General features: G+C 37.3%; 4 protein-coding genes and 1 long non-coding RNA gene across 7 annotated transcripts in view; 3 read left to right on the plus strand and 2 right to left on the minus strand.

Annotated features, from left to right (window-relative positions):
• Window positions 1-7,373: 7,373 nt before the first annotated feature.
• Window positions 7,374-8,516, plus strand: SOUL-1 (SOUL heme-binding family protein). The gene has a single exon (XM_088967134.1). It carries the CDS (start codon window positions 7,706-7,708, stop codon window positions 8,318-8,320), a length of 615 nt encoding a protein of 204 aa, XP_088823260.1. The 5' UTR covers window positions 7,374-7,705; the 3' UTR covers window positions 8,321-8,516.
• A 1,541-nt stretch (window positions 8,517-10,057) lies between these two features.
• LOC148870730 (uncharacterized) lies at window positions 10,058-15,792 on the plus strand. The gene is made up of 4 exons (XR_016106480.1): window positions 10,058-10,291; window positions 10,684-10,825; window positions 15,446-15,490; window positions 15,617-15,792. It is a non-coding gene; the product is annotated as an uncharacterized LOC148870730 (long non-coding RNA).
• Window positions 15,793-33,593: 17,801 nt separating this feature from the next.
• On the minus strand, window positions 33,594-38,090 carry LOC148870731 (O-fucosyltransferase 28-like). The gene is made up of 8 exons (XM_088967224.1): window positions 37,114-38,090; window positions 36,062-36,134; window positions 35,900-35,970; window positions 35,625-35,713; window positions 35,406-35,538; window positions 35,080-35,312; window positions 34,520-34,996; window positions 33,594-34,362 (listed from the first exon to the last, which is right to left on the minus strand). Exons 1-8 carry the CDS (start codon window positions 37,636-37,638, stop codon window positions 34,110-34,112), a joined length of 1,854 nt encoding a protein of 617 aa, XP_088823350.1. The 5' UTR covers window positions 37,639-38,090; the 3' UTR covers window positions 33,594-34,109.
• A 9,926-nt stretch (window positions 38,091-48,016) lies between these two features.
• Window positions 48,017-49,087, plus strand: LOC148870732 (uncharacterized). The gene is made up of 2 exons (XM_088969989.1): window positions 48,017-48,176; window positions 48,450-49,087. The coding sequence occupies exons 1-2, from the start codon at window positions 48,017-48,019 to the stop codon at window positions 49,085-49,087; spliced, it is 798 nt and encodes a 265-aa protein (XP_088826115.1).
• A 22,027-nt stretch (window positions 49,088-71,114) lies between these two features.
• The window catches only part of LOC148870733 (chaperone protein dnaJ-like protein), a 5,765-nt gene continuing 4,790 nt past the window's right edge, over window positions 71,115-72,089 (minus strand). For all 3 annotated transcript variants that reach the window (XM_088969143.1, XM_088969142.1, XM_088969144.1), the window contains exon 8: window positions 71,115-71,691. In XM_088969143.1, the coding sequence (XP_088825269.1) occupies window positions 71,307-71,691 (385 nt within the window). In that variant the 3' untranslated portion in view covers window positions 71,115-71,306. The remainder of the gene's footprint in view (window positions 71,692-72,089) is intronic.

Below are 72,089 nucleotides of genomic sequence, written 5' to 3' on the forward strand. Positions count from 1 at the left end.
TGCCTCAAGGCTTATGCTACGAAAGATATACGTATAGGCCAATATAAAATTTTCACGTAAAATACTATTTTTTAGTGGGGAGGCTTGAATCACTTTTTCTCAAAATGCCAGGACAGGGTTTTATTAGACTTAAAATACAGGGGAGGATTTTATATTTCAAGCCTTCTTTTCTTATATGTTATTTTATGTTATATTTTATAAATATAACACTTATAATATAAAACAAGTTATATATAATTAATACATATTATCTTAATAATAGATATTGTCTTAAAATAAGTTATATGACATCTTAAAATATTATTAACTTTTCTGATAATTGATAAATCTACTCTTCTTTAAATTTTCAAAAGTAATTTAAAGCCTTCACTTCAGACAACCATTTGAAAGACTGGCATGTTACCATCGGACAAGATGGAATAAAATACAATCATCAATTGAAATATTTTTTAATAGTTTTTTCTTTTTTGTCATTCATTTGAGTATAATAAGAAATGTGAAAAGGAGGGAGAGGTTTAGACGAGGAGAAAATAGAAAGATTTGAATACCGGTGGTTTTTTTTTTTTTTTATATATATATAATGGCGGAGAAGAAAAAATATATTTGAATAATTCCTTGCCCTGTGGGCTGTGGCCAACACTGAATCAGGAATTGGAAGGGGTTTCGGTATCCACTTCCAAGGTGTAACTTTGTAGTGAAGAAAGTATCTCATGAATCAAGGTTAGGGGTGTTTACGGTTCGGATATTTTTTTTTGAACTGAATCAGTAGTACCGGTTTTTGGAAAATTGGTAATCGAAATTGAACCGGAATCAGTCGGTTAACTGGTTGATCAATTTTTTGGTTTTTTAGTTTTATAATATATTATAAAAATATAATAAAATATTATAAATATGTATAAAATATTATATTTTAAATAATAAATAATATATAATATATTATACATATAATGCATATTTATTAATTTACATATATATATATATATTTTAAATAATAAATAATATATAATATATTATACATATATATTTACATATAATGCATATTTATTAATTTACAATATATATATATATATATATATATATATATATATATATATATATATATATATATAATATAGAAAAAACATGTATATTGGTCAGTTAGGTTAGCTGTCGTTTTTTTTTTTTTTTATCTTGGTTAATTGAAACCGAACTGGTACCTTTGGTTTTTTAAAAACACCAAACTGACTGGTTCAATTAACCGTTTTTTCGGTTTGGTTTTGGTTAATTTTTTCGGTCATTTTGATTTTTCAGTTTTTTCTTTTGCTCACCCCTAATCAAGGCAAGGAATGACAGAATTCATTGTCAATATTGTTACCACCGGTTAATTGCGAAACTGGAACTTAGTACAACTCTTATAGGCTATTGTTGGCGTAAAGGAGAGCTTCTATTAGTGTACGAATCATCAAAGGGGTAGCATCCACACTATTTTATCTACATAAAAATTGGGAGAAGATTGTTGTTCACAGAGATGTAAAATGCACCAATGTCTTATTAGATAGATAGAGAATTTAATGGTAGGTTAGAGGGATTTCGGGCTCTCAAGGTTATATGATCACGAACAGATCCTCAAACAACACATGTGATGGGGACACTAGGTTATCTTCCACCAGAGATCACTAGAACTATTAAACCGGCTCCAAGTACATATGTGTTTGCTTTTGGAGCTTTTATTCTTGAAGTGGCTTGTGGGAAAAGGCCTATAGAACCACTGGTATCATATCTGATGATAAAGATCTTATTTTGGTTAATTGGGTGTTGTCGTTTTGAAGAGGGACAATTCTTGAGACATCAGATCCAAATTTGGGAGGGGGGTGATTATGTAGTTGAGGAGATGGATTTGGTGTTGAAGCTAGCCTTCTTTGCTGTAATTCATTCCAACTGCTAGGCTTAACATGCGACATGTATTGGAGTTTTTGAAGGGAGAAGCTCTTCTTTTGAATACACCGTTGGTTAGTGCTAGACTGCTAGTAGTCTTATGTATGTTCACGGTGAAAGCTTCTACGAGTTTAGTATGTTCTGCCCTTCCCTAGGGATTACAAGCATACAATCACTCAATCATCGGTTGTAGAGTCTCTTCTCTCCACAGGTCGTTAGAGTTCGATTTGGGTCAGTGAAATGCTTGTTCGAATAGCTTTTACAGCTTGCATTGAGAATATTTCCGTACTTATATACTTTATTTTATGGGGAGATAATGCAAAGTTGTAAGAAACTGTTCAAAGGGTGATATGGTTGATTTAATGAAGTAGCTTAAGCATTTATTGCAAGGATAAGTGGTTTACCCAATCTTGGCAATGAAAACTAAAAATAAAAAGAAGTGGTGTAATCAAATTTCTTTTGGGTTGTATTTTGTCTTTACCAAATGCTTAGTGACTAGGAAATTAGGTGAGGTATCAACAACGAGAAGAGTGAGAGCAAGGGCTTGGGAGAAGGAGAGAGAGAAACAGTGGAACTGTAGCGGTGGGGATCGATGGCTGCTCTGTTTTAAGATCTCGACATCATTAACCCAAAATTGATAGCCTTCTTCAGCTCTTTCAAACTCTTTGCATCTCTCCAATACGTTCCAAAAATTAGAATCTCCTTTTTTAAACAGTTTTGAAACCGTAAATAAATAAAAAAAAGTAGAGTTAATATAGGGAAACAAAGACCATCCATTTCCTTTTTCTCTTTCCCTTCCGTCTTCTTTCACTGTTTTCCCTTGGAGCACAAGCAAAATTTACCTTCAGGCTTCAAAGATGCCGGAGAAAGAATATTTTAAAAATAAATTAATCACGTGATATCATATGTGAATGGAGTGTGGTGGAAAATTAATGATAAGGGAGGTTTAGACAATTGTGAGGAAACTTAAAAGTAACTTTGACAACATATAAATAATAAGAATAGGGATAATCAATTTCTTAAATCAGGGGATACTTTAAGAAATTTGACTTTCTAGATGGGGTTTAGATCACCATCCCCTCTTTTTCAATCTAAATCCTCAGATTTTAAATCTGCCTAAACCCTTTAGATTCTATGAGATGTGGTTAGTTGACAACTCTTGTAAACAACTTTTGAAGGATTGTTGGAATTGTTAAATCAATGGACATGCGACTTATAGACTAACTCAAAAGCTAGATAGAATAAAGAAGAATTTAATCAATTGGAGGCGACAATCCTTTATAGAGCCAAAAGACAAAAAAAAAAAAAAATCTAAAGATCAAATCATACAGGCTAAACAATTTGAGGATTCCCCTATCTTGACTAGCTTGTATAAGGAGTATGAAACTTCTATGTGGAAAATTGAAAGCTTTTGGAGACAAAAATTCTGCCACACATGGTTACATTTGGGAGATAAAAATACAAAATTTTTCCACAAGAGTACCCTGTTTAGGAGGAAAAGGAATTTCATTAAAGGAATTATGGATGACCAAAATAATTGGAAATCTTCTCATGAGGATATTGCCCATATTTTTATAGACTATTTTTTTTTATCTAAATAGAGGAATTATCACAATTATTTAATCCGATAATTATTGAAGAGGAAAATAATATGCTCCTAAATATTCCCTCATTTAACGAAGTCAAATCGGCCCTTTTTCATAAAGGAAGCCTGAAATCTCTTGGGCTAGATGGAATATCAACTATAGTATTCAAGGAGTGTTGGGATATGATGGGGTCAGAAATAATATAGGTAGTCCAAGAATTCTTTTGAAATAAGAAACTTCTGTAAAGATTGAACCACACCTTCATCTGTCTTATTCCTAAAAAAATAGAATGCACAAAAGTCTAGGACTACAGACTTATCAGTTTATGTAATGTCATTTACAAAGTGATAGATAAATTGATAGGCTCCAGACTCCGTATTCTTCTAGATAAATGTATTACCCCAAATCAAGTAGCTTTTGTTCCGGGTCGTCACATGTTTGACAATTCCATTATCACTCGGGAGATGTTCCACTACCTAAAGCACAAAAAATGAGGTACAAGATTTATCGCACTAAAATTACATATGTCAAAAGACTATGACAGTCTTGAATGAAATTTTCCCTTGAAAATTTTATCTCTTCTTGGCTTTTCAAAGACTTTTGTTAGATTATAACAGAATGCATTTCTTCAGTCTCCTTTTAGTACTGGTAAATGGTACTTCAAAAGGACATTTTTGTCCCTCTAGAGGGCTTAAACAAGGAGATCATTTGCCTCCCTATTTATTTATAATAGCTATGGAGGGTTTATCCCATCTTCTATTTCATGCGGAACAGGAGGGAAAATTACAAGGCATTTCAATAATTGCTTCTTCCCCAAAAATTTTCCACTTATTTTTTGCAGATGATGTGATGTTATTCCTCCGAGCCCATAGGGAAGGCATAGATAATCTAAATCAAATTCTTCTTAAATTTCAATATGCCTCTAGTCAATTGATCAACATGGAAAAAATTGGTGTTTTTTGTAGTAAAAATATTCATCCAAGGCATCAATGCATGATCAGATGGCAACTTCATATAGGCCCTCTTAATAGGAACTCCAAATATTTGGGTCTTCCACTATTTTGGCTCCATAATATGCATGATAGGCTGAACTATGTTCTTGAAAATTTTAAGTCCAAGTTAAATAATTGGAGAGCCTCAACAATTAGTCAAGCGGGAAAGAAAATTTTAGTGAAAATTCCCGATCAATACCTTGTACTTTGGCTCAAGTGACAATTTGGTCCCGAACTTTAAAATGCAACAATCCAGTACCCAAACATTCAAAATGTGACAACCCAGTACCTGTCATTAACTAGTCCGTTAATAAGTCGTTAAGTGACATTTGAAAAGTAAAAAATGTCCTTCAAATGCCATCTAATTCTCTTTACCAACCATCTAAACATTGACAAAAAACTGATCAGTCCCAAATTTTAGCCTCTTTTATTCAAAAAGTTGGTGACTATTTAGAAGAATCTAGAATTTGGGACTGTTCATTTTATCGTCAATATTTGGATGGTTGATAAAGAGAATTAGATGGCATTCTTAGGGCATTTTTGATTTTTCACATGTCACTTAGCGGTTGATTAATGGACTGATTAACAACAGGTACTGGATTGTCACATTTTGAAAGTTTGGGTATTGGATTGTCACATTTTGAAAGTTTGGGTACTGAATTGTCGCATTTTAAAGTTCGGGGACCAAATTGTCACTCGAGCCAAAGTACAAGGCACTGATAAGGAATTTTCCCAAAATTTTAATCCAATTTGTCCTTCAAGCTGTTCCTCTCCATTCCATGAGTCATGTTGAATTTTCTTAGAAAACCATAGACCACATGAACAAAATAATTAGAGATTTCTGGTGGGATGTTTCCTCTTCTTAAAAACACCCTTATTGTTGGTGTTCTTGGCACACTCTCATGTTATCCAAATTTTATGGAGGATTAGGATTCAAAATTTTAAATTTAATAAATCATGCCCTTCTTACGAAAATAGACTAGAAGTATCTAAATGAGTAGCATAAGTTATGGGCCAGGTTTGGAAGTCAAAATATCTCGAAAATCATAACATTATACCTTATTCAATGACCTCTTCAGGTTCCATCTATTGAAAAATTATTTGCCCAAAAATTATTGAGTTAGCCTCAGAAATTGGTTATCTTGTAAATGAGAAATCTTCCTTTATTGTTCATCAGGTTCCTTAGATCCAACTGAATAATAAGTTCTACTGGATATCTTTTCCCTTATCTCCTCAGCTTTAGAATATGAATATTTCTCATTTGATCACTTCAGGCCAGTGGAATACTATCCTAATTCGTTCTCTCTTCTTAAAAAAGGAGGAATACAAATATATCCTTTGAGGGGAACACCTATTTTCCCCTCAAACAATGAAATGGATTGGGTCTAGACAAGTCACAAATCTGGAAAATATACAGTAAAGGAGGAATACAAAAAGAAACAATTAACTCCCCTTCCAAATATATCCTTTGATCTCAAGTTCTGTTTATCTAAAATCTAGAAACTTACTATTCCTCCGCGTTATCAATTATTTTTCTAGAAAGTAATTAATGATTTTATTCTGGTAAAGAATCTTCTTTTTATTGAATCTTCAGACAAACTCTATGTTTTGTGCAATGAGGAAGAAGAATCTCTCATGCATCTCTTTGTCCACTGTCAATTTTCTCAGGCCATTTTGTTTGGAAATCCTTGGAACTTACGAATGCATAACATATTTCAAGGATCTTGGATTTCATGTATAAACAATTTATATGACCAAATTTCTTATAATCAAGTTCTTTTGAGAATCTTAGGGTGGATAACGATTGCCTGTTATTTCATATGGTATGCTAGAAATGAAAAAATGCTTTAGAAATAGACAACTTTTACCACATACAATTACTAATATTGTCAACCAAATGTTTCAACATTCCATGGATTTATTGCATGAACCTACTTCAGCTAATATTTTTTCTGAGAACCATAGAATTCAGTTATCCATTTCCAATGCTATTGATCTAATTATATTTAAAGATTATTTGGCGGCCGAAATTCACAACCCACCTCTATTGACCAAGTTGAATTATTTGCAATTATGCAGACTTTAATAGAGCTTCAAAGTTGGAGTCATGAGGGAATTTGCATATGTTTAGATGCAGATAGTGCTAGCCTTAAAGAAAAATACTAATATTCCCTGGTTCTATCATTTTGGCTTTTGATGAGAACCAGGAATTTAATTTCAAATATGAATGCTAATATTAATTTTCAGTTTGTAAATAGGAACTTTAATATCTCGTCTCATAAGGTATCTCAGAAGGCAAAGCCAAAAACTCACTTACAATCTTTTTTTGTATTAAATGATTACCCTACTGGGATCCCTAGAGTTGAGAGCTTTGTGTATGTTCTCCCTTTTTAATATAGTTATTTATCTTTCAAAAAAAGAAAATTGACTTAATATAATATATAACATAATTAATATTTTGTACCTAAAAGCTATAGGCCCAAATCAGGACAGGAACAGGGCTTATGTTTCAGGCCCCGAACCAGGGCCTAGGGTATAGTCCTCTATCACAGGTGCAAAGCCCGCCCGGCCCAGCCCATGATCACCCCTCGACTCGCCTCAGAGTGAGGATAAGGATGGTAGACCATAGACGGACAGAAAACGGTGCTTTATTTGGTGAATCTACTATCATAAGGATCCTAATCTGACGGTTTTAGTTTTGAACTTTTGATTGCCTATATTTGATGGTGATGTTTTACTTTTGGTTGGGTTACGTAGGTCGTTGTACACATTTTGTTTGTAACAGATCCGTAGCGACCTTGTACCCAAAAACGATGCGATGAGGCTCAAATATCCCTGAGAGCTGAGACCCCAGAGTCACGTAGGCTAGGCACGTAACTTCTCGAAGGTCAAAACATGAGTCGTGGAAGCTCTGAGTCCACAAAAACCATCTGATGATTCCCGCCTCTCATCCCAAACATATCCTCTCCTTCTGAGAGATTCATATACAGTGAATACTTGAATCCCAAGAAACCGACCAGGAAATCTCATCTTCTCCGTCACTCCCTCTTTATAAAGACCAGACACTCCACCGCTCTTTCAGCTTCTGTACTGCTGCGGCAATCTCAATTTTCAATCCACACGTAGAAAGTCATTCTGTTTCTTAAAAAGCTCGCTTTCAATTCAAGTGCCCCGCTCTCTCTTCACTCTACCTCTTCGATTTCAATAAGAAAGATGGGTTTGGTCTTTGGGAAAATCACTGTGGAAACACCGAAATTTGAAGTTCTCCAATCCTCCACAGACTATGAAATTCGGAAGTACTCTTCCTCAGTGGTGGCAGAAGTGACTTACGACCCGTCGGAATTTCGAGGGAACCCTGACGGCGGCTTCACTGTTTTAGCCAACTACATTGGCGCTTTGGGCAAACCACAAAACACAAAGCCTGAAAAGATTGCAATGACAGCTCCCGTTATAACCCAAACTTCGGAAACCACTGCTGAGAAGATTGCCATGACAGCACCGGTCGTCACCAAGAGCGGTGAAGACGGTGAAAAGAAGATGGTGGCGATGCAATTCGTGTTGCCGTCCAAGTACTCCAAGGCAGAGGAGGCTCCGAAGCCAACTGACGAGAGGGTGGTGATCAAGGAGGAAGGGGAGAGGAAGTACGGGGTGGTGAAGTTTTCAGGAGTGGCAACAGATAAGGTGGTGGAGGAGAAAGTGGAGAAGCTAAAGCAAAGCTTGGAGAGAGATGGGTATAAGATTACTGGGAAGTTCTTGCTAGCAAGGTATAATCCACCTTGGACTTTGCCTCCTTTGAGGAGAAATGAGGTGATGATTCCTATTGAGTAGTGAGTTTGGTCCAGGCTCACTCCTTATCTTTGTAAAGCGTGACTTTTGGGTTTTGCTTCTCTAGAGGTTGTCTGTGTAATCAGATCAGGAAAAAAATCATTAAACCTTTTTAGATCTTGTGACATGATTGAAAAACTGATTGTATGGCAGAAATAGGTTTCTGTCTCTTAAACAGAAAGATTTATTTGTTTCCCTATATGTGTCACAAGGACTTCAATGTGAGTCAGTTCCACCCAGGATTAAAATTTGTAACTTATGCGGCAATAGTCTGATGTGATTAACTTTTCTAAAAGTGTAAGCCTGTAAGGGCCCTTTGATTAAACTTTTAAACTAGGTCGACTCTTTGTCTAATTGAATTAAGTTGGTACAGAATTGAATACCCCAGAATTAAGAAATTGCCACCGGAAAAAAAAAGAGTTTTTGGATAACATATTCAACCATTGAAATGCTTTTTGCAGTTCGAGAGCTGTAACTCAACATTTTCTATTATTTGGTCGTAGCCCCTGTTATTCATTTGGAAAACCTCATGGGGTATGCTGAATTGCTGATCACTTATCGTTTGCAAACTTAGGATCTGGCTAATTCCATAGAATGGATTATCACTCTGATTCTAATCAGGATCTTTAGACATGCCTACTCAGGCTACTCAGCCACCTATATTTACTTAAACATTTTCTTTTTCCGCTGCTTTGGCTAAGAGTGTAAAAGGCATATGTATTGACATAAATGCGAATTTGGCCAAAAAAAACGTATGAATGCAAATTTGGTTTGGTTTTGCATGATAAATTTTGTATGGTGTTTAGTTGTCATATGGGTACAAACAAGGATTATAAGACTGAACCATACCTATTTTACATTGATCAATTTTGACTCTCGTTTTGAATGCAAAAGCGACGTCCTATTCTTCTTATCAAACAATTGCAAAACTGAATTGGATTACAAATATATTTTGGTTCTACATTTGCAATCTTACCAAACACACTCTTGAGTCATGGTTTTGAAGGCTCAACTCTTGAGCCATGAACCAATAAGGACTGGCTCGTTGGTGTGTTAACTGGTTTGTTCTAGTGTTGATATGGAATCAAGTCCCACAACTAGCAATTTGGGAAAAAAAGGCCAAGGGGAAGTTATTAATGGCACATAGCACCGAATACCCAAAAAAAAAAAAGGAAAGAGTTATGGAGCATACGCTGTGACAAGAGTTTAAGCATCAAGGTCTTGGTTTGAGGCTCTGACCCTTGTTAGACCAGGCATACGTGTCATGCCTCAAGGCTTATGCTACAAAAGATATACTGTATAGGCCAATATAAGGGCATGTTCGTTTGCTCTGAAGTCTGATATCTGAATGTGTAATAATTACACTATAAGAAAAACAGTATAAGGCGGCGGTTTAGAGCCAGTGCTCTTTAAGACCACCGTCTTGGAGAGAGCTAAGGTGGGTTCTCAAAAAAACTGCTACTTGCTAAACTAAGGGCCTGTTTGGTGCGTCTTTCCGCATGGAAAGATGTACGTCCGCCAAACTATCTTAAGGCTGCCTAGGTCTTATGTCAAAAGCTCAAATGCATCTTTTGACTGTCAGCTCTACAAATAAACCTTCTAAAAAAAACCCCAAACGGGCCCTAAATTAAATGAAAACAAAAGCTGTGCGGCGGTCTTTGGCACCATGCACGAGGGTTTATTGTTTGAACCGGATTTGAGCCGGTCTAAAACCTAAAATGCCAAAACCTTTGGATTCCCGAGTTTGATCTTCTTTTTGTTTCCGCAACTCACGTCCTCTATCTCCTTTCCCTCGTCTTTCTACTGCTGTTGCTGGTACTCATCTCTAGTGTTTTTGATTCCCTCTTTTTTTTCTCTAAACTCTCGAGGGTTTTTTGTTGATATTACGCCTTCCACTTGCCATTACGAGTAATAACATGGATGGATTCGACATGGCTGATCTCGGCGCTGCCCTTTCTCCTGCTGCTACTGCCGGTAAAGCAAAACTGGCTTTAACTCTAACCCCTCTCTCTGTTTGTCCGACTCCTGCTGCTATTGTGTATTGCTATCGTTTGTATTTTGTTGCTGCTGTTGTTTATTCCTTTTTTTTTTTAAGATTTCAAGCAAGAACAAATTGCTCTAGTTAGCTCAAAATTCAATTCAAGACTAGTACCAGATTAGGAAGGTCCAAAAGAGATTTTCCTGTAGTCCATCTATTTTGTTAGTTTAGTTTCTAGAGATATTTTTTTTAAGAATTTATCATTAGTTGATTTATATGCATCGTTACCTTTTGATTCTCCTAATATTGGTACTTATTCATTAAGTCTATTTATTAAGGCATTGATCTGTCTCTGTATTTCCTAGTTTAATGTCCTAAAATTTTTCAGGACATTGAGGTGAACAACCGGAAGGTTAAGGTGCATTGTGGCAATGCCTCCGTATTTGAACGCTTACCTGATTGTGTCAAAATTTAAGTGGATACAGGAACTCCTTTGGCTTCAGAAATGTGTTTGTGAGTGGTTTTGAAAGGTAGAATTTGCATACCTTCTTTCTGCAGCTTAGATCCAATACAAGTCTTTGTTTTCCAACAATACGTACAACATCTTTGAGCTTTTCAAGGTCCATTTGTCCATCTTTGAAAACATAATGCCATAAAAATCAGCCTGGATTAATCTCTCACACCAAAATTACTGTTCCATATACAGTAATTAAGTACTTAACAAAAAGAAGAAAACGCACACACACATAATATGAAGTGGCTGCTGTCCAGTATCAACCTGGATTAATCTCTCACACACCAAAATTTCAATAAATAAGTACAGTTTTCGCAACAACAGGACTTCCAAGTCAAAGACAGAATACCATGCGATAGCATCTCAACCATATGAGAGAATTAGATGAGGGAGGGGAATTCAGTCAGTCATCAGAAGTAGATAGTAATCATCATCTTACCCGGATAGGCATGCAAAGCCTCAATTGCTGCTGACATACTCAATGCATCTGCTCCCAACATTATTACATTACCACCTGTAAGTCCATCCTGTTTGTACAGGTTTGCATATTCTGCTGCTGAGTTATCTGATTCAAAATTTGTTATAAGACTTGACTTGTCCTCTTTCAAATCCCGGAGGGTAGATCCAACAATTTGTTTCACTTTTCCCTGAAAATTTTGAAGTTAAAACAGGAAAAAAGAAAGGGAAAAAAATGGTGATTCCGGATCACAGTACTTTAAAAATACCAATCACATTAGAAGTTTAACAAGTAGTAGCTAATAAGATCCTACAAAGAGGTTAAGTGATAGAAAGAAATGGTTGATCAACTCTACTTTGTAGGTAGACAGTTCGATCACTGACTCTAACTGCGGTCACAGCATACTTGAACTTGAAGTATGGCTATCGAATGACTGTACCAGAACTAATGCCTGTGAGGAAAAACTTTATGAGTGGTCCATTTACAATCTTTTATTTGGAACTTTCCTTTTTCCATTATCCTGAGTTTGTATCATTTGAACAATTTGGATTGATTTACAAGGAAGAACAGAATGATAGCAGTATTCAGTGAAAAATGTTAAACATTCATGGCTGCTCCATTATAACCTGACCCCCAAGGATGGGAAGAGCCTTCAAGGGAACAATGAAAGATCTGATTGCTACATTTCAGGCTCAGATGGTGAGAGTACAGCAACAAGGGGCAGAGATATTGGCCCTACTATAAGGCTTTAAGGTAGGAGACTTTTCGAGCCTAGAGAGTAGATGGAAGGACCATGAAAATTTAGAAGCTACATTCTACATACAGGGATTCCAAATCTGCTACCAAATCAGATGCATAAACATGTGAATTGCTGATACATCTGGTAGCAGTACAGATCTAGGCTTTGTGGACCGGTATTCCTAAGTGCACATATACATACATACATACATACATACATACATACATACATAGTAGACTGGATACAGATCTAGCTGTGGCATTTTTTTTAGCCCAAAGTGGTCACTTGAAATCCATGTTCTCACTCTTGTCAGCCCAAGATTTTACCATAAAACCAAATAATGGGGTGTGTGTGTAAAATTATTGGATGACACACTTGTATATTATAAACAAGCTTTAAATCTCAAAGCTTTGATCTCCTTATAGCTCCTCTTATAATAGGATGCTGAGAAGGGAACCTGGTTTCAGCATCTTAAGTAGTAAGATTTAAGCTAGCTCCATTCTACCCATTGTGGAGGTCCTGGTCTTGCTTGAGAAGACTTTACCAGTGGATAAGTAGAAAGAAATAGGAATTGAAATACCAAATCATGGTTCTGATGCTAACCTGTTTATGAGCAGAAATTTGTTCAAACATCAAAGGTTGAACATTGGGCTGTTGTGAACTTCTTAGCTTACATACACAGTCTTGTTAGAGATCTAATCAAATGTGGGGAACAAAAAGGAATTGAGATACCAAATCAGGGATGGTGTCGGCGAATCACAATTCAACCAAGTCCTGAACATTGAACTGGGTCAAATCATTGAGATTACTTTTGCTAAAACAACTGCCCCTTTTGTCAACAGTTTTGGAAAGAGCCTCTGACGAAATGGATATAAGAACTTTTTCTCTGGTTCTCTTTTTATTGTTTTCAGGCCTGCAAGTTCCTAGATGAGAAGTGAGCTCCAAAGTTCATGGTGATTGTTGCACGGAAAAGTCACCACACCCCATGTGAACTGTGGCGCCATAAAATGCTTTGAAATTTACTAGTTTATCTGGATTCAAAATGATATGTCATAAAGTGGCATACTATTTGTCCATGGGATAAATGCAGAAATTTGCTGTCTTCAAGTATGGCATGTTCTAATATGCATGCCCGCAAAAAGCAGCGAATTTCCATTTTATAAAGATCCAACTATCCATCCCTTCAGCCCTCCCAATGGTCGAATTTCCTAGGCTTCATGATAACGTGAGCAGTTCCATGTTCTTCTGCTAGATTGGGGCACAGGGTTATTTTGTTAGAATGTGTGGTTGTGTGTGAGTGGGTCTAAAATCATGGCTCATGTGGAACAATTATGGAGCTTCCACTTCTTCCTGAGGTAGAAGTGGAGCTTCTTTATTTTCCAGTGGGGTATCTTGAGATAGTGTGGCAGTCTAGTACAACTTACCTGCTCCTGATTTTATTCGAATGTTTGGGCCCCTCTTCTATTTGCCTCCTTGACTAATGCTTGCTGCTACATTTGGCTGTCCATGTTTGACAGCCTGGGCTTTCCATAGGCTCTCTGTGTGAAACATAAGCCCACAGCCATGCATCCAGTGCCTTTACCATTAGTCCATTACATGGAGTTTGTGTGGATTAACATGTCATGCAAACATAGCCCTGTGGACAGCACAGGCTGTCAAATGTGGACGGTTATGTTGTTTTCACAATGTACATGCAACTATGCAACGTCTCTTTAAGTAGTATGATTTAAGCAAGTTGTATTAAGCTGAATACGCTCTCTAGTTGGAGAAGTTATACTAGAAACTAATCTAATGGTTACTGATTGTTCACTAGTGGCAGATATCTAGCATGATTGGTTGAGATACATATGACATGTTGAAACTATAATACATTTTTGCAATTTTTTCATTTTATGTCTTTCTTTGGGGTTCTAATTGGTTATGCTGATTTACTGAAATACTGTTATAACCAGCCCACTTATTTGTGCAATTTCATAAGCTGACTTAAGACATGTTGTCAACATTGTGATGTTTCAGTAGTGTGCGAGATAAGGGTTTGCATTGGGGTTGACTGTTGTAGTTGGTGCTATTCCTAGCATTAGAGTGGAGTCTTTGATGAAACTAATAGTTAATTTGTTAGAGGTCTCTTCTTCAATGAAGGGTCCGGCAAGTGCATGCTAAATCATGCTTTGAAGAATACTGGTATATAGTTGCCACTCTCTGCGTGTGATATTTTTCAGTTCCTTCTTTATGCAATTTCAGGAAGCAAGGGATTGTCTTTTAGGTCGTCTATTTGCTTATGTCTCTCTTGTCCGATCTGCGTGAGTAGCTCAAGAGTGGGTTTCCAATAAAAATACTCCTCTTGTCAAGGAGGAGCTCTTGCTGCTATCAAGTATCTATACCTGATTTTTGCATAAATCCATGAAGTAGCTATTGACAAATTTCGTGTCTTGAATTAACACAAGATATGGGGCCAAATTATACATAAGAATTTATAATAGGGCTGAGTTAACATGTTTTATACAAAGCCCTCTATATAAATTAGTTAAATATCTTTTGGTCATTTGCAATAAAAAATTGCTGTCCCTTGACAGATCAGATCAGTGAAATGGGACTTGTGTATCTAAATCTATTACTGTTGGAATAAGGCTTTATAGATATGATTAAGTTGGAATAATTTTGCTTCAAGTTTTACTTTGTTCCCTTTTTACTTGTGGAATGGCAGTTTGGAGAATAGAAAAGGAGCTTAATGGATTGATGTGGGTGGAGGAATGGCATAGAACTGAATGCCTAAGGGGTGCAACTTGGGTAAGCCTGGGTTAGGCATATGTTAAAATTTGAAAGGGCTTGGTCTGAGGGCCTGGTTCTAATGCAGTGGAGTTTCTTTAAATTGGGTAACCAATTTGCTGGACCCCTTTGAATGAGTTGTATCATGGCTCAGAGAATGAGTTGCATAACCATTCCCCAGAACCAAATTCTCTCTTTCAACCCCTTGTCTTGCTAACCATCTGCCAGCCCATTGCAGTTCTATAAGTCCACTGAACAACAACAAACCTGTCCCTTTTTAGCTCGGGAATCTCCCTCATGATGTGCCTGTACTACCAAGGACGTCTTCATTACAAACCCACTCTACCACCACTTTTAAATCCTCTTCAATGATGTTATTCGTTAATTTGGTTCTTTTGACCAGCTTCAACCCTTGTAATACCCTAGGATTTCAACTCTAACTGCATCCCCTATCTGTACTAACATTTGTAGGATCTCACAGATAATATAACCTTTTATGCTTAGGAATGCTCTAGTCAAATTTTCAAGGATGATTTAACACCTCAATCCATTAACATTTCCCATTCTATCCATGCAATTCATTTTTTAAATTGTTTATTAGTTGCATTTTTTGAATTGTCATCAGTTGCAAAATTTTGATGTTATAAATAACTTAAATCAACATTCTTTTGTAGCTCAAGTGTCAAACATCCAAGTTGGCTAAAGTTAGCCCTTACAAAGTGAGAAAACAATATTCTTTTAAAGATTTTCACTTCATTTTACTTGATCTGTATTTTGAGCATTGACCAATTTTTTATTGATAAACATAATCCATTCCCTAACAATTTATATGGTATGGTTTGCAGGTTCAACCATTATGTTAAATGGATTTGCATTGGAAGATATGTTATCTTATCTTGGAAATTGGATTTTTTTTTTAATTCCTTGTACTTTTATACATCAATTGGATATTGTATTTAAACAATTTGTTTTGGATATTATAATAATAAATAATTCATTTAATAGATTTTTGTTTTAATTACATTTTTTATGTATCTCATTATCAATTGTCATGAGATTTGTATCAAACAAGTATTAAATTGAGATTTGTCATGGAATTAAGCTAGTAGAAATAAAAAAATCAAAGCCGGTGGTCATGCAACTGTCGGCTTAGCCATAAACAAGCTATAAGGTAACGGTCAAATAGGACCTAAGCCGGCAGCTTAGGCTGCCACCTAAGAAGTCAACTAGAGTTTTCATTGGCCTAAGGTGGTGGTCAAATAGAACCTAAGCCTGTGGTTTAGACTGCCACTTAAAAAGGTAGGTAAAATTTTGATTGACCTAAGGTGGCAGTCAAATACGATCTAAGCCGGCGGTTCTGACGTAGTACCACTGCTTTAGAGTTAATTGAACCGTTTCGGATCGACCTTTAAGGGCGACAGTCTTTTATGTCTAAGCCGACGGTCTTGACCTAAGCCAGCAGAGGTTTAGGGGGCAGACTAAAGACCGCTGCCTCAGATCAAAGCTGGTAGTCATGATATATTGGTGTCCATGAATTTTTCTTTCCTTTGAATTTTGAATACGGAGAATGTTATTCTGAAATTTGAAAATTATCAAATATCCATTTTAACCCCATATATGAGAGTTTTTGTTTGTTTTTTTGGAGATTTAATTGAAAAATAAAAAGTTGTATGGTTGCACTTTAAGAGATAAGAGATAAGAGGAAAAGAACAAACCCTTAATCTTTCATGTAAAATGCTATTTTTTAGTGGGGAGGCTTGAATCACCTTAAAATAAGTTATATGACATATAATACACATTATTTTAAAGTACCCTTAAGATTTTTGATAATTGACAAATCCTTTCTTACTATTAACGTTCATTAACAGAAATGTGAAAAAAACTATTTTACCCTTCATTCATCTTTAAATTTTCAAAAATAATTTAAAGCCTTTAGGTAACCATTTCAAAGACTGGTGTGTTATCACTAGACAAGATGGAGTAAAATACAATCACCAATTGAAATATAGAGAGATTCAAATACCAGTGGTTTTTTTTTTTTTTTTTTTTTTTTTTTTTTTTTTTTTTAACAATGCCTATGGGAGGACAGGAATTTCAGTACCGTGTACAGAAACATATTACCCACTTCCAAATATATTTTGGTTCTACATTTGCAGTCTTATCAAACACATTCTTGACTCATGGTTTTGAAGGCTGAAGTCTTGAGCTATGAACCAATGAGGGTTGGCTCGTTGATGTACTAGCTGATTTGTTCCAGCGTTGATATAAAATCAAATCCCACAACCAACACTTTAGAAAAAAGAACTCAAGAGGAAGTTATTAATGATGTATAGCACCGAATACCAAAAAAGAAAAAAAAAAAGCCTCGAGTCATAAAACATATGCCGTGACAAGGGTTTAAGCATCAGGGTCTTGGTTCGTGGCTCAGAGCCTTGTTAGACCAGGCATACGTGTCATGCCTCAAGGCTTATGCTATGAAACATATACGTATAGGCCAATATAAACCTTTCACGTAAAATGCTATTTTTTAGTGGGGAGGCTTGGATCACCTTTTCTCAGAATGTTAGGACAGGGTTTTATTAGACTGAAAATACAGGGGAGGATTTTATATTTCAAGCCTTCTTTTCTTATATGTTATTTTAAGTTATATTTTATAAATATAACACTTATAATATAAAATAAGTTATATATAATACTCTTCTTTAAATTAACACTTATATGTTATTGTCTTAGAATAAGTTATATGACATCTTAAAGTATCTTATCTTTTATGACAATTGACAAATATACTCTTCTTTAAATTTTCGAAAGTAATTTAAAGCCTTCAAACAACCATTTGAAAGACTGGCATGTTATCATCGGACAAGATGGAATAAAATGCAATCATGAAATATTTTTTTAACTGTTTTTTCCTTTTTGTCTTTCATTTGAGTATAATAAGAAATGTGAAAATGAGGGAGAAAATAGAGAGATTCGAAAACCGGTGGCTTTTTTTTTTTTAATTTTATATACAATGGCTAGAGGAGGAGAAAAAAAGAGATTTGAATAGTTCCTTGCCCTGTGAGCTGTGGCCAACATTGAATACGGAATTGCAAGGGGTTTCAGTACCCACTTCCTAGGTGAAAGTTTGTAGTGAAGAAAGTATATCATGAATCAAGGCAAGGAATGAGAGAATTCATTGCTGAGATTGTTACCATTGGTCAATTACGACACTAGAACTTAGTACAACTCTTATAGGTTATTGTTGGCGTAAAGGAGAGCTTCTGTTAGTGTACGAATCATCAAAGGGATAATGTCCACACTATTTTATCTACATAAAAATTGGGAGAAGATTGTTGTTCACATAGATGTAAAATCTGACAATGTCTTATTAGATAGATAGAGAATTTAATGGTAGGTTAGGGGATTTTGGGCTCTCAAGGTTATATAATTACAGACCGATCCTCAAACAACACATGCGATGAAGACACTAGGTTATCTTCCACTAGAAATCTCTAGAACTAGTAGCTTTTGGTGCTTTTATGCAAGGTTTTTAAAAATGATTCGGACAACGAATCGGTCAGGGTCCGGTTCCTAGGTCGAATGGTCCGACTGTTTGAACCGAACGGTTGGCCTATTCAAACAAAGAAAATTTAAAAATTAAAAAAATAAAAAATGGTCAAAACCATCGAATGATTCAAACACCCGGGTCAGTGATTTGTTGACCAAATCAACATTTTTTTGGTAAAAATCCGGTTTTGGGAAAAAATGGAACTGGTCACTTGACTGGTTCCTGGGTTTTTCGGTCTGGTCCGATTTTGAAAACCATGCTTTTATGTTCATAGTGACGTGTGGGAAAAAGGCCTATAGAACCACTAGTATCTAATGATGAAGATCTTATTTTGGTTAAGGGTAAATTTCTTAAATTACCCTTATGGTTTAGCTAATTGACTAAGTGTGTCCTTATTGTTTCTAAATTGACTAATGATTGTTCGTACTTTTTCTAACAATTGACTAATACTTCCCTCACCATTAATGTTTGTTATAAACCATTCAAATGTGTATCATGTCACTATTATAACTTCAAAAAATACACAACTTACCTTTATTATAACTTCTAACACCGGCATCAACTCCAACGCAATATCTCATTGTCCCCTTTAGCACCAGGAATATCTCATTGGATGGCCAGTGTCTCCCAAGGTTTGGAATGAGCATCCACATAACGGCTGGTTCGCTGGTTCAGAAGAGCGTCTCCGGCACCAGCACTGAGTTTGAAAAGAATTTTCAAAATAAAACCCAACTCCGAACCCTCTTTCTTAGTGAGATTAGCCGGAAAGCTGAGAAGTGACCAGAGCAGCTGAGTGAAGAACCAAAAGAAGAAAAAGAGGACGAGAGATCAGCATTGCCGGAAAGTTGGTCGAAGATTAACTTTGCTCTGAAACTTCGGGCAAGTGGGAATCGGAAGAATGGAGTCTAATTGGAAAACATGAGAGGTTTGGTTGGAGTCTTGAAAATATAGCAGAAGAACATGAATTATTCTTCTGTTCAGCTCAGCCCTAGCTCCAGAGAGAGAAAGTTGTACGATCAATCCTGTTTGCTTAATTACTACAATCAATCCTGATTTTTTTCTACCCACTACTCTCACCTAATGGTATCTGGTTTCACTCGATGCAGAAACCATACGCATGTTAATGTCGCATTTTGTGAGTATTTGATACTACTAGCTTGCGTTGATTGGTTGCAGAGAATATCTATTATTTTTATGAACTTCCAACTTTGAAAACATAATTTTGACCTATTGAAATCGGGTTATCTTCTTTTCTCGTCACTAAATCTGTTATCATAGGCACTACTTTTTAAAATGAGTTTAGTTTCCTCTTCTACTGCCACGCCCAAATCTTCCACCTACCTTTTGATGGTGTCCACCCTTACTTCCTGAAACTAAGCTCATCAACAAATCCTATTGCAACGTTTTCTATTGGCACACTCAATTAACAGTCGAGCTCTTTCCCAAATTCTCTTCGTCTCACCTTTTCCACCAAAATTCAAAGTTGGGTCTTCGGTAACATGAACTGGTAGCATATCTGTAATCTGATACTCTGGTATGAATTTATGCTCTTATGTTTTAAGCCATTAAATAGTAGTTCTTTTCAATTCACCACAGAGTGGAGTTTCTAGGTTTGAAAGGCTAGGATTTTGATGAACCAATATCTATTTTCCTTTTTCTCTGTTTTATTTTGGAAATTTGAAGAAGAATAAAGGGCAAAATAGTCTTTTTAGTCTTTTTGTTAATGAACACTAACGGTAAGAGAAGTATTAGTCAATTGTCAAAAATAGTAAGAGTAACTTTAGTCAATTTTCAAACAGTAAGGGTACACTTAGTCAATTAGCTAAACCATAAGGGAAGTTTAAGAAATTTACCCTTTAATTAATTGGGTACTGTCATTTTGGAGAGGGACAATTCTTGAGACAACAGATCCATTTTTTTTTTTTTTTTGGCAGGGGGTGGGGGGGGGGGTGATTATGTAGTTGAGGAGATAGATTTGGTATTGAAGCTTGGCCTTCTTTGCTGTAATTCAATTCCAACTACTAGGATGACCATTTAGTCAATTTTCAAACAGTAAGGGTACACTTAGTCAATTAGCTAAACCATAAGGGAAGTTTAAGAAATTTACCCTTTAATTAATTGGGTACTGTCATTTTGGAGAGGGACAATTCTTGAGACAACAGATCCTTTTTTTTTTTTTTTTGGCAGGGGGTGGGAGAGGGGGTGATTATGTAGTTGAGGAGATAGATTTGGTATTGAAGCTTGGCCTTCTTTGCTGTAATTCAATTCCAACTACTAGGATGACCATGTGACATGTACTGGAGTTTTTGAAGGGAGATGCTCTTCTCACAAATACATTGTCGAATAGTGCTAGTAGTTTTATGTTTGCTCATGGTGAAAGCTTCTATGAGTTTAGTATGTCCTGCCCTTCCTTGGGGATTACAAGCACTACAATCACTCAATAATCAGTTGTAGAGTTTCTTTGTACTTATATACTTTATTTTATGGGGATATATTCCAATACAAAGTTGTAAGAAGCTGTTCAAATGGTGTGAGCACAGGCCTCCACTAACCAAGCTGAACTCAGGTCGTTAGTAGAAATGTGGTTGATTTAATGAAGCAGCTTAGGCGTTTATTGTAAGGGTAAGTGGTTTACCCAAGTGTGTAATCAATTTTCTTTTGGGTTGTACTTTATCTTTACCAATTTTTTTATAAGCAAAGGATCCGTTGGAAACAACAAGAAATTAATGATACAAAATAAGACCCCTCATATAAGATATGAGTTATTCCTCGAAGGGAGGGGGTCTTGGGAATAAAATATGAGTTCTATTTACATTGGCCCTTTTAGCTATGTCATGAGCAGGGCCCACATCATTCTTGTTTACATACATCATATTTAATTCCACAAAAAAAAGAAAACACATACTTGATGTGTTCGAACAGTACCTATTCATTCCACATTATGTTTCCCGTGGTTCCTTTGAGATTTAGCAAAATTTCCTTTGCATCTGACAGGATGGTAGTTTGATTAATGCCCAACAAAATAAGTCTTCTTAGGCCTTGATGATTGCCCAAAGCTCATCTTCTGAGGCGTTAGAGGCCTTGTACTGTTGTCATTCTGCAATGCAAATATTATGTTTAAGACAATAAATACAAACCCGTAGAGGTTGAGCTAGTAGTTGTGTTCCAAGATTCGTCAACTATAACTACTGAGTGGGAGTTTAGGGATAGCTGATGAATGGGAAGGGAGGTGTGGTCATTTTGGTGATGAGATTGAACCCAGTTTGGAGCTATTTGAGACATAAGTGTTCACTTTTCTCATGACTTCAAGGGGGTTCGGGGACTTTCCTTTGAAGATCACATCATTCCCATAATCCCAAAGTGCTCTTAGAATGGCTAGCAGTCTAGCCATGGAGAAGTGTTGGAGATATTTTTTCTCGGGATTCCTTTCTAGCCACCAGGTTAGGAAGTCTGATGATCTTGATGCGATGAAGCTATCCGGATTAAAGCCAATTGGAGCCGTTAGCCACACTGCTCTCGCTAGAGAACATTCGAAGAAATGATGTACCTGAGTTTCTGGAGCATTTCCACAGAAAACACAAGAAATGTCCCTTGAGTGTCGCAGGAACCAGGTTGCCTGTTTCGTTTTGACCCTATTCATCAAGACTTTTCGGCCAAAGAGTTGACATAGAAGAGGAGATTTTGTGGCCCACAGCCTTGACCACTTGATTTGTTCTCTGGAATGACCCACTGTTTCAATTCCTGAGAAGCTCCTATAGGCCAAGTGGACTGAATAGTTACCATCCTTTGAATTCTCCCACAACCTCAGTTGAGGAGTCTTCAAAAACTTGGTGTAAGAGATGGGAGTTCCATTCTCCAAGAGTTGTGATGAAGTTTTTTACCATTCAACGCCTGTCAGTGGAGATTTGGGACTGTCGGATTTGAAGTTTATTGGTGGGGACCCCGGGAATCCAAGGGTACGTTTGGGAGTTTATTTTTGCTCCATCTCGTATCTTCCAACATAGGTGAGGGGTTAGGAGGTCTCTAACACTTAGGATGTTCCTCCACCATGGGAACATAAGCGTCCAGGCCAACAGAACCAAACCCATCCATACACAGTTCTGGACGCCCTTACAGAGGCTGTAGACGAAGTAGAGAACCTTCCCTCTGAGCCGGAAACGAGACGGCCGCAGAAGATGACCATGACCATCAAGCAGCATTCCCAAATCTGGAGACCCTATATCACTTGATTCTTGAGACGTTTTGTGATGAGGGAGGTGATCAAGCAGGTGATTATGATAAAGAAGGAGCCCCATTCGATTACAGATCTACAACCTATCTTCTTCTTCTTGCGGTTTTTCTCGAGTACTTCTTCCCCGTGCTCATCCTCCCAGAGAATCGTCTTCGTCGTCATTGTCGTCAGTGGTTGGTGGGGAGCCTTCCTTGGGATTAAGAGCTTCGACTAATTCAGAATCAGGGATGGTTTTGAGGCCAGTGGGTAGTTGATTTCGACAAAATGAGATTTAGGTGACGGAGGGTCCGTGTAGTTGCTGGAGTGTTAACGCTGTGGAGTGTGTTTTCTTCTCTAGCATTTAGCATTTGGGTCGTCGAGTGTTATTTCGAGAGATTGTATGAGTTTTGGATTTTTCCGGTCCATGACCAATACAACTTGGTCTCTGGTCGGCTTTCCCTTCTCTGGATTCTGCATCTGTCTCCGGCTCTCCTCTATTGTGAGAAAGATGAAAGAGATGGTATTCACTAATTCAGTCTTGTACTCCAGAACAACTTATTTATTAATAGTGAGAAAATAAAAAGTAAAAGCCGTGGAAAATTAGGGAAAAAGCTTGATGAATAGGAGCTCTCTCTTTCTCTCTGATGGACGACCTAACTTAGTACGAGGTGGAGGTATTTGTAGTGGTGAATCGATTCCAATCTTATAACGGAAATGAAAGGACATTTTGTATGAGGTTGTTGTAAAGGCCCACTGTAGGACCGCCAGAAATTTTTGTCAATGCTCGGGGATCCCGATTTAGCAATGGACCAGGTTAAACAGTTACTGGGCTCTATCTGTTGGTATGTAAGAACAATAAATTCCTAAAAAGATGGGCTTTGAAACAATGCAGACGGAGTGATAAGAGGGAAGAGGAGAGAGAATTTGTAGATGAGAAAAAATGGGAAATTTTGTATACTTAAATTTTTGCAAGTCATTTTTCTCTGTTTCTCTATTTTTTTTTTCCTTTTTTCCTACGAAACCAAAAATTTAATTTTACTTTGATTTTCATTTAGTTGTTTGCATCTCTTATTTGGAGTCATTGTTATTATTTTTTAGTTGCCAGTTGTCCAATTTTTAGGTTGATTTAATTTAAGCCATTCCTAGGCTTATGATTTTGCTGAGTGTAAGAGAATACACATGAAGTATGCACTCATTGTTCAAGGTATGACATCGTTTTATTTTCGTTGATCATTCTTTTTGCTTGAAATATTTGTCCATGCTCTATTTTGGTTGATTAATTTAATTTTAGTGTAAAAGTAATGATCAGGTGATCAAGGCTCATAGTTCTCACTTTTCAAATTTCCATAAAAAATTGCACTATTTTGGTTGGATTTTGATAAACTCTTGCGCTATTTTTTCCTTTAAACACTACCCCACCTTTTGTTGACCAAACATGTAAGATTAAGAGCATATGATTGATTTCTTTAGATATACTCACTGCATCAACATTTTAATTATATGACTAGACTTTTCATATTATTTCCTTTACGATATCTATATCTTGATATATCAGTTGAAAAGCAGAGTGTTCAAAGTATTTCTTGGAGAATGTGTATTACTATTTAGATGATTTACTAATGAGGTAAAATTAGAGGTGTAAATCGGGCTGTCACCCGCGGCCCAAGACAAAATTGGATTGGCCTAGCAGACAGCATGTGGACTGTGTCAGGCCTGATAAGGTCGTGCAAACTGTGCTGGGCCTAGGTTTCCAGTACATACATATTGTATTTATATATAGTATATAATATAAATAATTATTTTCAATTTTGTGATATTATTTTATTTAATTATTATATGTATAAACAATTGTATACATTAAAATTCATATAAAATAAAAATTTTAAGGGTTTTTTTCAATTTTTTTTTAAATAAGTCTTTCATGGCTTTGGCCTAGTCCAAGGCCTGGCCTGGGCCAAAGATCAGCCCAACCCGTGGCACGTCACAGGCCTGCATGGGCTTGGGCCTTGGGCCATGCCGGGTCGATCCCCCAAAATATCTCAAGAAAGAGAGACATAACCTACAGACTAGCACGGCACAGCCCAATATGGCCCGTTTTACATCTCTAGTTAAAATGGATATTGCATATTTGTTAGGTTGTTTATTGGGTTCATCTTCAGGTAGCTCTGGTTCTATGTAATTTGGCCTAAGAGCCTTCTATAGTTGGTGCTGTATGCTACATAGTGGCTATTAATTTGGTAGCCTAACGTTATATTTTTTAATAACACTCTCCACTTTGTGGTCCACCTAATCCTATATTAACCATTTGTTGCAGTCTTACAAATGTTGATCAATTGATATTGCCAAAAGTATCACAGGGCTGAACCTTGAAACCATATTAGACAAACAAGTTTTGTCATCCTGAATTGGCCGATAATTAATAACCATCTATGCTTTTTTTTTATTAATTGTAAAAAAATGTTTACATATTTGACATGTTACATGGTCTTATTATTGAGCCATCTCCGACTTTATTGGTATTTTAAACTTTAGAGGGCTCTCTTTTGTACCCATTCTTATGTTTACATCCTTTCTGCCAGTAGTCCTTTATCACATGTGTAAAACCCGCCCGGCTCAGCCCATGATCACTCCTCAACTCGCATCAGAGTGACTGAGTGGAGATAAGGATGGTAGACCATAGACGGACAGAAAACGGTGCTTTATTTGGTGCAACTATTATCGTAAGGATCCTAATCTGACGGTTTTAGTTTTGATTGCTTATATTTGATGCTGGTGTTTTACTTTTGATTTGGTTACGTAGGTCGTTGTACACATTATGTTTGTAACAGTTCCGTAGGGACTTTCTTCCCAAAGACGACACGACGAGGCTCAAGTGTCCGGGAGCGAGCGGATTAGCTGGAGAAAAAAACATATACATCCGGCTTAACTATTTATCACGGTTAAACACGTAGTGTTTAGTATAGTAGGGTCTCATATAAATTCATAGTGAAAACTGACGTAGGAATGGCAACAAGGTGGATTGGGGCAGGACACCTCCTTCTCGTTTCCGCTCTAAAGTCACGGCAGGGCAGGTTCGGGGTGGGGTCTAAGATAATTATTTAAAAATTATTTATTTTATGGATAATTTATACATAATATATAAGAATTTGGGATATTTTAGAATTGAAATTCAAAAATAAAATTATAAGATATTAAAATTTAAAAATTTAAAAAAAGAAATCAAAACCATCTTGTTGTTGTCAATTCTAAAAATAAATCAAAACCATCTTGTTTGAAAATAAATTGTTTCTTAAAATAAAAACACAATATATATATATATATATATATATATATATTTCTTGGTTGAGTGTGTATTTTGTTTTCAAAACTGAAACCAAAAACATGTTCTTCAATCTGGTTTCAAAAACATGTTTTCATCTGATTATTCAACATCACGTCCCATAAATCATATAATTTCTATACTAAAAATTTGTTTTTGTTTTAAAAACCAATAATCTATTGGTTCCAAAAACATGTATTTGGTTTTTGAAACAAAATCAATTTGTTTTTTCTTTGAAAACAAAAATAAAGTTCAAAAACACGCTTTATGTTTTATTTTTCTGCTGATGTAACAATTCCAAAAACAAATGAAAACAAAAACATTCCCGTTGTAGAACGCCCCTTTAAAAAGCCAACTCCCGTGTTCTAAAAATTGATATGGCTTCGTTGTTTTAAATTTTGGCTCCAGTTCTTTCATATTGATAATGAATTTGTGAAATTACGTATGTCACTGAAGTGTTCAGTCAGTGGCATGAGTTATTTATTACACCAAAATCTTCAAATGTTCAGACATACATTTTTACCCTATTGGCCTAGCAATTCAACTGTCCACTTTTCTGATAAATACTCAATTTTCTAGTTTTAAGCCCAGCTTTCACCCGACAAGAAATAAAAAAAAAAAAAAGAAAATCTGTAAGGCCACCGGATTACTATAATGTAATTCAATTTGAACAGAGAACTTCTAATTATAGCTGTTGATGGCTCTTCTACCTAAATGCTGTAATTACAACAGATGCAGATCTTAATGTGGTGAACTCGATAGATTCATGGTTGATACTACTTTGATGTTGATGAAAATGAGATTGTTTTCCCTAGTAAGCACACGAAAATGACGACTTGATCTAGAAAAATATTTCTTTTTTGCATTCACTAAGCAACCCCAATTCAATTTTTGGTGTCAACAAATACAGTAAGAACTCTGCTTTCAGTTATATCTGCACTTACCAGTTTCGGACGCACAAATCAAGTAGAACCAATCAGATATTGATGGATTTTGTGATAATGCTTAGAAAAATATTACTAAGGCGGAACAAATGATCTTCAATCCTAGAAATGCAATTTTGAAGATTGTGTTCAATTATGTTAAGTCTATCAATGGTTAACAAAAAGATTTAGAAAAAAAATTTCAAGAATGCTCCAGAAACAAACCCTAGCTGAAGATCGGAGCAGCATTTCTTGTAAGTTCTAACCAATTATTATATACAAATCCATGTAAAAACAAAAGGAGAAAGAAATCAAAGAAGCCGACCTGGAAAATTCTCTTTGATTTGTCCTTTGAATTGTGGTTTATCTGAAGAAATCAAAGAAAGATGTATGAGTCTCACTAGCGTGATCGACCAAAAACCAGGATCGTCTCACTTGTATTTGCTCGCGTTCGTTCGTGTTATGAGTCTCTCGCGCGCAAATTGGATGTAAAAGCTCCTATGAAAATACGAAAGTTGGAGCGCATTTGGTACCGTTTCGTGGAAAAGTAGGGATAGAAATGTCATTACAGGAAGAACAAGTGTGACCTCGAATACGCGGCAAATGGCAAGAGATATATGATTTTTTTTATTTTTTATTTTTTTTCGACTTCTGAGAGGAATGAAAAATCCATCACCATCGGCCACGGCCAGTTTGTTAAGAGTCAATTTACGTGTTTGTTAATGACAATGTTTTCAATCGGATCGGACCGGACGGTCGGATTGGAAAAACCGAGAATCGGTTTTGTTTTACTCAAAATTGTTATTTAGTAAAAAACTGTTGATTTAATTAATAAATCGCTGACCTGGGTGATTGAATTGTCAAACTATTTGACCTGAAAATGGTTTTTGGCCATTTTTTTGATTTTCTTTTAAATTTTTAATGTTTTGTCAGAAACTCAGAATGGACTGTCTGTTTGGACAAGACAGTTGGACCGTTCAACCCGAGAATCAGACTCAGAACAGTTCCTTGTCCGGTCCAGTTTTAAAACCTTGGTTAATGAATTGGCATATAATGAAAAGAACAGTGGCCATTTATTTAATAAATGTTATGTATTGGATTTGTCTTGGAAGAGGAGAGTGATTCATAAATGTTTATTTGCTTGTTTGACATATATATGCCATTAGAAGTTATTAGACGTTATATAAGCTTAACGGTAAACAAACGATGGGTATTGCAGGAAATACAAAAAAATTGTGTTTCTCCCAATGGTTGGTTTCCCCACAATAGAAAATATTTAGGTCATGTTTGGGAGTACTTAAAAATAAGTGCTCTTTTGGGTTATTAAGCACTTATTGGTATTTAGGAAATAAGCTCGAAAAAAGTATTTATTTTTAAGCCCAAATTCTTTTTTTTTTAATTATTCCTATTTGAATTTTATAAAAGTACTTTTATGAAAGTGTTGATTTGTAAATTTTGGGTCCACTAAAAAAAGATTAACAAAAAAATTAGACCCAATAAAGATGTTGGTTGATACCCAATGTGAAAGTTAAAATGGGCTCCCTAATGTATTTGAGGGGAGGTAACATTAAATCCAAACCCAAGAGTATGTTGGGTAGGGCCCAATATAAGCCAAACTGAGTAGAGGCAATGAACATTTGCCACGTTGAGACAGGTCCACCATTCATGGCAATCAAAAAGATTTTTTTTTTTCTCTCAAATCAATAAGAGGTTTTCTCTAATCAATATAGTGGGGCCCAATTGATTGGCAATCATGCCTAATTAACAATTTGGTTAAAAAGAAAATTTGGTTGGCTGATTCAAGGAGGATTAGCTTAATTCAATTAATGGATTTCCTTCCTTACGTGGGCCCTAATTTCTTGCCAAGTGGTACTTGTACAAACATCTTCCAATCAACCTTATTTATACAAAGATCAATTGGTGATATCAAACCAGCCATTTTTCTAAAATAATACAAATTTTAATTAAGAAAATCCCATTAAGTTGGATGTCTTTCAAATCAATCTTTTGGGACCTTTTATTTAAATTCAAACCTTTGGATTCAAACGTAGCCATCCACTATAAAATGGAGAAGAGAGCAAAGAAATTCTCTCTCTGAGAGATGGCCGAGAGGAGAAAGAGAGCTGGTTCATCTACAAAAAAGAAAAATAAGATAAATAATAATAATAATAATAATAATAATAATAATAATAATAATAATAATAATAATAATAATAATAATAATAATTTAGGAGAACTCTACCTCATGTGCCGATGTTAAAGTTTCAAATTAAATGATGTTAGTCACATGCATGTTGAGAGATATTCAACTGAAATTATTCTCTCCTCTTCGGCTCTCTCCAGCACTTCCTGAGTTTTATTTCAACTTTTCTTGTTGCATGAAGGAAGAACTAGAAATTCGGCTTCTCAACCATTGAAGCTTCAAAATTGTTGCAGTCCTGTATTACGCGAATCGAAAATTTTGGTTTTTTCATTTGTTAATCTAAGAAAGCTTCTGTCCAATTAATGCACATAAGAAATCTTTTATCAAATTGTTGTAATCAAGAAGATCTTCATCGAATCATTACAAGGGACCTCCTACAATTAAAGTCGTCAAACTTTATGGGTTGTGTCCATGAAAGCTACAAATGCAAGTTCAGTCATGCCCGTGAAATGAGAGTCAGAGGGTATTCTTCAAAAAAAAAAAAAGAGTTTGTATCCCACTTACGTTTCTACAAAAAAAAAAGTTAACTAAATTTCTTTGAATTTGTCTTCATTTTTTTGTGCTCCAAATTTAACACGAAATTTGTGGATAAAAAGTACTTTTATAAAAGTATTTTTATGAAAGAACTTTTGTAAAAGTACTTTCATAAATTGCTTATTTATGAAAGAATTTTTAAGAAATTACTTTTATGAAAACACTTGTATAAAAGCACTTTTACGAAAGTACTTTCTTAAAATTGCTTAAAAGCACTTTTACAAAGTGCTTTTATAAAGATACTTCCATAAGTGTTTCTATAAAAGTAATTTAATAAAAGTTCTTTCAGAGGATATATTTTGAAAATTTAAAAGAAAATGAATGACAATAATCACAAATGCTTATTTAAGTGGCTATTAGAGAAAAAGACTACCAAACAACTAATGTAGAATAAGTGCTTATTTTAAAAAATAAGTATTTGAAAAAATTGGGTGTCAAATACAAATAAATGCTTATTTAAATAAGCACTTATTTTTAACTTAAGCGCTCCCAAACATGGCCTTATTCAAATAATCTTACCAAATAGCATTTTGAAACAGATTCTTATGTGGTGATGAATAGAAATTATCTTTAAAGAAATGGCCACAGAACCAAACACTATGAAGGTGATTGTGAAATCTGAAATGCATATTGACATATTTTTTGTTTGAAATCTGAAATTATCTTCTTCAAGTTACATTTGGCAATTGGCATAGCTTAAGTTAATGGTAGAAAACTACCTCCCCTAACTTTGGAGGTGTTGTTTTCGTTTTGAGTTCGAGAAGCCAGGTTAGCCTTCCCAGTTAATGATCCTCCATCCACTTTAGGTTTTAGCCCCCTCATACAGGTTATTGCAGATTGGTAGAGCACTATAGAAAGGAATTAATGAAACCATGTAGATCGGGCTGGGCCTGAACACACCCGAGCTACATGATTTCACAAACCCACCTGCAATAACCTGTCATTAATGCATAAGAGAGCTTTGTAACACCTGCCCTTATGGCCTCACAATTGTTTTGTAACACTTTCCTTTTAATGTAAGCGATATTTGCCAATCACATAAAACTCTATATATTTTGGCCTCAACCTCTTCCTTATTTTGAATTATCAAACCAATCAGCTTCATATCCTAGCGAAAGATTAAAGAATGTTAAATGGATGATTGTCAATCCTCAAGTTGGTTTGATATGAAAGAAGAAAAACGAAGAAAATTAAGGCCTATTTTTCCCCAATTTTTTTGTTTAATTTCTTCTTATTTTCTATAAAACCAAATATGGCTTAGTGGAAGATTTGAACCTGAGCAACCCCATCCCGCTCTCAAAGCAAAAACAAACAAACGAATAAAATTCTATTCTAGTGATTGGCAGATAGCTAATCGTTATTCTTTAATTCTGTATAAATCGTATTACTAGCTTCTCCGGATATCCTACCCACAAATTCTTCCCATATAGAGTGGGGATCCATCGATTTATTCCCTGTTTTGCTCCTCCCAAACAGTCAAAGTAAAGTCAAATAAAACAAAAGTAAACTAGAAGTGACATTCAGCTAATTTGCACTCCCATGCCTTTACACCAATACAAAGCATATCGAAGACAATCAATAATATAGAAATGAGTTTTTTTTTTCATCAGGATTTTCATTAACAAGAGAAAAGATGACAAATCAGACAACAGGCGAAAAAGACACAAGACTCAAATGAAAATGATTATAGAGGTTGAACATTCCTGCTATCCTTTACAGGGCAAAGATCATTATTTTATGGCTTCACCAGCTACTCTGGAGGGAGATCAGCTTCTGTCAGGGCAAGCCTGTGCCTACACCATTCCAATTGCTTTTTGCAATCTTGTATTAAAAATATTTTTCCATTAAATAAAACATATAAGTAGGAAGATATTCTTAATGCAATGCTGTAAAGGCTGTTTAAATGGACTTTACCTTGACAGAAGCCAAATTCCTCTGGAAAGAGTCATCCGCATAAAACCTGACCACTAATCTCCACTTAGCAAGTTCATGAGCCACTCTTCTACCATCCCTTCCATCAACTTACATGGGTTTGCAAAATTGTTACTTGAAGGTAGGACCCAACTGATTGTTTTTTTTTTTCCTTTTTTTACAAGATAATTAGATAAATTAATGATGATGATGATGATTTCTATCCAAATGCAAATATTTCACTAAGGCTGAGTTTGGAAGGAGCACAAATGCATATATGTAGTGTAAAACCTTACATTTTGTATGCATTTATGCTGTACATATTTGCATTTTTCTCTTTCCAAATTGAACCTAAGTTGCAAGTATTATAACATTATATAAGTATGATTTAAGAAATGCAATCATCATTAAGAAAGTCTTTTGGGCTCATTTTGGAAAGAGTATAAATACAAATACGTACCGTACAAACATAACTAATAATCACAAGGCTCCGTTTGTAATTGTTTTGTATTGCAATCTGAACAGAAAGTAAATTTTTACAGTTAGTTCAGTTTTGCATCCTTGCAAAATTTGCATTTTGTCTCATGGTGCACATTTTTTATCTCAAAAACTAATGCAAATCCAAACCTCCTTCCTTCTACTTCAATTATTTTTTTTTAATAAACCCTTCTACTTGGAATCTCTATCAAATAAAGTGGATACCACATCATCTTGCTTCCTATGTTACTCCTCCCAAAATAAATTACTTCCTTTTATACCTCCATAATCCATTCTCTCTCTTTCATATGGAATGGGAATCACATCATCTTACTTCTCATAAAGTCAATAAAACAAAGCAGAAATTACAGTCCAATGCAAATGAAATTTGCACTGCAAACAAACGGAGCATATAAGATCGAATTAGGTGAAGCAAAGCATCAGTGGAAGCAAAGATGGTGACCACTTGTATTTTCGCAAAAGCATGGGGGAAAATAAAGGCGCTTTAGACTGTTAGATGAATCACACCCATCCACTATAAGCCGCCTCCTACCCTCATCACTAACCATGATTTCTTCACTGGGAATGGGGACCAAAAGTCGCCTATTACACATTTGTTTTCGACTTTGGACACAGGCGGCGATTTAGTGGAGCACAACACTCCCTTGACCCTCCTTCCGAGTTGTGGAAGCAAGCAACTCCTCAGTCAGCACCATAGTCATTATGCAGCATCATTTGTGTAGAAAACTCGAAAACCCTCCAACGTCCAACAGCTCATCTCTCCTTGGTGGACGGCCATGGAAAAGAATTCTCTCTGGTTCACTGTTCTTGTCACCATTCTAAAGAGAAATGATGATACCCACACGACAGCACTATTCCACACCCAGATGCCATTTTGGAGCTTGGTTTGGCTTCCGGTACCAACTCAAAACCACAACAGCCTAGAATGGTAGGTTATGGGTCGTTCCGTGTAATCAACACGGAAGCTTTGGACTTTTAATCTTGGTTCATAATGGAAAGGATATTTTGTTCTGCAAGCCATGAATGTTTTGATTAATTTGGAGTCTCCTTCAATCCAAATCTTCTTTGCTCTGGTCTCCTTTACCAAATCTTATAAATATCAGGTTAATCATTCTTTCTAATTTGAGCTCGTTCTAAGTCGCATCATGATTCATGATAAGGTGTACTTATCTTCAAGGCAGGGTCGAGATCCATCAGAGTAAAGGGGATCATAGACGTTCTATCTCCACTCTTGGAAACAATTACGACTCCAAACGGCATAAGAATACAAGTTTGACACACATGGAAAGGTAAAATCTTTGAAGCCATCCGAATAGAAGAGCTTCTCCCTTGATCTTGACCTTTGAAGAACACTTCTAGACGGATCAGAAATCACATCAGATGCTTTCTCTCGGAAACTCTTCACTCAACAGTGAACAATGTAAAAGCAGCTGTTCAAATAATGAATTTACTAGGCTCATTTTTATTTCAATACAGGGGGCGGAACCAGCAGTTTTCCAAAGGGATTAACAGAGGCATATCCACCAGTAGCCCCCCCCCCCCCCAAAAAAAAAAAAAAAAAACAGAATTTTGTGTGTTACCCATTTCTTTTTCACCAATTTGCTTTCTGTTCTAGCTTCACAAGAAATTTTAAGTGGGAAAAAATCAAAGAGAATAGGAAATCAAATGGGCACATGCAGAAAAGAGAGATCTATTTTTCTCTTTATCAAATAATACATTATTCAAACCAATAATTGAAGCCCAATTAGGCCATCATATGTCAAAACTGAATGGAGGAATTAGAAGAGAATGCAAAGAACAATGATAATCTGTAAGAAAAAATGGTGACTGCAATAAAATAGTTGAAATGGACTATATCTTCTATTCTTTGATTGGGATGATGCCTATATTCCTGGGACTCTATTTGCCTTCCACATATCTTCTTTTGATCCCACCTCCTTAAACAAAGCTACGTCGGTTTTCCTCAACTTGTGTAGAACACTGGAACTAGTCATGATGGCACATAGAATTAGGAGCCTCAAGATCCCTCTCTCGGAAGCAAAACTCATATGCTGCCACAACCTATGAATTGGGCTAGAAAACAATTCTTTACACAAGCCCATACTATCTACCTGTGCTATCTCTGCAGAATGGAAGTTTTGCATTTTACAGTATTACAGAAGGCCCATAAAAGGGAGGAAAAAAAAACCTCTATCTTTGCACAGCAGATCCGTGGTTCTTTACACCTATTTGTTGCTGTCTGGTTCGTGCCCGTGACTTTTCACAAACACACCCAGGAAAAGGATTTGCATAGAAGTTCTCCTCAAGTCTGGGGAACTCTCCTATCTGTCTTGGATATGGTGATCCAATCCTATTACGATGCAAACTCTTCACTTCCGATGAGAATTGTTCCCAAGATATCACACCCTCGTCCATTTGATCAATCAGTTTCACAAAATTTTGCCTGAAAGGGGGGGAAACAAAAGCAAAAATATCAACTCATCTATTTGCAGCATTTTCGCAGGCAAAAAAGGTCATGTGTACATTTCCTGTCCACCTTGTGCACTGCATGTAAAGAGATGAAAGAAAATAAGATAGAGTTTCACTATTGCACTAAATACCTGTCAGGGCTGATAGTCTTTTGGAATCCTTCAAATCTTCTATGGCCCTGTACTGCCTTGGCCATATTCCCATCGTAGGTGTAAACAAAGACATCACTCTCAAGGGCCACAATATAGTCCATTGCAGCAAGGCGATTTTGAAACTGCTTGAAGGGCTTCAGCTCCTCTTCTGTTGCTAGACTGGAATGGGTGAAGACATTTGGGTATTCAGCACGAAGTGCAGCAATGCTATTGCTACCATATATCTCCCCTGCAACTATATAGATGTTTGTGGTAGAAGGATAACCCATGGCCTTGAGGAACAAAGCAGCCTCTCTAGGGGACATTGGGCATCCCCCTTGAAGCCTCCGCTCTTTGCTGTCAATGTCCTTTTCCTTCCAATGCTTGACATTGTACCTCATAACACGAAGCTCCTCAGATTCTTCTGAGGTAAGATTGTGGCTGCATCCTGTGAATGCAAGCATGTCTTTTTCATATCTGCAATTTAAAATAGCCTTGTTAATTGAGATAAACAGTAAAGAAGAGCAAATTTGATGGAGATGATATCCCTGGATAGATACCTTAAATGGAGTGCAATGTATGGGTTGCTTTCATTTCTAAGTCTATCTACCAATTTCATTCCAAGCTCCTCAATCTCACTTGTGTACCGGAGTGCCTGGTAATTTGCACGACATCGAAGCTTCTGGATTGAACTGGAGAGACCATTATTGGCAAGTCGAGAATCAGTATGTGTAAACTTCAACACCTTATGCAGCTTGAGTAATGGGACCATCTCTTCTCTGTAGTAAGAAGCCTGCAAAATTTAAAACAAACTGTTGTATTGCAACAGGGAGTTGGGAAATAGAAAAACCCCTTTACATTTAAAAGCTTTTGACTGTCAACAGACCTTCGACCAGGAAACTGGGGCCTTTAGCAGCGGTATGACAGATGCATATTCAGGTGGCAATAACTCTACTATCTCTATATCATCTTTCAGAACTTCTATGAAGTGCTTCCAGTTGAAAATATCTTTAAAATCACTGCAAAAATCAATAGGTCAAAAATCAAATAAATGCATTTTATATTGTAGTTTCCTTTCTACTAAAGTAAAACCAACAATTTCTACCTCGGATCTGTCCAAAAGGAGTCATGATCCAGTGAAGGAAGAACCAAAGTGGCATTCATGATTTTTGCTACTGCTACCATATCACATATCTGCATTCCAATTAGTGCATGGAAGGTAAGTTTTTTTTTTTCCTTTTTTTTTTGTCATGACAACAGAAGGTAAGATGATGCGAAAAATGGAAAGGAACTTGCAAGGTTGGCAAGAACAAAAAAAGAAAAGAAAGAAAGAAATAAAAAGCATAATATACTAAAAAACTTGCAAGTGAAAACACATACTCCTGTCCTCATCTGATTCAGTCCACCATTAGCATGAACCAAAATATAGCCGTTTGTCTTCTGCAACCCCCCTAAAGAAAAAAATATTCGAGAAATAAGATAAGAAGCAAGGAAAAGTACTTCACAGCAAAAAGGTTTTGGGGTAAGATAGTTGAGACATACTTGTTAGATTCTTTTGTCGATTAATGCATTTGTGGTAATTATCGCTGTTTGGTTTCATCCAAATTTCAGGAACCTGTAGAACAAGAGTTCATTTAAAAATTAGAAAAATGTATTCCAATCTACAGCCAAGGCAATGAATTATCTACTCAACCAAACTTAATTAGGCCCATGTCAAGTGTTTCAATAATGCATTTAAAGACAACTAATCCAGCAAAATTTCGTAGCTATGAAATAAAAATCCAATCACAGAAAGAACCGAAAGAGAAAACTACCGTCACGAAATCATATCTCAAAATGGTGAAGAGACATTTGTTCAGGACAACAGAGCATCAATTAGACAAGACGGTACCTTATCAATACCAGCATATTCAGATGTTCAGTGTAACACGCCATCAAAAAGTCAGAAATTGGGACGATTAATCGTTATAAGATATGCTTAGTCTAAGCTAAGCTTAATACTTTCACCGAACCAGATTTTACTTTTTTTCGCGATTTTGTCATTTAATGCTTAACCAGGGTCATGATCAATATTAACATTTTCTGGTTTGTTAGAGCTTGTTTTCAAAGTCCAAATGAAAATATACAATAGGAAGAGGAAAAGCGGGATAGACCCAAAACAGAATTAGATCATTGAAGACCATGATGGGCGACATATACAAGCAACCATCCTAAAACAAATACTAAAATCAATTCAAGAGGCTATGCAGCAAATTGCACACTTACAGAAAAATAGATTTTTATTTATTACCTTCAATCAATTTTTAGAAACTAATTCGAGAAAAAAAATTATTGAATCAAAGAAACAAAACAAACAAGATTCTCAAAGTTTTATTACATTTATTGTAGTCCACTGTTTCCATCTCTGTAGCAAGAAACAATGAATCGAAAACCTGAAGGAAAAAGATCCAGTTTCCCATTATTGAAAAAGACAAGAAAAAAGAAGCAAGAGAGACCCAGAAAAATTTTATGTTGGAAATGAGTTGCTTCCTCGGAAGAACTTTTTGAAAGAAATCGCAAGAAAAAGAATAAGCAGAACAAAATCTTAATCTTACCGGGAGCTTTTCGAAGACCCGTTTCGAGACCCCAGCCTGGCCGGCCTCTTTCTCGGTCACGGCCATCTGTGCCATTGCCCACTCCTCCTTAAAGGTCTGAAGAATAAAGAAACCGCTCTCTCTCCTCTTCCCATTCATCTCCACATGGATATTCGTTAAAGAAAACTTCAAAAATACCGAAAATACCGCCAAACATATTAGCATCAGAATAATCCGCCGGCACAAGTTCTTCCCAGATTTGAAGGATTGCGCCATCGAAACCATCGACATAACCATGCTTTCCATGCTAAGCAGCAACCATTCCGGCAAAGAGAAGAGTCTCAGACGCACCAACAAATACCGAATCACGGGGTGGTGGTGATGGCAACCACCATTACCATCATCACTGGCACCGCTTTCTTCGTCTGTAAAAGCCTCGAAGCTAGATTTCTCTGCGTCCACGAAATCAGTCACTCTTCGCCTGGTCGTGGGCCCGGAGAGTCTCGGACTTCCATTACAGGAGTTCGCTCCACCACTGGCCGACATCAGTATAGAGGCCCAAAAATGGCAATCAGGGGGAAAACAAAACAAACAAGAAGAACAGGGATAGTTGAAGCTTGCAAAGCAACGGCAATGGCGTCTTGAAAACCGTCGCTTCTCTTCCTGTGTAATTTTTCTTCTTCTTCTTTTCTTTCTTTTTTTTTTTTTTTTTTTGTTTTCTCTCGTGGGTTTCTAAATACGGGCTCCGAAATCTATGGCGAATAGAGGGGTTTATTTGGCGTAGTGTGTGATTGATTTCATTCCTGAGGCTGAGGCCTGGCCTGGGTTTTAAAACCAACAGCCCCACGGCTTCATATTTCTATTCTCAAGGGCGTCTGTCTCTCTCTCTCTCTCTTATTTATTCACTCTCAGGATTCTGGATCCTGGTGGTCTTCTCTTTGATGACTGAATATTACTATATGTGACTAAGTTGCCCTTAGAAATCCCGAATCCTCCATTTATTTGTCCTCCTCCTGGAATTCACATATTTTCGGGCCCTTTGCTATAATTAGCTTAAATTAAATGTGCCCCTAAATCAATATAAAAGTTATACTGTTATAGGAGTCGACTTTCCGTTTCCGGCACCAGAGTTTTTTCCTTCCGACAAAAGATCGGAGAAGACAAGTAGCGTACCAGCTCAATATGCCGTTAGATGTAGGCGGTGTTTGATATGGCTTTCTATCAAATAAGTGGCGTCAAATTAGCGTTTATTTTATTATTGGGTTTTGTAGGTTTGCATAATTATGGATAACACTTGCTGCGATCGGACAAATAAGTGTGAAGGAAAAAATGTAGAATGTAAAATGATTGATATAAATTGTAAAGTTGAGTTAATTTTGTATGATAAATTTTTTTTTATTTAAAAGATTTATAAATTATAATGGATACAAACACAAATTCCAATAAAGTATATGTCTTTTTTTATCAAAAGATCAATTGAATGCAAATTTACTATTGATGTACCTTTACATCTTATTATCAATGTAAATATGCATTGAAAAATGTGTTTTTTGTCATTTGAAAAAGCATAAATGTAATGTTGTTAAACATGGTTAAAAGTGAATTAGAGTGTAAATTTACCCTGAACTTGGATTTACACTCCATTTACATAATTTTCAAACACAATCTAAGACTCAGTTTAAAAGCAGTACAAATACAATTATGTACAGTGTAAATACATATAAAATATAAGGTTTTGCACTCTACATATTTGCATTTGTAATCCTTCCAAACTCAGCCTGTGTTTATTCGATGTTTTGTTGAGGTGGCATCTAATGGTGCCTAATAATGTCTAATTGTCAATAAATTATGGCAAAATATTTATCAAGTAGTGTTTCTCGATTTTGAAGATAATCAAGTACAAACATTTATTTAATAAGCGGAAATTATGTCAAACATATATGTAATCTTGATTAAAAAAAATGCCTATGCATGCATTCATCCATAAAGTGAAAGAAAATAACACCTTAATGGGATGCTTGGTATTGATGGCGTTTATTTGATAAATGTTTTTTACAGCTCACCACTATTAGATGCCATTAGGGTGCTGCTATATGTGTCGAAAGGTAAAAGACGTGGATGAAAACCAAAAATGTCATTTTTATATTTTTTTTCTAATAAATAATTTCCACATAAATTGAGAGAAATGTTTATTTAATAAATGGCTCAATCAAACAATAAATTTGATGTTTCCTATTAAATGCCTACATTAGCAATGAACTAGTGTCATTGCTTTCAAAAATCAATGGAAACTAAAGGTAAATCATCTAAAACTCACCATGATTTTTTAACATTTTCTTAAATTCATCATAACTTTTCAAAACGTCCAGGAAATCCCATGTCGGTGAGTTTTTATTTTCTAAAATTCACCATCCTTAGAGCACCATTAGTATACATTGACAAAAGTTGTCCATGTTGGCATAAATACAATTTTCATGACCAAATTGCCCCTGAATGGCAAATCAGTCTTATTAAACATATTTTTATGATTAAAAGGCCCATAAGTGCCCAATTTCCTCGTATATAAGATTTCTACTCATTGAGTGACATTTTGTTATTGTGTTGTTTGAAAGTATTCCAAGAAAGCTGAAAAATGGGTTTTGGGTCGAATAATATAAGGGCAGTTCTGGAATATTGAAAAATGGATTGAATATACTAAAAGGTAAAATGGCAATTTACTAACACCCATTAATTTGTTTAACGTCATAGTCACTGACATTGGGTTCCCTATATGTGTTTGAAAAATTATGGTGAATTAAAGAGATGCTAAAAAATCATGATGAGTTTTAGACAATTATTTAAGAAGGTGTTGGCCAATGTTGTTGGTCTTGTTTTTGAAAACAAAAACTGCCACATCATCAAAACAATATAACGTTGCTAATGTGGTAGTTGTTTTTGCATTCAAAACCAACCATGTTGTCAAACACCCCATTAATTTACCAAATAAAAATAAGTAACCATGAACATGGAAAGTGACAATTCCATAAACTTTTGCTACTGGTTTAAACAATCCTAATAAAGAATATTTTAAATGAATACATTAAAGACAAATAATTAGTTATCTATACTAAGAAGACTTGCCAAAGTTAAATTTGATTATACATGTCAACTTATATCTTTACCTTTTAATTGTCTAATGCCGTTACATTGATAGCAATAAATTAAGATAGGTTTGGTAATTGTAATCACCTCCTCTAAACTTTTTAATATAGTTGCAAGTAGACCCCCTTTATTAGAATCCTCTAAAAAGAGGCATGAAAATGTCCAAAATACACATGCAATTACTTTTGTCCAAAGTGTTTATTTTTTAAAATTTCACCTCATATGGCTAGTTCAAATCCTTAAAATCTCTTTTCTGAAGTAGATCCATTTTCCAAAATTGCCTTCATATTAATTGGTCGAAGGTAGGTAAAGCTACAACTTTAAATTCTCTTCTTTTTGTTATTTATAAAGTTCGTATTGTTTTTTCTTTCTTTAAAAACTAGACTCAATAGTAATTCCATGGGTATTTTGACATTTTGGTGTTTTTTATTAGAGAATTCAAATAAAGGGAGTATACTTACAACTATGTCAAAAAGTTTTAGGGGGTGATTACAATTACCGAGCTTCAGGGGAAGTTTTAGCAATGATCAAAAACTTTAGGAAAAGCTTCGGCAATTTACCTGTTAAAATAAAATGGGAAAATTTCCGATTAGTATCTTGTACTTTGGGCTTAGCACCACTTTAGTTACTGAACTTTAAAATGCAACAATTTAGTACCTGAACTTTTCAAAATGTGTCAATGCAGTACATGCTATTAACCATCTCTTAAGTGACATTTGAAAAATACATGGATGCCCTTTGAGTGTCATTTAATTTTCTTTATCAACCATGCAAATGTTGACAAAAAATTGCCTCTTATATTCAAGAAAGTTAAGATTATGTCTTAGTGGGTATTCTAGTAACCCCAACTTTGAATAAAAAAGGCAAAGATTTAGGACTATTCATTTTTTGTCAATATTTTAATGGTTGATAAAAAAACTAGGTAATATTTAAAGGATATTTTTTTAAAATGTTACTTAACGACTGATTAACACCTGTTTAATGACAGATAAATCATTAGATCTAAATTACAGGGTAATCGGGAATTTTTTCAAATAAAATAAGACTTAAGCTCATTATTTAATTGAAATTGAGTACAAAGATATGGGCCACCATCAAGTCACACAAAAATAGTGGGCCCACTTTTGAGTGAATCATGTCCGTAGATTCCAGCTGCTTAATGGATTTGAGTCACTTTCCTAACTAGAATAACAATGAATAAACAACTATTATCAAATTGTTGTTACCCATCATTACAGTAAAAAGAAGGATGATTTTTTAGGAAGACAACTTTTGGTTTCCTTTCGAGCAACTGGCAAATTTGCTTTAACATGCCCTTACTCTTATTAAATCAATCTGTATATTGTGGCCGAGACGCATTGGTAAATTGTATGATTCTCAAGGGTGTTTTGGGTATTTCGTTATTTAACGGAAAGGAAAGCGGGAATTCTCAATTTTACAAAACACGTTTTTCATTTTCTAGTTTGACCCCCACTTGATTGCGTCTAGCGTCGGTATTCTCCATCTCCAGCCTCTAGCTAGGGAAGTGTAGTCGACACGTGTCGTTCACCCACGGTATGGAATATTGACAATATAGTCAATGATTAAACCGTAGGGTTACATTCATTAAGTGGGGGACACGATATTCTGCAATTCCAACCGTACAGTTTTGCAACATAGGGAATAGTACGCTCATCCGGATCAATCTTGGATAATGAGTCGAGAAGATCGGAATGGACCGCTGGGATGATTTTTTATCTTGAGATTCAACATTCATCATAGACATAGATCGGATGGTAAAGAATTATTATTTTTTATATTCGATCTCATTATCCGGGACCACCCTTGAGTTGTCAGATCTTCAAGAATCAAAGATGGGTGGCGGTTGAGGAATGGCACTAGGCTGTAATGACAGTGGCCAGATTGGAATCTGGAAATAGTCAAAGTCCAACGCGGAAAATGTTACGGAAAGTGAGTCTTTACAGGTTATACATGTAAAGTAGCGCGTTGGAATTTTATATTTTTAAATATTTTACTCACTGTTTGCCAAAAAAAACTATATATTTTCTCAATCAATGACGGCATTTCTTCACGCTCCATTTTCTTCCAACACGGCAACACGGAGGAAAATAAAAGAATAAATAATAGAAAAATAGGACTGATACGTGGCTATTAATTTCATCTATAATATGAAATATTGTTTTTATTTATTTCGAAAACTAAAAAAAAGTAAAGAGATACCGGGACCGGATGCAAGACCAAAATGGCCCAGTTATCAGGTTCAATCTGAACCCGACATTAATGGCTTAGGGTAGATGTAGACGTGGCAATTGGGTTGGGTGAAGGTACTTTGGGTTGATTTCGGGTCGGGTTGAATTTCAGGTTGGGTTATCAAATGCTATATCCCAACCCTAAATGTTCGGGTTGGGGTTGACCCATGGGTCAATTCGGGTCATCTAAAAAAATAATTGAATTTAAAAAAAATAAAAAAATTACATGAAAAATGTCAAAATTAAAAGAATTAATCTTAAAATTCCAAATATAAAATAAAAAGCTTAAACATTTAACAATTTAAGGAATAGACAATAAAAAGTAAAGACTTAATAGAAAAAATTAAAGAGTGGAAACTTCTAACAATACATAAATAATCTCAATTAGACTTAACAATCGGGTGAGCAGGCTGACTCATGACCCAACCCAATTTTTTTTCGGGTTGAATTGGGTCATTTCCACATTCGGATAGTTAAATATGAGACCCTAACCTTGTTTTTTCGGATTGGATTGGATCAGGTCGGTTTTGCGGGTTGAATCAACTTTTTGCCAGATCTAGGTAGATGCCGTGGTTGAATGAGTGGCCAATACAACAACTCTAGACACGAACCCGGATTCAATACTCTTATAAGCAAGGTTTTAAAAAGTTAGAGGCAGAGGCAAGGCAGTTGGATGCTAAAGAGATAAGGCATTTCGAGATGGTTTGAGGAGCCTCAAACTAAAAATTAAAAAATTATAAAAAAATAATTAAATTTTTATATAATTACTTATAATTCATTTAATGAATTAATCAATGGTTCAAGCTGCTGATAGTTTAAATCTTTTCAAGATTACTTGTTTAGTTTAGGAAATATTGAAACAAGTCAATTAACAAATTAATAAATTATAAATTTACAATGCATTTCAGACTTTCAGTTCAGGTCTTCTGGAATGCGGAATGCATTTTTGTTTGTTATCATGTACGATAGAGAGATTCAAACTTGAGTGAGCTTGCCTTTGATATGAGACCCAACGGTTATGAATTTGTGATTTGTGAATGAATGCAACACATCTGAGTCTCTAACCTTCTACAAATATGTCGCCCCACCCAATGGTTATGAATTTGTGATTTGTGAAACAAAACATCACCTCTGACCTCCCACAAATCTACCGCCCCACCCAACGGTTATGAATTTGTGATTTGTAAAAGAAAGCAGCACTTCTAACCTCCCACAAATCTGCCGCCCACCTAGCTAAGAATTTGAGACAAAAAAATAAGAAAAAAGTGAAAAGGAGGAGGAAGAGAACCTGTTTGCATGATTGTACAGACTACATAATAGAGTTTGGGCTTCGGTCTGAGAAATAGAACTGAGAAAGCTTCTTGAGTTCGGTTGAAAAAGGGAGAGGAGATTTTTGGTTGATGGAAGCCCTATGTGTTTTTACTTTTCTTTTAATTTTTCCCAAAACTACCCATGCTTGAATCAAATTTTCCCCACCCAAAACCCTTTTAACTTAAGGTTACAGTCTCATATAAATTGAGGCCAAAGGCCAAATGCCTACGTCTCACTAAAGCCGAGGCTTATGCCCCTTGATCCGAGACCGAGGCTACCAAGGCCAAGCAAAATTTGGCCGCCTCGCTTTGAGGCATACACCTCTCGCCTCGTCTCAATCACCTTTTAAAACCATGCTCACAAAGAGATCGGCTTCTGATAAGCCATGAATGCCGCTGAGAACACCCATGAGGAATCCCAAATACGTCGATTAGTGTCCCATGCATGGCCCATGCAAGGACCATACAAGGCGTGACGTGGCATCAGGGCTGCTTCATTTTCTTATCAGTTATGTCTGTTCTATTTCCTTGTTATCAGTGCATAGGAATATGTCAATAAAGCCAAAAGTTGGCTCCTTAGAAAGTGGTCAATGTGGTTAAACAATTATTACTTAAGACTAGGCCTGGTTGTTAGTGGTTTTGCTTAAGACTAGGTCTAGTTGTTAGTGGTTAAGTGGTTATGTTCCTATGGCTTAGGGATAGGCTAGCTAATAGACAACCTAATCCCTTAATCAGTGGCTAAGTTAGTAGAAGGAAGTTGAGAATTTTCTTGTATTTAAACACCCCCCAACCAGCATGGGAGGGCAGTTGAAAGTTCAATAAAATCTGGTGGTTTGTTCTCACCCTAAGCATAATGCTTTTCCTTAGTTCTAGCTTTGATTGGGTCCTAACATTTGGTATCAGAGCTAGGCACCATGGCTACTAACAAGAAGCGAATTGAGGGCTTAGAAGCTGGACTTGGAGGACTCCAAGATAGCTTCAATCGTATGGAGGTGGGCGTATCTGATAAGTTTCATCAGTTGGAAGATGCCATCAACAAATTATCGGAAGCCCTACTCTCCAACCGAGCTGCATCAACTAACAACAACTTCGAGCTTAAGACAAACTCTTCTACGAGACGTTCTCGCAACGTGAGAGAAGAATCTCGAGACAACTCCGAAATCAGACGGCAGTTGTTCTCTTCCAAATTATCCAAGTTGGAGTTTCCTCGATTTGCCGGAGATGACCCCACCGAATAGTTCACAAGAGTGGACCAATTTTTTAAATATCAAGGCACCCTTGAATCCCACAAGGTGTACTTGGTCTCCTTCCATTTGGAAGGCGAGGCTAACCAATGGTGGCAATGGTTGTGCAGATCCTATAAGGAAGAAGGCAAGGAGGTGACATGGGAGAGGTTTCAAGAAGAACTTTGGGCACGGTTTGGTCCTACCGACTGTGAGGACTTTGACGAAGCACTGTAAAAAATCCAACAGGTAGGCTCCTTACGTGACTATCAAAAAGAGTTTGAGTGGCTGGGTAATCGGGTACACGGTTGGACACAAAAAGCCTTAGTCGGGACATTCATGGGAGGTCTCAAGCCCGACATAGCTGACGGCATCCAGATGTTCAAACCAAGATCGCTGAAAGAAGCTATTAGCCTTGCACGGATGAGAGACGAGCAGCTAATGCGCCAACGGAAAGCCACTCGGCCTTTCAACCGACCCATCGCTGACTTCCCTTCCCCAACGAAGTTCAAGATGACTCTACCTATGAAGAGGCTCATGTGGGACGAGATGCAGAAACGAAGGGCGCAAGGGCTATGCTTCAACTGCAATGAGAAGTTTACACCGACTCACCAGTGTAAGGGACCACAACTCCTACTGTTAGAAGGCAGTGGCGACCATTCGGAGGAGGAGGAAACTGACGGGCTAATGAAACCACAACCCGAGATCTCACTCCATGCACTCTCGGGATGGACAGCCTATAAAACAATGCGGGTAATGGCAAAAATTGGTCCCTATGAGGTGGTTGTATTAATTGATAGTGGCTCTACTCATAACTTCATTAGTGAAAGAGTGGCCAATATGCTGCGATTGCCCGTGGTACTAACCGAACCATTCAATGTCAAGGTGGCAAGTGGGAGGTCGTTAAAATGCCAAGGCAGATTCGAATATGTCAAAGTTCTCCTCCAAGGTATCCTTTTATCCTCACTTTATACGCTTTACCGCTAATGGGACTGGATTTGGTCTTAGGTGTCCATTGGTTGGAACAACTGGGAACGGTGGTGTGCAACTGGAAGCAACTAACGATGGAGTTCCAGTGGAGCAACCAAACTTAGAAACTACAAAGGATCGATGCGCAATCAATTCAACCCGCATCAGTCAAAGCTATCTCAAAAGACATGCGGAAAGGGAGTTCAATGTTTGCTATTTGCCTTCAAAACACCATTGAGCCAACATCATAGGATGTTAACCCGGAGATGCAACAACTACTAGAGAAATTCAAAGATGTGTTCCAAGAACCAACACACCTCCCGCCCACACGAGAAATCAACCATAATATCAATCTAAAGGAAGGAACCGAGCTCGTCAATTTAAGACCATACAGGTACGCCCATTTCCAAAAGGCTGAAATTGAAAAGCAAGTTCATGATATGTTAAAGTTGGGGCTTATTAGATCTAGCGCTAGTCCTTTCTCATCTCCTGTTTTGTTGGTTAAAAAGAAGGATGGTTCATGGCGTTTTTGCATTGATTATAGAGCGCTTAATGCTGTAACCATCAAAGATAGATTTCCAATTCCCACGGTAGATGACATGCTTGATGAGCTCCATGGAGCTACTTATTTCACTAAACTGGACTTACGGGCAGGATACCACCAGGTTCGAGTGCATCCCCTAGATATTCATAAAACTGCTTTACGCACTCATAATGGCCACTATGAATACTTAGTTATGCACTTTGGTCTTTGTAATGCTCCATCCACATTTCAAGCAATCATGAATTCAATATTTCGCCCGTACCTCCGTAAATTTATGCTTGTCTTCTTTGATGACATTTTGATCTATACCCCCAATTGGAACATGCACCTTGAACATGTTCAAAAGGCTTTGGAAATACTAAGGCAGCATCAATTTTTTGTCAAAATTAGCAAATGTGCCTTCGGGGTACAAGAACTGGAATACTTAGGCCATCTTGTAACTCCTCAAGGGGTTAAGGTGGATCAAGGCAAAATACAAACTATGCTGAATTGGCCTAAGCCTACTAATATCTCTTAATTGCGTGGGTTCCTAGGACTTACATGTTATTATCGAAAATTTGTCCGCAACTATGGCATCATAGCACATCCTCTCATCAATCTCCTAAAAAATGGGCAGTTCGGGTGGCCAGATGAAGCAGAAAATGCTTTCCAGGAACTCAAGAAAGCTATGACCACTATCCCAACACTCGCAATGCCGAACTTCAATGAGCCATTTATCATTGAGTCAGATGCTTCGGGGAACGACATAGGGGCAGTTCTGTCACAACAGGGAAGGCCTATTGCATTTATGAGTCGCGCCTTGGGTGCCACCAAATGCTCATGGTCGGTTTATGCAAAAGAAATGCTAGCAATCATTCACGCCATTCAGACATGGAGACCATATTTGCTAGGCCGGAAATTCTACATCCAAACAGAGCAACACAGTCTCAAATACTTGTTGGAGCAACGAGTAATCACACCCGAGCAACAAAAATGGGTAACTAAACTGCTTGGTTATGATTATGAGATCCAATACAAGCCAGGACGGGAGAACAATGCAGTTGATGCACTATCACGGGTGGCTGGCAGTCCTAGTTTGGATGCCTTGTTTGTGTCTCAAACTTCATTATGAGATACAATCAAAGCCGAAGCTAGTGACAACTCTTACATGAAAAGAATTAGCCAACAAGCAACTGAAAACCCAGGCATTCCTTACAGCTGGCGCAACGGGTTAGTTTATTACAAAAACCGAGTAGTGGTGCCTCCTCATTCCCATATCATTCAACAACTCTTGCGACAATACCACGACTCTCAATGGGTGGACATTCGGGTGTACTATGGACATATAAGAGACTAGTGCAACAATTTTATTGGCCATCAATGCACCAAGCGGTGAAAAATTATGTTGCTTCTTGTGAAGTATGCCAACGTGCTAAAAGTGAGACCTTGTTACCTGTCGGACTCCTACAACCACTTCAAATCCCTTTCCAAGTATGGGATAATGTCACTATGGTCTTCACCGATGGCCTTCCACCTTCCAATGGTAAGAATTCAATTCTTGTTGTGGTTGACAGGTTGAGCAAATCAACACAGTTTCTGGCTCTCGCCCACCCGTATACAACAAAGGTGGTGGCCAAAAGATTCACTGAAGGGGTTGTGAAATTGCATGGTATGCCGCGATCCATCATAAGCGATCGAGACCCAATATTCATCAGTTGTCTTTGGCAAGAATTCTTCAAATTATCAGGCACACAATTGAAGATGAGCTCCACATACCATCCACAAACGGATGGACAAACAGAGGTGGTCAATCGTTGTCTTGAACAATACCTTCGGTGCTTTGCGTACCAACAGCCCCGTAAATGGCACTCCTTCCTCCCATTAGCTGAATTCTGGTACAATACTACCTATCATGCATCTACCGGAATGACCCCCTTCTAAGCTCCATATGGAAGGCCTCCACCGATGATCCCACACTACGATGAAGGTTCTTATCCGGTAAATGAAGTGGACCGTAGCTTAGCCTCTCGGGATGCCTTGTTAAGACAACTCAAGGAGAAATTGCATGCAGCAAACAATCGGATGAAGCAACTCGCAGATTCCAAACGACGGGACGTTGAATATCAAGTGGACGATTTAGTGTTTTTGAAACTTCATCCTTATCGTCAACACTCTGTATTTAAACGTGCCTATCAAAATCTTGTGTGTAAGTTCTACGGACCCTATCAAATTGAAGAAAAACTTGGGAAGATGGCCTACAAACTCAAGCTTCCTGAAGGTTCACGCATTCACCCGGTATTCCATATGTCCCTTCTCAAGAAAAAATGGGGAGACACAATTGCTGTTAGTAACGAAATACCCCCACTGACCGAAGATGGTGACTTGACTATTGAACCGGAGGAAATACTAGATACCCGTTGGATCAAAAAGGGGTCTAAAATTATAGAGGAAAGCTTGATCAAATGGAGACAACTTCTACTGGAGGATGCCACATGGGAGAACATGCAAGAAATAAAGGACAGATTTATTAACCTTGAGGACAAGGTTCTAGCAAAAGGGGGAGGTATTGATAAGCCATGAAGGTCGCTGAGAACACCCATGAGGAATCCCAAATACGTTGATTAACGTCCCATGCATGGCCCATGCAAGACGTGATGTGGCATCAGGGCTGCTTCATTTTCTTATCAGTTATTTTTATTCTATTTTCTTGTTATCAGTGCATAGGAATAGGTCAATAAAGCCAAAGGTTGGCTCCTTAGGAAGTGATCAATGTGGTTAAACAATTATTATTTAAGACTAGGCCTGGTTGTTAGTGGTTAAGCTTAAGAATATGACTGGTTGTTAGTGGTTAAGCTTAAGACTAAGTCTGGTTATTAGTGGTTATGTGGTTATGTTCTTATGGCTTAGGGATATGATAACTAATAAAGAACCTAATCCCTTAATCAGTGGCTAAGTTAGTGGAAGGAAGTGGAAATTCCTCCATCTCAGAATTTTTGTTGAAACTTCTCATTTTGAAGAATTAAAATTTCTCCTGAAATGGAAATTACTCACCTTGTCTACCACAGCTCATGTTGGATCTCACTTAAGTATTGTAAGTGGTAGAAGTCCTATTCCTCCATTCAGCACAATCTAGGGACACATCTTTTGTTAAATAATGAAAACAAAACACGAGATCTATCAAATCTTTTTCTCACTTCTAAAATCCAGGTTTTTCTTAGCTTTCCCTGACCTCATTCATAATGCTCATCACCTTTTTTTTCTGTTTTCAAGGAAAAACCACATCTATCTATAGATCATGTGGACAACATGAAGAAAATTGCAGTTGTTCTTTGATTATTCTTTCATAACATGAAGGTAAATGTGAAATACAATATAAAAAATAAACTATGGACATAGCCCTTCCATGATAAATATCCATTGCTGATATTTTGGGGCATGGACAGGACCGGTCCACGATAAAGTGTAAATTGATCCCGTCCATGCCCAACCAAACTATATATTCATTTTGTGGCATAGACTAAAATAGTCCATTCACAAGATCAATACATTACCGAACACCACTTTTAGAAAGGGCTTGTCCATTTGAGTCCACAAAACACAATCAAATTGCAATAATAACCAGTACAACTAGGGCCTATAAAATTAAGAATCTTTAGTAATCAGATCCAAATCAAATACTGCACACATCATTTATTCTCTATTGCACTAAAACAAAAAAGAACATAAGAAGAGATATTTCCCAAAAAGAAATATCAATTATCATCATCATCTAGGGAGTTGGTTCAATCATCTTATTTTGTCATTCTGGTTAGTTTAGTACTATATCCACTACTCTCAGATTCCTTTAGTTGACTCTATAAATGAAGTATATAGAGTACATACCTATGGTCAAGGTTCGGGCCCTAGCTATAAAAACTCTATTATATATTAAGACTTAACATCAAATAAAATGAATAGTCAATTATGATATAAATATACAAAGACAAGTGATTGGAGTTGGGTGGCGACTTGAGAAGAGTCCATGAAAGCACCAGCGTTTTAAACTAGAGATTTGGAAAGGGAGGATAGACTACATTTTTTTTTTTTTGTCTAAGTGCTTATTTGGATAGATATCATTTAACTTGGAAAGAGTACAAGTACAAATATGTAGAGTCTAAAACTTTATATTTTGTATTATTTTACATGTATTTGCATTGTACATTTTTTGTATTTGTACTCCTTCTAAATTGAGCCTTAAGTACTTATTAGCGTTTGAGAAATAAGCCCGAAAGAAAGTCCAAATTTTCAGCTTTTTTTAATTGCTCATATAATAAGCATTTATTCAAATTTGTTCTTCTAGAATTGTCTTTGGTAAATTTTTCGAATACTAATTATACCCTTTTATAAAGGCACTGCTATAAAAGTAATTTTATGAGAAGTATTTTTATAAAAGTAAAGTATTTTTATGAAAGCACTTTTATAAGAGCATTTTTATGAAAGTACTTTTATAAAATTATTTTTGTGAAAGCACTTTTACAAAAACACTTTTATGGAAATACTTTTATAAAAGTATTTTTTACGAAAGTATTTTTTTATCAAAATACTTTTATGAAAGCACTTCTGTCAAAGTACTTTTATTTATTCACTTTGGGTTGAATATTTTGAAAATTTGAAAGAAAATAAAGGACAAAAGAGACAATTACTTATTTAAGTGCTTATTGGAGAAAAAGACCACCAAAAGCCCATATATGAAATAAGTGCTTATTTTTTTAAATAAGCTTGGTGCCAAATGTAAATAAGACCTTATTTATTTGAATAAGCATTATTTTTATCGTAAGCATTCTCAAACATGGCCTAAGTGGCATTTATGCAGCTAAAATAAGCTGGTGGTTTTTTAAATATTTACTTTGACTGGGTTGGCAGTTACTAGAAAGTGGAAGTAGAGGTGTCAATGGATTGGTTTTGGGTTGGACCATGGTTCAATTCATAATGAGTTTATATTGGATTGGATCTGGTTCAATTCATAATGAGTTTATATTGAATTGGATCGGATTGAATCAATATCCAATCCATCCATAAAAGATAGAATAAAGGTGTCAATTGGGCAAGGTTTGAGTTATCTAGAAATCAAATTGGATCGATCCAAAATTGTAATGAACTCATATTGGACCGGATTGAATTAATCAAATTCAGTCCTATTGACTGTCCAAGGATTCGAAACCGTATAAAGCTTCTTTTTATTCTGAGCTCTTTATTTCTTTCTTTCTTTATTTATTTGTCAATGGGTAGCAGTAGTAGGTAGGTGGTATATAAAAACAGAGTCTGGAAATAAATGGAAGAGCTTTGATTCATAGGAGTCAATTTCAGGTTAAAGATCTTGCCGTTTCAATATTTATTGAAAGAATTGGTTAAAGACTGGGTACAATTAATTGATGGATAGATGGACTGATGTTTCTTTCTTACCTTACCTAGAGTTTTAGCTAACTAATCCATTAAGGATTGTCGGCACCCTCACTTAGGAATGACAATGGCGTGGGTTTGGAGTGGGAATTATATTTTTCGTTCCCACTCTCGATTCTGAAATTGATTTCTAAAAACCTAAATCAATAAATTTATTTAAAATAAATAAAAAATTTAAATTATAAATAATATTTGATAGTCTCTCCGTGCGATTAGAGCAGGTCGTCGTGTGGCCCGTGCTCTGGTTTTCTTATCGAACTATTATTGTTAATATGATCAAATCATCAAATGCAGCGTAACCGATTTTGCTTTCTACACTCGGAAGAGTCGCCCAAAGATTAAGATTCCTGGGTGCGTAGTACAATTGTACAAAACGTATAGGTCAACAAGCCTGTCAAGCCATGGGCCGTGGCTGGAGCTTCAATTGTTCTGTTCTGTATCATCTATCGTGTAAATGGGCCAATAAAACAAATTAGGGGTCAAGTGATTCAACTCAATACAGCTAGACTGTGAGCATTTGAACATTAAGACTTTGAGAGAATAAAGATTGGCATGTCAAAAACACTCGGGCCAGCTAGGTGGTGGTTGGATTGTACTGAAGGAACTAATCATAGTATTACTCATCTTGGGCTCAACTTGTTCCTTAGGCTTGACAAGGGGAGTTAGATCTGCTGCCAACCAGACGCTCCCAACATGTTTCAATCAGCCACTGCATCCGCACGTTGGGAACATCTCCCCCATGAATTAGGGATATATGTTTCCAATGCACGGCTGCAATGGCATGTTCGAATGGTGTTGGAAGCATTGTTTTCGTTACAGGTCCCTACGCTGATAAAGGGCATCCGGATCTTCTGTGGGATCTATTAATGGATCTTTCATGGAAATGCACCTCCTCCTACCTTTTTTTTTCTGATATTAACAGGTGGGGACAGACTGAGTATCATAATTGTTGGATCCTATAGTTACACGGGTTTGGGTTTGATCCTATGCCTCCTCGTTTGGAGGGACACGAGAGAGTATTTTATTTGTTGGATCATCAGCCCATAGAAATGCACTTTAAGCATGTAAATGCGGATCATGTACAATTGGGATAAGACTTCAGATTGGACAAGTTCAATTCACACAATACTTCTCATTTATTTGATTAGTATTGCCATCAAGTGGGTGCTTTTTCTTTTCTTTTTTTCTTTTGTTATGATTTAAGTGGAATCACACTGTACAGTTTATTGATATAAAACCGATACTTGTCTTGGCTTCATTTATTTTTTAACATAAATCATAAACAAGTTATTAAACTTCAGATATTGTTTCAGAAACATGCAGAGAAATTAAATGGGGGTCTGAAAGAAAGTTTTATGAGGAATGAACCCAATGATATCTCAAATTAGCTTTATGCAAATGAAAACATGTTCTGTTTTCATACCCGTTTTATGTTTTTCATACATGTAGAATAAGCTTTTCCTTGTTGGGGTTCGACTATGATACTGTAAAACTAATAATCAACCAGTATCATGAAAATGCTAACCAATCAGGTGGTATATATTCAGCAAAATTCACAAGGGGGTTTTGATTGGACAAAGTTCTTTTAGTCAATATTATATCTTTCTATTATTATAGATTTACCCTTTTTGTTGACATGGCATAAAAAATCATATTAAAAAAAAAAAAAAAAAAACTCATATCATACATTGTAGAATTTGTAATAGAAAAACAAAAGGGTTATTTGCAAATGAGCATGTGGTGTGGGTATTCAGTTGGCATTCCTTTCATTGAAGAGGCAAGCAAAACACAAAAATGAAAGGCTTTCCACGTTGTATATGAGAAGTATAGTTTACATGTATGATTGAAGCATCTGAAGCATTGCCCATAGACCATTGCTGTCTCTACCTGAAATATTTTGAGTTGATCAATACAAATCGGTATATAACGGTTTTTGTGAGGTTGTTTATATCATGTATGGGAGGTTGTTTCTAGAAAAAATGGTGTTTCTAGCTGAAATGACCATCATATGTCATGCAATAATATATACCTCTCACCATTTGTATTGATCAATCTAAAATTAATGTTTTAGGTAAAAATGCAACCTAATTATTTAAGGGTAAAATACAAAAACCTCCCCTGAAGTTTCTGACAATCATAAAAAATCTCCCTTTTATTTTTGAAAAATTCAACAAATACCTCCCTTCCGTCAATGACCAAGATAGAAAACATTAAAGAGATGATCATTTTTTCAAAACACCTATTTTACCCTTTTACAAATTAATGTGTTTGATCCTCAAACATTGTTCATAAACACTGTTCATCTTCTTCAACTACTTCACCATTAAAGCATTGGGTTTTGCCCTTCTTCGAAGGAGGTAAATCTATTGCACCCATAGCCTCAGCCTCAGCTTGTTCGCTGCGGTTTTGCTTGTTTGAAAGAGACAGTAGATCATAGATGGCCTCAGGAACTGGAGTAGCAGCAACAATAGAAGCAAGACTCTTGCGACCTCGCTTTGCAGTGACGGACCAGCTTGGAAGAAACTGGCATAGATAGAGAGTTGAAGTAGTTCTACCTGACGTAGTAGCGGAGTCAGCCTGATCATCAATCTTCGGAGGAGGTAGGGCATCAGACACAATGGAGGACGAGCTGTTCTCGAATACTGTGGTTGTTGAAGGGGGAGGAAGAATACCACGCCATTGTCTTTCGGGGTGGCATCTCATGTGATCGAACAAGGACTTCATGGAGGGAAAGTGCTTTCCATATATGGAACAGGTTGTTTTGGTCATTGGATTGGTTGTTGCAACATTAGAACAATAGCTTAAGTGGGGTTCATTCTTGGTTCTGGCAGGATCGTCAGCCTGGACTTGTGCCTAACCGTGGACTCTCATGTGACCTCCTAGAGCTCGTCTGGAGCTAAATCCCTTGTTGCAAACCCTACATATACGATTTTCTTTTGATGCTAGACCCAACTTCTTCTTCCTGTACATATGCTATTGAGTTCGGTGCAGCTTCCACGACTGTGCCTGCCTCCAAAAACAATAGAAACAAACAGAGGAAAATAATTGTAGAGAAACCCTCTTCTTCTTCTTCTTCTTCTTCTTCTTCTTCTTCAGTAGGGGCAATAACATGAACAGAAATCTTACCAAGAAGCTTGAGTAGAAAGAGAAATTACGAAAAATCTTTAATAAGTTGAGTCGAGTTTTTAGATCTTAATATCTTATCAATTGGAATTCAAATGGAGGTGCTTCAGAACAATTGTCTGCTATTGTAGAGTTCTACTCTGCAAAAAAATGAGAAGACACTTTCCATGAATTTCTATGATGCCCAAATCTCAAGGCAGAGAGCTTGCTTTAATGTAGGGAAACTCAAAACAAAGACCATCTCAACCCCAACCCACAACACCATAGAATGTCTGAAAGTCTGCAGATTTTGAGCATAAAAACCAGTACGGCTGCCACATCCTTCTTGTCTTATAGAAACAAAATCTTTACCGAACACTATATCCTTTTAATACAAATCCAATTTCTTAAGCTCCATACGCTTTTGGGCTTAAGTGGTTAGGAATCAAGGTTCTATTTCAAATCCACTATTCATGGTCGTTCCCAGTGTCTGAATCATTCACCTATAAAAGCCAGCAGTGTTTAAATCGAAGACCCACAAGACCTCGAAAATTAACTGCAACACTAGAGAGTGGTTATCGAGGCCAAGAGGTAAACATAGGTCAAGCCTCTGCAATGTAGGAATTTTTTCTAGCTGACAAAGAAGAAGAGCTAGGGTTTTTCCTAAATAGGTTTTCCCCTTTGCTTTGCTTTTCCCATGTCCATGTTGGAGTGGCAGCCAAACTTTTTAACTTATTTTAAAAAATTTTTCATTTGAAAACAAAAATGAGAAAATAGGTTAGAAGGACAAGGGCAACCACACCTTATAAAGTTATAATAACTTCACGCATGTGAGATCTCAAGTTCATGCACGCTTGACGTGTAAAAACTTGAATGCCTAGGAAAATCATTAACGTATGAAAGGATAAAATAGGTACTTGAAAAGATTTGATCATGGGTTTAATATTTTCCGTCATGATTATTGACGAAAGGGAGGTTTTTGTCAAATTTTTAAAAAACAGCAGGGAGGTTTTTGCTAAAGTTAAACTATAAGGAAGGTTTTTATGATCAATTTGATTTGTAATGATGCAAAAAGTGTAACAATGCAAATGAATTGAGTGCAACTTCTACTTTACTTTTGTTACATCTTTTATGTTATTTATAATATTTGATAAAATATGGTAAAAATTAAAACCCAATGTAAAACTACAGTACTCTATTATAATTTGCATTCTTTTCATTTACAAACTAAACTATTTCACAAAAAACAAAACTAAAGTCTATTCATTTACACACCCAAAATAAAAGTTAAAAAAAATAATTTCGCAAGTGAACGATGGTTATGGCTTGAGATTAACATGAATTAATAATGCGTATTCCATTCTTTTATTTTTTTTTAATTGGGAACCGTCTAGGTAACTAGTTTCGTTTTACCCCAATTCCAGTCCCTAGTCAAAAACCGTTGAATCGGTTAATGATCCATTGACCTGAGTGGTTGAATTGTTAACCCGTTGACCCGTTCAATGATTTTTGGCCATTTTTTTATTTTTTAATTTTTGTTGTCAGAGCGGGCTGTCCATTTGAAACGAATGGTTGAACCATCATCCTGAAAACCGGTGGCCAGAATGATTCTATTTTTGGATTGTATGAGTCACACGCTTGAATGGCATAACATGTATGATAATGCTTAATGGACCTCACACACTCAATTTTTTGCTTGTAATTTTTGTTGTTAGAATGGGTTGCCCGTTCGAACCGGACGATCAAATTGTCAACCCAAAAACTAGTGGCTATAATGGTTCTGTAATTTTTTGCTTGTAGTTTTTTGTTGTCAAAATGGGCCGCCCGTTTGAACTGAGCGGTCGAATCATCGACCCAAAAATCGGTAGCCAGAATGGTTACATTTTCATGTCGTATGACTCACATGCTCGAATGACATAACACATATGATACCACTTAACAAACCTCACAAACTCAATTTGTTGCCTATAATTTTTGTTGTCAGACCGTTGACCCGAAAACCGGTAGCTAGAACGGTTCCATAATTTTTTTTGCTTGTAATTTTTGTTATCAAAACGGGCAATTTGTTCGAATCGGACGGTCGAACCATCGGTTGTCAAAACATTATTAGCAATAATTATCAATAATAGTAAGTAATTATATTATTTAATTAAATAATCAGTAATAATAGTTTTAATAATATTATTTAGTTATTTTTAATATAATAATAAAAATTAAATTTATGAAGAGGATTTATTAGCATTAATGATATTCATTAAATTAATAATTACCAAAATTAAATTAAATTAACAGTATTTATTAGTAATAGTCAGTAATTATAATATTTTATTAAATAATCAATAACAATACTTTTAATAACATTTTTAATTATTTTTAATAAAACAAGAATTACTAAATTTATTAATAGAAATATTTATAATTAAAGTAAATATCTATTTATTAATAATAATTATTAATTATAATCACTAATTATATATTTATTAAATTACTGTAATAATCAGTAATTTAATAGTATTTATAATTTTAAAGTAAATATCTAGTTATTAACAATATTTATAATAACAATAATTATTAATTATAATCAGTAATTATTAAATAAATATAATTAATTATTGTAATAATTAGTAGATTCCATTAATTAAATTACAGTAATTAATTAAAGGGTTGCTCTCACGTGGGAATCTACTCGCACGAATAGATTCCATTTGCTACACGGAGAGAGCAGCCCTACTGTATTAATATATATATATATATATATATATATATATATATATATATATATATATATATATATATATATATACTGTAAGATATTAAAACATTAATAAAAGTACCTAAAATTCTAAAATTTAAAAAAATTAATATTTGTTGTGTTGAAGAGCCCAAGAGTTGACCAAATCAAAACAGTGTAAAAAAGAAAGGGAAAATCCTGAACAGTACCTGAACTTTGGGGATTGTGTTAAATCAATTCCCAAACTTCAAAATTTGTCTTTGTGGTACCCTGAACTTTCAAATTGTGTCTAATAGGTCTCTGTCAGTAGTTGACCGTTAATCAATACCGCCACATGATATCAAGTGTACATTAAATAATTTCAAAATGACAAAATTATCTTTTATGATATTTTTTGATCATTTTACCCATTTAATTTGAATGTCTAGAAGAAGGAAAGGGGAAGAAGGGTTATGAAACCGGATAGCGATCCAACTGTTGAAGCTCCTGCTCCCCTGTTCAACCTCCCCCGTTCAACAATCAACTGTAACCGGACGATCACCTGTCCAATTTCATAACCCTTCTTCCCCTTTCCTTCTTTTAGCACTTAGATGAAATGGATAAAATGGTCAAAAAATATCATAAAGGATAGTTTTATCATTTTGAAATTAATTAATGTGTACCTGATGTCATGTGATGGACTAACGATAAAGACCTATTAAACACAATTTAAAAGTTAAGATACTACAAATACACGTTTTGAAATTTGGGGACTGACTTGACACAACCCCCAAAATTCAGGGTACTGGCCAAGAATTTTAGAAAGATGATTGTGAAATATGGATGGATCTAGGTCGAACTTAGTCAATTGGGATATGAGGGATACTCCTAATAGTCCCAACAGATGGAGCTTGCATCCTGTGAACCCGTGGGTTCATGGGATGCGTGAACCTACAAATGAAAAACAAACACATAATCTTAGTGAATTAATAGAGATTTAACGGGATTGCTCTATTAATGATGGTTGAACCAGCCACTAAACCCAAACTTTTGGACTTCATCTCTCTTGTTCGATCTCTCCTCCCATCGTCTCTCAACATGATGTGACCAGACCACCGACGATATTTGGTGTTAAAAATTAACCGACAACCGGCAACCAATGGCAAGCGGTAAGTTTATCTCCTATTCTCTTCCTCCTCCCTTTATTCTTCTTCTTCCTTCGTCGAACATCCAATGCACAAGGGTTTCGCCGGTGACCTGGTCACTGGGTAAGGCTAGTGTTTTGATTTGATGCACTGTTTTCTAAGCCGGACCGGTCTGGAAAAACCGGGAACCGGTCACCTGACCTGACCGGTTCTTTTTTCCTTCAAAACCGTTGATTTTGATCAGCAAACTACTGAACCGACTAGTTAATTGTTTGAACTGTCCAAACCGTTTGAACAGTTTTGACCATTTTCCAATTTTTTTTATATTTTTTGTCAAAACAGGTGGGTCATTCGGGTCGAACTGTTCAAACCGGTAACCAAACCCTTGACTGGTTCAGTCATCGGTTCGTTTTTAAAAACCATGCTTTGATGAGAAACTATGGAGGGGTGTTAAAAATCAACGGACGTCTGATGAACAGGGGTTTTGCCGGTGGTCTAGTCACTAAGTCAAACTAGGGTTCTAATGAGAGACCATAAGCGGAGAGACCCGATCTGCTTCTCACACATAGCGCCTCACACTGACCTCACAGTTATTTGTGGGAGATGTTCCCGATGCATGTGCCTGAGATCGTTGTGAGACGCCCTGTGTGAAGAGCAGTTCCCAATTCATGGTAGAAGTGTTAAAAAATCAACGGATGTTAGTTGAAATCTGTACCACAAACAAGGGTTTTGTCAGTGGTCTGGTCATTGAGTAAGGCTAGGGCTCTGATGAGAGAGCATGGGAGGGGCATTAAAAATCAACGGATGCCAACTGAAAAGAGGAGAACAAGAATAAAGAGAGGAGGATGAAGAGAATAAGAGATAAACGTACGGCTAATTGTTGGTTGCCGATTGTCGATTGATTTTTAACACCAAACATCGTCGGTGGTCTGGTCAATCATGCTAACGACGATGGTGTTTAATAAATCTAAAAATTCAGATCTAAAAGGTTAAAAGGATATTAAAAGTGTTGAAATCTTAAAAGAGGCATAGATGCTCTTCTATTTTTTAGAGATCTGAATCCATAATTTTGTTTGTTTTGGATCAACCCTTTACTATCTGAAATTTATTGATTTTACTATTTTACCCCTAAAATATTCTATTTGGAAATATTGAATTCAATTTACATTATCTCATAAAAAATAGTTTTCAACCTCAAAATAATATTGAAACAATACAAGTAAAAAATAATAAATTAATAATTACTAATTAATAAATGAAATGATTAAAATTAAAAAATAATTAATGACTATAAAAGTATTAAAATAATTAATAGTTACTAATTAATAATTTATACAAATAAAAATTAAAATAATTTTTAAAAATTAATGAAATAATTAAAAATTACTAGTTAATAAAAATAATTAAGAAATAAGAAATAACGTAAGTAAATTTAATAAAAAATATTAAAATAATTAATAATTAATAAAAATGTTATTATTATTCATCGAACCACTATTGCTACATGTTGCAGTGGCAATGGTGGTGGTGGGAAGACAGGAGAGAGAGAGAGAGAGAGAGAGAGAGAGAGAGAGAGAGAGAGAGAGAGAGAGAGAGAGAGAGAGAGAGAGAGAGAGCACTGGTGGAAGATAGGGCAGAGAGAGATGTATGAAGACGAAAAAGAGAGGTCAAATGGGGAGGGGTAGTTTTGACTTTTGACCTCTTCTGAAATGCGTGTGGACGCATTAAGTAACTGGCCTTAGTCTAAAAATTTCAGATTTGAAAAAAGTTTTCAGGCCCTATTTCAAATGCAACACCAAACAAAGGTGGCATCTAAAAAGCAACATTTTCATATTCAAACGTCTGCAAAATGCAATCGAACGCCACCTAAGATAATGTGCTTGTTTTTCATTTGTAGATTGATGTTTTGTTCACGAAAAAATCTATGATGCAAGAAAGATATGGTGTGGAAAGAGTTTTGACCAATCAAAACTCACTCATGAATTTTGATAAATTACACCTGGTTGGCTACCACATTTATGATTCCAATTAATTGATCAAAAGTTTTTCAGATATCATATCTTTTCCATATCATAGTTGAACCCTTTGTTCACAGGATGCGAGATGGGTGTGGGTCGAACTGAGTCTACTTGGACTTATGAGTTAAATGGACTGATGCTGAGGTCTCTTCCTTGCTCGTTAACCCGAAATTTACTTCACGGGCCGGTTTTAAGCTGCATTTAAACTTTAAACATCATTTACCTTATGCTGAATTGCTGATCCAACCAGCCTCAGTTAGGTCTTCACTCTTGAGTTGTGGTCAGAATAATAATTAGAAATGTCATAAAGCTTTTTTTACTTCAGTTTTGCATAATCAAATCCACTTTTAAACTCATCTATCTAATGCAGGTCATGAACAGCTTCAGCCCGGCCAGATCTTCAATATTGGCACTCCGGATCCCCTATATCCACTACTTGTTCCCACATCTATACCCACCAAACACTACTGCCATTTATTGAGAACATCTCCCTATGAATAAAAAGGGAGATATTCTCAATGCCTAACTATTATGTCCGGTGCGTTGAGGTGTGGGAACAAGCAATGGGTAGCAGATCCGAGCCCCACTCTTGGAGTATTAGAGAGGAGGCCGGATCTGCTCCTCACACCTGGTGCCTCATAGAAGCCTAACACGCACATCCTACCATGCATTGGGAACATCTTTCATACTTATTAATTATTATTTACGGGAGATGTTCCCAATGCATGGTGGATGTGCCTGTGAGGCACCCATTTGTGAGGAGCAGATCCCACCTCATTAGAGAGTAGACTCGACTTGAAGTCATGTTATTCTAGAGCAACAATAACACTTTCTGTTTGGTATCAGTGTTTTATGTCTGTTTTCAGTACTGGTACCCATTATAGGAAGTCCATGTCACTGCCACATTACATCCTCGTTGGCAGCAACAAGTTGCAAATTGAGAAAATGTCAAATTTGACATCGCCCCAAACCACGCCTTTTCGATTTCTAAGTCATGACTTGGAGCACCATTTTTTAGAGAAAAACAATTCCAAACAAACAAACGTTTCCTGAAATACCATTTTTTTCGACGTGGCACTGATGTGTCACCATTTTCTGGGGCAACGGCATCAATGCCAAACAGATGCTAGAGATCGGTTATTTTTCCATGCTTTATTCTCTCCAATATTTTTATTAAACAAGCGTTGTCTCTTGTTTGGGCCTGTCTTAAGCTAAAGATGCCGTTCTCATGCATCCTCTAGTGCTGGCCCACTGTTCTTACACAAATTGATCAACATACACACATAGGGGTGCAACTTGGGCCGGGTTGAGTTGGGACTTGGGAAATTGTTAAATTTTCAATGGTTCCGAACCAGGGCTTGATGTCTTCAACACTTTAAATTAGTCTGAAAAACAATATAAAAATGCATGTCATTTAGGTGCTGAGGGCATAGAGATGGCACAAACTTATGATGCACCTAGGGTTGTTTGTTATTTGTAGCAGATCCTGCCTCCGTCTAAAGTTGACAATTAGAGGTTGACTATTAGTTTGCAAATTGGAATTCAGCCAAATTGCTGGTCTGATGGAGAAATTTCCTTTTGGTTTCTCTCCCCACCACTTTTCTACAAGAAGGTAAAGAGCTCCAATTCATTCTATGTCATCACTTTATATCATATTAGTAAGTTTTTCAATGCCCCGTCACTTGGCATGTTTGAAAGTTGAAACATTCAACTTTGAAATCGAGGTATAGTTTTTACGGTATTGGGTTTATTTCCTTATAAAAGGGTTTATTTATGACCCAATTGTCAGTTTAGAATTTTCCATCTTTCACAATCCATCTCAAAACCCTTTAATAATTAGATTTAAGCTTTCCAATGATTCCTCAAATTTGGTGAAATGCTTGCTTTCGAGGTGACAGTAAGATTTTAGGAAGATTTTGTGCTTCCTAATTTTGCTTTTATCATTTTAAACTTTTAACCTGCGAGTTCTTCTAGGGTTGCAGTCGGTCTGGGTTAGGTGGGGTTGAGGCCAACCTAGCCGGCTAGCCATAACCCAACCCAGATGTCCTTTCTTCCATCCTTTTAAAACCTCTCAAATTCCTTGTCTTTGAGTAAGAAACTTCAATTGAACTTTCATATTTTTCATCGATTTTATTGATTTTTTTAATGTAAAAGTGATAAAAAGAAATGCTTCAAATGATTAGATTCTGTTATGAATTATAATACATCCCCTATTAAAAATCCAAAATTATGATACGCAGTCATAATAAAACATAAAATTATAGAATGAAATCACTAATGACAACTTGTCATTAGAATTAGGGATTAAGTTATGTAGCAGGACTACAATATACATGTATAATAGTAATAGTAGAATCAAGTTCTGGTTGAGTTGGGGTTGACCATCATCTTTCTTAAGAATATGGGTATGCTTATGGTTTTAGATATAATTTTCTTTATGCTTGTTTGGTAAATTCTTAGAAAATAAAATGGTGAATTTATTAAAATTAATTCTTTGCCCCAATGGCTTTGAAGATTCTGGATTATTACAGGTTTGTTATAGTTAACTACTTTGCTAAGTCTCTTGGTGATTGCTTTGACACACATGATGAAAAGGGGTAATTTGGCCGACCAACCATAAGGAGATGCGTTGTGAGTTCAAATTGTTTGACGACACCTCAACTCCATGTGACATAGGACAGATGAAGTCGAGATGACCTCAATCATCCAGTTTGGCTTGCATTCTGATGAGAGCAGATTTGGCCCTCCAGTGAAATTGTGACACGTGGCACCTTGTGACAAATAGGAAAACACCCAGCCAACAAACTTACGAAGTTGGTGACCCACCCGGGCACCAGTCTGGCTGGCCTGGCGCGACCTGACGCGCGCCTGCGCGACCTACGTGGCGCGCGCACGGCCTGCGCGAACTACGTGCGGCCTAGCGCGCGGCCTGCGCAACCTGGCCGACCTGGACCAGCCTAGCGCATGATCCGGCCAAGCCGCCCATAAGGCGCCCACCGACAAACTTGGCCTAGACACTGACCCGCCGACTGACACAGGCGCCAACCTGATGACCTGGTCTAGACACTGACCCGCCGACTGACACAGACGCCAACCTGACGACCTGGCCCAAACACCGACCCGTCGACTAACGCAGGCGCCCCCCTGACAACCCGGCCCAGGCGCCGACCTGGCCGCCTGACACAAGTGCCAACCTGACGACCTTGAGGAATTCACCACCGTACCCCGGTTCTGATAGGATGTGACGAGTCTTACCGTTTGGAGGCTTTTCACCCACCTAACCTGCGAGGACTCCGGTATATAAAGACCTCACCCCCCAAAGGGAAAGGGGAGGAAGAAAGGGAAGTAACCCCTGCTCTCTAGCTCTCTCATATTATCTTCAAAGCTCTCTACAATAAGAGTGCTAACTTAAGCGTCAGAGAGCCCCCACCGGGAAAATACCCCCGGGACCTCTGATTCAGTTCTCGCAAGTCCCTCAGCTCCCACCACCTACAAAGAGGAGGAAAAGATGGAGTTCTCGGAGGTCCCTCAGCTCCCGCCAGCTACAAAGAGGAGGAAAAGATGGAGTTCTCGTAGGTCCCTCAGCTCCCGCTGCGTACAAAGGAAAGAAGACCACCTCATGCTGAGAGCAGTCGGATTGCGCCGCACCAGGGAGCTCGCCACCAAGCAGTTCGCCACCAGGTAGTTCGCCACCGAGTAGCTCACCACCGGGCAGTTCACCACTAGGCAGTTCGCCACCAGGCAGTTCGCCACCAAGCAGTTCACCACCAGGCAGTTCACCACAAGGCAGTTCGCCACCAGACAGTTCACCACTAGGCAATTCGCCACCAGGAAATTCGCCCCCAGGCAGTTCTCCACCGAGCAGTTCACCACCAGGTAGCTCATCACTAAGGCACGCCACCACCGGGTCAAATAACGAGGTACTTAGCCAAAAAATTTTACATCACAAAACACTGGTACATGGCCGAAAATGGTTACATCAATTGGCGTCGTCTGTGGGAACACGCTACAAAAAGCTAAGTTCTCATCCTACAAAAGCTAAGTTCTCATCTTGCCAAAGCTAAGTCCTCACTTTTTAGAAATTGAAGCTATCGCTTTATAGTTTACATTTTTTATGAACTCAGAGACTATGCAGGGAGCTAACGGACTAAGTAGCTCTACCAACCTTACTTTTGATTCAGATAATGCCACATCAGTCCTCTCCGCAAGGTCCCCCTACAAAGATGAGCTCTTTGTGGCTTCCGTGGGAGTTGGCGGCCAACTGACTACATAGGCGCCCTTACCGGTCGAGCCTTCCAAGGCTCCTGTGTGAGCTGGCAACCTAAAGTTAGTAGTGCTGCCCCCGAAGGTCTAGCCCCTAGTAGCTTCTTGTAGGAGTAGGTGACCGGCATTACGAAACTGATGCAGACCAAGCCTACGGGCTACATTACTACCTAAGACCCGGTCGCCTCTCCGGCACAGGCAAAGTTAGAAAAGAGTAGACCACTAGTCACTCCAAAGCCTACGGACCACATTACTACTTAAGACCCGGTCGCCTCTCCAGCACAAGCAAAGTTAGAAAAGAGTAGACCACTAGTCATTCCCAAAGCCTACGGGCCACATTACTACTTAAGACCCGGTCGCCTCTCCGGCACGGGCAAAGTTAGAAAAGAGTAGACCACTAGTCACTCCCAAAGCCTATGGGCCACATTACTACTTAATACCCGGTCGCCTCTCCGGCACGAGCAAAGTTAGAAAAAAGTAGACCACCGGTCACTCCCAAAGCCTACGAGCCACATTACTACTTAAGACCCGGTCACCTCTCCGGCATGGGCAAAAGTCAAAGAAGAGTAGACTACGAGTCGCTCCCAAAGCCTACGGGCCAAACTAGTAATTGGATCAGCACTTACTAGCTCATCGACTTACGGGCCAAAAGAAATCTACTCCCTTCGCTGAGTTACTATCAGTTCGGGAGTGGGGGGCTATTGATGAGGGCAGATTTGGCCCTCCAGTGAAATTGTGACACGTGGCACCTCGTGACAAATAGGAAAACACCCAGCCAACAAACTTACCAAGTTGGTGACCCACCCGGGCACCAGTCTAGCCGGCCTGGCGCGACCTGTGCGCGGCACGCGCAAGTGCGACCTGCGCAACGTGGCCGACCTGGACCAGCCTTGCGCATGATCCGGCCAAGCCGCCCATAAGGCGCCCACCGACAAACCTGGCCTAGACACTGACCTGCCGACTGACACAGGCACCAACCTGACGACCTGGTCTAGACACTGACCCGCCAACAGACACAGGCGCCAACCTGACGACCTGGCCCAGACACTGGCCCGCCGACTGACGCAGACACCCCCCTGACAACCCGGCCCAAGCGCCGACCTGGCCGCCTGACACAAGCGCCAGCCTGACGGCCTCGAGGAATTCACCACCATACCCCGGTTCTGACAGGATGCGGCGAGTTTTACCGTTTGGAGGCTTTTCACCCACCTAACCCGCGAGGACTCCAGTATATAAAGACCTCACCCCCCAAAGGGAAAGGGGAGGAAGAAAGGGAAGTAACCCCTCCTCTCTAGCTCTCTCATATTATCTTCAAAGCTCTCTACAATAAGAGTGCTAACTTAAGCATCGGAGAGCCCCCGCCGGGGAAAATACCCCCGGGACCTCTAATTCAGTTCTCGCAGGTCCCTCAGCTTCCGCCACCTACAAAGAGGAGGAAAAGATGGAGTTCTCGTAGGTCCCTCAGCTCCCGCTGCCTACAAAGGAAAGAATACCACCTCATGCTGAGGGCAGTCGGATTACGCAGCACTAGGGAGCTCCAGCATTCTCTAAGTCACCGACCGCCTAGTGGCAGTTCGCCACCAGGGAGCTCGCCACCAGGCAGTTCGCCACCAGGCAGTTCACCACCGAGCAGCTTGCCACCGGGCAATTCGCCACCAAGCAGTTCACCACTAGGCAGTTCGCCACCAGGGAGCTCACCACCAAGCAGTTCGCCACTAGGGAGCTCACCACCAAGCAGTTCGCCACCGAGCAGCTCGCCACTGGGCAGTTCGCCACTAGGCAGTTCACCACCAGGTAGTTCGCCACCAAGCAGTTCACCACCAGGCAGTTCGCCACCAAGCAGTTCACCACCAAGCAGTTCACCACCAGGTAGTTCGCCACCAGACAGTTCACCACCAAGCAGTTCGCCACTAGACAGTTCACCACCGGGCAGTTCGCCACCAGGCAGTTCACCCCCAGGCAGTTCTCCACCGAGCAGTTCGCCAGTAGGCAGTTCACCATCAGGTAGCTCATCACTAAGGCACGCCACCACCAGGTCAAATAACGAGGTACTTAGCCAAAAAATTTTACATCACAAAACACTGGTACGTGGCCGAAAACGGTTACATCACATTCCAATCTACAAGAGGCCAATAGGCCGCTCCTCAACTGGGCTGAACACATCACCTCAGGAACAAGCCAAGGACTTCGGAGGCCAAATGATCTCCCCAACCCGGGCAGGCGATACGTCGCCTGCACAGTACACATCTCTCCAGTTCCCACATGATTCAAGGAGTTCATATATGGATCACCGCCAACGTGGAAGAAACATGCTCAAAGAGAATGGACCGATAAAGCTAGTCGTTCCCAAGTATCTCAAACACAAAACATGGACCCTAACGCCTATAAAAGGACCTCACTGTTCTGCCAAAAGGTATGCACAATCTGTACAGTCCACTCACATTTTGCTCTTTGTTCCCACTATTCTCATCATTGACTTAAGCATCGGAGTGCCCAACCTGGGTTCAGCACCCTCGGGTACTTTAATACTTTGTTTTCTGCAATTCGGTGGACTGACCTCACCATCCCGTCCATCCGAATTATCCTCCAACAAGGAGATCAGCAGATTCCTAGTACAATAATACCCTTATATAAAGGGAAAAATCTATGCTATCAGAGAGATGTGATATCGGAAGAGCTTTGACCAATCAAAACATGGTGAATATTGATGAAAACCACCCGATTGGTCACCTCATTTATGATACCAATTGATTGGCTGTAAGCCTTTTTGATATCATGTCTTTTTTGTATCATAGTAGAACCCTATATAAAGAGGCATTATTGTAAATCCTTATAACTAGTAATTTATAACTACTAACTAACCTTTATTACCTTAGTTGTGACCAGTTATGTCACGTGACCCTTTGTTTTAGGTTTGTTGGCCTCCTCCTCATCCTCCTTGAAGTCTTGAAAATATGTTTCTTTTATTTTAAATGAAACTTGAAACTACGTTTATCATGAAACTTTTATTAATTTTAATAGGTGAAAAATATTTACAATGAGATATTCATGAGACTTCTACAGAGTGGCATATTGACATTGAGGAATCTGTAAATATTGCCCAACAAAAAAAAAAAATCTGTAAAGCATTCACTAAGAACAAGATCATTCACAAGGATTGTCATTTATTTTAGTCTGGGTATGGAAAGATCGGTACCAGGATTCGGTGAATCACATAGTACAAATTCCCAGGGAAGCAGTGCATTCAGAGGATATTTTACTCTAGAAAAAATCAAAAAATGCAAGGTACACTGTAAGGTCGGGATTTGATTTCTTCATTTCCCATCTTTCTTCAGCATCCTCTCATAACAATGGCCGAAGTTGCAACATTATCATTTCAGATTTTCATGTGGCAAACTTGGTGGAATGGTATCGAAACAAAAGACAAGATGATATTTCTGAACCAACAAGATCAATTGTGTGGGATATGCCAATCTGAAATGGAATTGTGGCAAAACCTTTTCTTTTTCTGGTTTGGTTATTTACCCAAATTGGCATCAACCCAGAGGCTATTAAAAATCTCAATCTATCTCAGTTTGTTGCTGATTGGATGTATACTAATTAAGTAAACCTTCCAAATGAAATAAGGAACCTGTACATTGCTAAATTCTTCATTTTGTTTCAGACTTTCAGTTGATTTGGGATGTGGGGAATGAGAAAATACATGAGAATCGATTACTTCATCCAGCCCAATTAATTGAGAGGGCAGAGGATTTTATTATTCCTGTTTAAGAACCACCCCCAGTAACTAAAGCCCATACAAGGTTCTCCTCCATTCAAGCTACCCATATCATGTTCTGTTCACTGATGGAGCTTTTATGCCCTCCTCAGGGACAGTTTACATTGGATGTATTGTTGTTTTATCAAGGAATCAGCCCAATCTGAATGGTTGGCTCTGATCGAAAGATTGAAGAGAGCAGCTAGCCAAAGCATCAGATCTATACTAGTGTTTTGCAACTCAGCAGGAATGGTGGAAACTATTAATAGCAATATGGAAGCCCAGTGGGAGAGTACTGCTCTGAATGTTTAATTTAAATTGATGCTTTTTTTGGAAAAAATAAAGGGTGGGGCAGGGTTTGCTATTATGTGCATTAGGGTGAAGTTTGAATGAGGCAACCCATACCAAATCCAACTTGTTGACATTACTAAACATTAAGGTGGTATTTAGTTTGTGATTATAAAAGAAGCTGGTATGGTTCTAAAATTGAACCAACTTTTCAACAAGTAAAAATGCAGTTTTTAGCCATGCTTATATGTTGGGTTAACACCTGAGATTTTTGTTATGAACCAGACAATGTAATGCATTTTCTTTTACTCATGCTTCAGTTGGACCAGATATGTGAATATTGATTGAGTGAAATCATGAATTCATGGTGTGTATATTCATCATCTCTCACCATTTACTTTCATTGTTGAGCAACGTCTGTAGGCTCAAAACAGGATGCCATATATACTTGTATCAGTAAACCACATTGCCTGATTAAGATCATGAGAATGTTCAAAAAATGAAAGTTTTACCAATTCTAGAAGCAGGGATTGTTTGGTTTTAGAACCACCCACAACTTCGGTGAAAGAATAAAACAAGATTTCTCACCTAAAACTTGATGGAACGCAAATAAAACCACAAACAGAAAACACCCTAGATCGGAACGGCCTTGGCTTTTCTGTTGAAGTGGGTGACAGGGTGAGGTGAGCATCTTGGGCTGAACTTATTTGTATCAATGTTGTTTTAAGTACATGTAGTTCACTATGTCTGTGATTGCAATGAAAGTATCAAATCGGAACCACAGAAACACCCATGACAGCACAGAAGCTGTTGCAGATCTGCGATGAGCCCATAACTCGTCACATACCCACGATAAGCTCAAAGACATCACAGACCTGCGATGCACTTAAGAACCACCGTGCATTTACAACAAGCCAAAACTACTCAGGATGAAACAACCAGTCCATGACAGAGCAATTAGGCCAACACGTCAGATTAGCTCTGACGTCATCTATGCCATGTCAACACAGAAGACCCACGAAAAGAAGTAACGCACATGCCTTTTGGATCCTTCCCCCTAGGCTTCGAGAGCTACACTTATAAAAAGGAGGAATGAACCAAAGCGAGGAAACAATTCTATCAATTGGAAACCCCTATTCATCGTTGAAAGAGACCACCCCACCTACAGTTGTTGGTTCAATTTGGTTCGGACATCCTATCCTGATATCCTCTCATAAGCCAACCAACCATGCTCTTCCTGTAACTATAACGTAACCTAGGTTAGGGGTGTAGCAAAAGCAACGTTTTCGGCCTTCCTAGTATAATAATTTTGTCACAGTTGTTGTCTAGTTCGCTTTGAACTTAGCTATATAGAGTACGCTGAATCTACGAGTTAGATTTAGATATAAGAGTAGCATGTTGAGAGTTCGGATCTCCTAACCACAAATGGATTGCTTGGATCTGTCAATGGTTGAATGACGTTTTTATTTTTTGATAATTCAACATAAGCTATAAGCTTTTCCTACTAAGGTGCTGTGTGATAACAAATGAAGTGGTGGTACAATAAAGATTATTGCTTTAAGTTTTTAGGGAGGTTGTTGACTCTTTAATGGTTGAAGCTAAAGCTAAAGTTTGTAGACTAATACCACACCTTTCAATATTTTATTATGTAATTATGCTATTCACCAAAGGACAAAGCAACAAATCGTTCAATTAAGTAACTACATGGGTTGTCAAACAGCCCCCAAGCCTTAGCATCAAGCAATCAGGAATGCAGGATCTTGTCTTGCTCCCAAGATGAACATTGGCATACCTCCAATGCTTGCTTCTTTGTTCCATCTATTTCTGCACTCCAGTATGGAATTCAGAATGTAGTTACTGCACAAATTCCTAATGCTGACTAGAATTTAGAAAGCTAGCCTCGCTTCAAGGCCATTATTTACGTAATGGAAAAATAACAATACAGTCAACCTTGTATACTTTGTGAGTCCAACCAGACATGAAAAAGACTACAGCATGCATCCATCCAGATTCAGAATTATGAAAGCATGAAAAAGAAAATACAAGTAATCCAAAATCCACTGTGCAACGTACTTAACTATAGTCTCAACCATTCCAAGCAAGGGCAGAGTCCCCAACAAAATCGAGCTGGGTAGTAGTCCTTCAGGTACACCTCTCGGCTAAGCCCAATGATATAGAAACTGAAAGACTGGTTGCGACGGGCCATGGTGACACGAGTAACTGGCACAACAGATATGGAATGCCTTTCACATATAACCCTTGCTGTGGGAGGAACAGGAGCCCTATCTGCAATGACATCGGAAGAGAACTTGTTGAGAAAGAACGAATCAGCAAAAAAGGCCGGTGTGCATTGGTATGCCTGTGTATTGCATAGTTCGACCCCTCTGGCCCGGTGAAAGACCTCATCTGGAACTGAGCCTGCACCACTTGTTGCACTCACTTTACGGGTCGAAAGTGTCCTCCTGCACAAGCAAAGAGTTACCAGCATAAGCAAATTATACATGCATTTACATTTATAAACTCTTCCAACTACATTGACACATTTATCTGTCCATCCATAGAGAGTTACACATATTTTACAGCATGTAGACTTTTTGGGGTAGACCAGCATGTGGACACATATTTTACACATCTCTGTGTGAACGCAAATCCATGATAATCTGATTAAACTTAAAACCACAGTAAGTCTAGTATGGTTTTTCTTGGCTTATGAACAAGCTTTTGGCTTCATTTGAAGGAGACATTTTCTCTACATTCTGATACCCAATAACTTTGAAGTTAGCAAAATCAAGCATCGGCAAATATCAGAAAAGTTCCAGAAGCCAATTGGTCCCACTGATAAAGTCTTAGCATTAAAATT

This window comes from Nelumbo lutea, chromosome 2, assembly GCF_056320005.1.
Source record: "Nelumbo lutea isolate HS-2025 chromosome 2, American lotus-T2T, whole genome shotgun sequence".
Lineage (NCBI taxonomy): Eukaryota > Viridiplantae > Streptophyta > Magnoliopsida > Proteales > Nelumbonaceae > Nelumbo > Nelumbo lutea.

What these genes read in the sequence shown, in the direction of transcription:
- SOUL-1 (XM_088967134.1), top strand. Translation starts at nt 7,706, where the DNA reads ATGGGTTTGGTCTTTGGGAAAATCACTGTGGAAACACCGAAATTTGAA.
- LOC148870731 (XM_088967224.1), bottom strand. Translation starts at nt 37,638, where the DNA reads ATGTCGGCCAGTGGTGGAGCGAACTCCTGTAATGGAAGTCCGAGACTC. An exon ending in TCCTTTTGGACAGATCCGAG is followed by an intron (nt 35,539 to 35,624) that starts GTAGAAATTGTT and finishes TGATTTTTGCAG; the next exon opens with TGATTTTAAAGATATTTTCA. An exon ending in CCCCAGTTTCCTGGTCGAAG is followed by an intron (nt 35,313 to 35,405) that starts GTCTGTTGACAG and finishes TAAATTTTGCAG; the next exon opens with GCTTCTTACTACAGAGAAGA.
- LOC148870732 (XM_088969989.1), top strand. Translation starts at nt 48,017, where the DNA reads ATGGTCTTCACCGATGGCCTTCCACCTTCCAATGGTAAGAATTCAATT. An exon ending in AGGGGTTGTGAAATTGCATG is followed by an intron (nt 48,177 to 48,449) that starts GTATGCCGCGAT and finishes CCCCCTTCTAAG; the next exon opens with CTCCATATGGAAGGCCTCCA.